This window comes from Mustela nivalis (assembly GCF_964662115.1).
Source record: "Mustela nivalis genome assembly, chromosome: 15".
Taxonomy (NCBI): Eukaryota; Metazoa; Chordata; class Mammalia; order Carnivora; family Mustelidae; genus Mustela; species Mustela nivalis.
The window spans coordinates 76,116,579-76,188,667 of NC_139034.1; the positions used below are offsets into that span (position 1 = coordinate 76,116,579).

The following is a 72,089-nucleotide window of genomic DNA, read 5'->3' on the forward strand; positions in this document are numbered from 1 at the left end:
CTCCTCCCATTTTTACTCTGCTTAAGGATTCTTCATAACAACTTTGTTTATCCCAGTCCTATCTGCCTCTTCCTGGAGGGCTGGGGCTGCAGAGTCACTCCCAAACGCGTACGCACATGCCTTTGGTGAATGTGAAATTTGAACTTGTTCATGTGCTAAGTGACACGTAGGAAAATGCTTAGAATTGTTCATCTAAATTGTACATGTGCTTAGCATTTGGAGAGCGTTGCTGAGTTTCATTTTTGTTGGCTGTCAGAGTCTTTTCCTCCCAGTGGTAAGAGCAGCTTGAACTCACCTTCCCTTATTGCTGAATTCTCTAGTTGTTTCCCTTATGTTGCATCCTGGTTTGTTTGGGGTAATTTAGGTTTTGAGCATTCTTCTCTTGTTAGTCTATAATGCCTTTTCTAAATTGAAATTCTTCTTTCAGGGAGCCAAGAGCTCTGATGCTTCTAAATTTACATCTGGGTAACAGATTTGCTACAGAGTTGGAATACTGGGGAACAAATTCAGTGTTTCAGAAATTTTACAAAGAGTTACGTTCCTCAAGGTCTCATCCAGTGAGTTTCGTCATCAGGGACAGATGGTCTCCTTTAAGGATGATCAGGAAGTTTCAGAAACATGACATAATGTTTATCTCTCTTAACATTTTTCTTTTTGGTTTGGCTTCTGAGAAACACTCTGTGTGCCCGTCTTATTCTTTCTCTGTCTTTGGCAGATTCTGGTAGAAATAATGTCCAGAAAGGCTTTTGCATTGTTTGTTTGTTTGTTTTATATACATATATAAAGAGACTATATTTGCTTTTGATAATATATTGGCTGTATATTTCCATCTTTAGATCATAAAAACTCCATTTTTTTCTTGTATGAAAAAGAATATGGTTTATTTAGGAACAAACAGACAAACCGTAAGCTCTCTGAGAAAGGCTATTATAGGAAAAGAACACAAAGGTAATCATTTGGACCCTAAATTGTGATCAGAATCATTCTTTATACCTGCCCTACATCTGACATTTAGACACAGCAGTAGCAACAGGATCTCATGAGCTTGCTCCTTGGATGGCATTTAATAGGATGGGTCTGATGACATGATGTATGTTCAGTGATTAAAAAGAAAATCTGAAATGCAAATCAATTTTAAACCATCTCCCTAAGAGTAGAAAGATGCCCAGCCCCAGCCATTCCTTTCAGAAAGTAGTATTTATTTAGAGGCAGTAATGCGTGTTAGAATTCTTTAAATTGTTGGTATATGCTGAATATTCTTCATTTAAAAGTAGCACACGTATTTTTTTTCCTCCTGTCTTGAAATGTAAATATATTATGCCTACAATTTGTTTGAAGCATCTGTGCCCAGTACAGTTTATACACACTGTCACTCCTCCCTTGCGTTCTATAGATCCTTTAATGGAGTTCAAAGTCCTCAAAGCTTGGGGGGTTGAGTGGGGTGGGAAGAGAGAGTGTACTCCCAGGAGTACAGAATCAGAATGACTCACATTCTCTGTGTCATGAGTCACTCCCGTGCAGAGCTGGAGTTGTTAGCTACTACATGGCCTGTGGCTGTTTGTTTGTTCTGGAGGCAGATGGAGAGCAGGCTTCCGCAGAGCGGGAAGAGCTCTGACCCAGGACTGATGGAGCACTCCCTCCAACAGAGGCAGCCAGAGCCGGGTCACCTTTGCTTCTTGGGCTTCACATCTCTGCATATTTGGTTCCCTAAAGTAAGTCCCTGCCAACACTGGTCACCTAAGGAACTAAGCCAAAGAGAAGATTGATTTGCAAAACAAAAAAGAAAAAAAATTAGGTAACAACTCTTCATAGAAGGGGTAAAATAGGAAGGAAAACAAAGGAGGTGTGGAAACCCCTGGGATGCTAGCCTTCTCATTTGATGAAAATTAATGCATGTGATTACTGTACTATTTATTATTAATTGTATACAAAACAATAGAAAGTGGTTGCTTTGATAAGAAACTTTAGTAAAATATTGATAATTCTGCATTTTTTCATTTATTAATCAGCAGTACTTGATTTTCTACAAAGAATGGAGTGAGGCTTATCTTATTGAAATGAGATACTCACCTCTGACTTCTCAATTGTAAATAGACTCTCATGAAACACTAAATGTCCCAGGGTCATTGTCTATAACCCTTTATTTTTTAATTAATTGATTAATTTTTAGAATGCATCTTTCAACTAACATCTTTTTAATTTTTTTCAACAGATTGCATTATTAGTTTCAAAGATAGAATTTAGTGACTCCTGCGTTCCATATGACACCCAGTACTCAGTATGTCATGTGTACTCCTTAATACCTGTCTGCTAGTTTGTCTCCTTCTCTGTTTTCATCTTATTTTATTTTTCCTTTAAAAACAACTCCCACCTCAACTGTGTATTGGGTGGTGTCTGTTAGTACTATGAAAACTCACATGTCCTCTCAGGTATCAGTTCCTCAAAACCCAGAGTTGAATAAGCCAGACATATCTCCCTAAACACTGCCCATGAACTTGAAATAGTTGTGGCCTGGCTCATCCTGGGTCGTGCGTGTCCCCGTATCCACATTGCTCTGTGTCCTCTGCTCTCCTGTGAGCATCTCCTCCTCCAGCTCCCCTTGCCTGACCTCCACACCAGCTTCCTGCCCTCCATCTTGGAACCCACAAGGTGAAGGGACACTCCCTAGGGAATTGAAACATGTTTATTTACTTTAAGGGGAAATCTGGGACACAGCTCATGGCCCAAGGAATAGGACTAACATGCAACTTTGGAAAGTTCAGTTTTGTTTCTGTGTTACAAAATTTTCTAGTTTCCCTTGAGAAAAATCAGAGCTGTTCCTTGGGGGAAAATGAGAAGGTGGTAAATCTTGGTTTTGGTGCTGGTTTCTCAAGAATACCAACTACCTCCTCTTAAGACCAAGGACACTTCACTTGCCCCATACTACCTCATCCAGATTTATGGTATCAAGTAACCACAGTAGTTGATGATGGTTTTAAAAAATTAAAATTGCCCCACCCAGGTATTAGTTCTTCTGGAAACTAAAAAAAACACTTAGTTCTCAATGGAATAATTGTCTACTTGTAAAATTGTGTCAATATAGTGAACATTGGGGAGACATTTGAGAAGCTTTCTTCCTCTTTTATCATCTCACAGACGCGGCTGTTTACGTGCACTCCCTCCCAAGGCCAGCCCAGTATGTCTCTGATCCTGTCACGTAGCCCTTTGCTGATCTGAGCCATGGTGCTCCAGGTAACACAAAAACGTTTCTGAAGAATCTCCCTGCTGTCAATGCCTCATAAATTCCTCAGTGCCCCCAGGACATTAGTGCTACCCAGGAAAGAGGTGTAAGATGCAGAGCTGCTCATGACTTTCAGCAGGTTGGAACATAGGAGCAGCTAGAGTAGACATATTGGCTTCTGGTTTACTGGTCCTCAGTGCTATCTGACTAAACACCTGAAGTGAGTAACATTTATATTCAAATAATATGTACTTGCTTTTCTTCAGCTCTTGGAACTGTTGTATTGATAGGTAAGGTTTGGCCTTACCCTAGAGATTTCCTTATAATTCTACAATGCAGCTATTTCCTTGGATTCATTGTAACTAGAATCAATACTAGGTAATCGCCCTTATATTTTTGCCAAATTTGTGCCTTTACTATATATTTATAAAGTGGGAATGGTTTTGCCCTGACTTATTATGACTTATGTTTATGGAGAAAGAGTTTAAATGACTATTAATGTGAAGTGCTGTAGAATGGGAAAAGGAAAAGTGTGCTCCATGTGAGCCTTAAGCAGCATGGCTTTAGCACCAACAGCAGAAAAGACCAGTGTCTGTCAGGACTGTACCGGTCAGGAGGGAGGAGCCTGAACCCCGGCCTGACACAGCCTTCTCTTCTGCTTAGAGGGCCCTTATCCTATTACACTAGGGATTAATTATAAAACCATGACACTCCCTTCTCTCCATGTTAAGTGATACTTCCTATGACTATTGTTGGTGTTTCTACCACATGATGGGGTGAGGAAGAGGAGGAAGTCAGGAAGGACCTCAACCAGGGACAGATAAGAGGGATAAGGAACAGGGATGGAGGGAAAGACAGTTAGAAGCTGAGGAACGGGAGGAATCTGGGGTAGATCTGCAGAGTTTACTTAATGAGTGGTACTTGTCAGGGGCATTTCTATGTGTTTGGACTTTCCAGCTCATGGATACAGGAGAGAAGCGAGTTTCACCCACCAACTCGAAGTGGGTCCGTGTAACTTGCTTCTGCAATGAAATAGGAGGCAGTTGATATGTCTTTCACATCAAGGTGGAAGCTTCCAGAAACAATGTATTCCCCGCACCCCCCCCCCCATTCTCTTTTTCTTCTAGTAGCATTTGAGAAAATGGCTGCTTCATCAGCCCGGATCCCTGGATGATTACCATGAGCAGAGCCCCCTGCCAAACTGGCAGACATGTAGAATGATTGAGAAACAAATTTTGTTGCTTGAAGCACCTGAGATTTGGGGGGTGTTTGTTACTGCCATGTGGCTTAGCCTAGCCTGACTGACATGAAGGAGTAGGCAGAAGCTCAGAAAAGGCCAAAAGTAAACAAAATAAGAAAGAAAGTAAAGGAGTTAAAGAGGGGGGGAAAAAAACAGGGAAAAAAGAGAAATCAAGGAAGATATGGAGAAAAGGAGTGAGCAAAAAAAAAAAAAAAGAGAGAATGTAAGAGAGAAGAGAAGGAGTAGAGGATGGCAGGAAGAAAGGGAAAGGAGAAAGTGACAAAGGAGGAAGAACCAAGGTGATGGAGGGCACGGCTGGGGTGATAACTCCGCCACGTGAAGTGAGGGTAGGCGTCTTGATATTACTGTGCATGTTCTTTTATTTTGTAAGTGGTTGCTAGCTAGTACCTTTGTAGTTTTGCCTCTAATCTGTATGTTTAAGCCTGGCATCATTTTTACATGGAAGCCAAGTAAAACCTATGGGTATGAGATAGTGTTTGAGACCAGACGGTGTAGCAAATAACAGTTTGTCAAAGGGAAGAGCCTGACAACTCATCTGATTCTGCGCTCTTCAGACCATCTTCCCAAGCCGCACTTTGGGGCTTCCCAAGGTAAGACTTCCATGTGGCTCTCTCAGCGGTTCCATGGACCAAACAGTTGAATTACTCCCCCACCCCCCATCCCTGGGCAGTTGCACTTTTATCTGAAGTGTATAGCAGGCTTCAACCTATTTGAAGAACAAGTTTCTCATTTTAAAAGAAAAAATAAGTTTGCTAACAACAGATTCAGTCCATCAGGGACAAGATATCAAAACACTTCTCTAAGAGTGCCTGGGTGGTTCAGTTGGTTAAATGTCTAGCTCCGGATTTTGGGTCAGGTCATGATCTCAGGATCATGAGATCAAGCCCTGTGTCGGGCTCATGTTGGGCTTGGAACCTGCTTAATACCCTGTCTCTCCCTTTGCACCTCTCCTGCTCTCTCTCTCTCTTTCTAAAACAAAACAAAAACCAAAAAAACACTTCTCTAATATTCCCTCCAAACATCTTGCATAAAATTAACTCTTCATTCAGAATGAAATGACATTTGCAGCTTAAAAAATATGACTCTTTCAGGGAAGGTTGCTGTCAGCCAGGGATCTCCATTGATCAGGGGCTTTAAGAATGGTGAGTGGGGAATGAAAGATCTGTAGTGGGGGTCCTATGGAGGGAGGACCCTTTATGTTGAGGGAATAGACTGGAACAGGAAAATGGCCTGGAGCTCTCATTTCATAGAAAGCCCTTTCTGTGGGTTCAAAATCCAAAGGTATCTTCTGGCATTTTCACTAGAAGGCATGGCTAATCTAACCTCCTTCCCAAAGCCAGGAGCTGCTGCCAAGGATACCTAGGATGGGTCTGTTCTCTGGGGACCCTGATCAGTCACCCAGCAACAACAGAGGTCATTGGCTTATGAAGATGAGATGAGAAAAGACTAGAATGACGCCTTAGGGGCTACTTCTGGTGTGGCTCTATCTTTTTCTCAGGAAAAGCCACACTGGCCACCTCTCAGTGGGAAAGGCAACCCTTGGGTCCGCAGCAGAACTGGGGAGGCTCCTGCTATCCTATAGACCATGACAGACCCCTGTTTGTTTTGGATAATTTGGTAGGAATGAGGTAAGAGCAGCCGCAAGCCGAGGGGAGCGTTGCACACCGGGTTTTGTTGGAAGGGGAACGTAATGGCAGTTAGCCAAACAGGAGCAGAGACAAGAACAGCATCTGGAAATTTGAAAAGTTGAATGAACTACTGTGATGGGCTCCCCGATTCCCTCGGTTGCTTGTGAAGCAGGCGAGTTGCATAAAGCATGAGAAATCCCTAACTCTGCTTCTAGCGCTAAATGCACTGTCCATTCACTTTATATTATCCCACACTTAGATACTTGCGGGAATGTTTTTCATCTGTGGATTGGTGAGATTTCTAAATTCAGAATGTATGGAGGTAATTTGAGCTCTGTTTATATAATACATGTTCATGTTGGCATTTGTCCCTAACTCTGTTTCTATAATCATGCCTCCCCACCCGGCGCTGTAACTTCGGCTGAGTGTAAAGCAATAGCCCACCAGTGGCTAGGAGTGGTCCCACGTGGACACTCTAGAATGATTTTTTCCTACTAACTAAATAAAGAAACACTCATATTTACCTGATTCTTCAGCTTGCAGATGAAACAGTCCATTTCTCACATTGGTTACAGCTGAGGAGATATTTGGCACTGAATAACGTAATGGAGCCAATGAAAACCAGAACTTTCTCTGTCCTTACTACCTGGAGAGAAAAGAAATTGCATTAAAACCAGCGTCCACTTGGGTACCTAAGCCAAGAAGGCAGAGGTTGCTTTGTCTTATGTCCAGGGCGTGTTTTCCATGAGGAGAAAGAAGAGATTTGTGGTTTAAGGACAAGAGAGGTGCCTGAGAGTGAGTGAGGAGAGCAAACAGGCTCCAGAATTAGGGGACAAGAAATAACCAAAGACAAATAATGCGCAGAACAGGAGGGGAGCGGGACAAGAAATGCCAAGGATGCCCTGGCTCTGGGCATCGACGGGGAGAGCTGGAGAAGAGGAAGAAAGCACCACAGAATCAAGCATGGGTCAGGGCTCCATTCTGCCCAGGCTGCCAGTGTGTGAGCTTGACCTTGGGAAGAACCAGAGCTGCACGCTGGAGGATAGATAGTTGAGAAACAGGGAAGCTGAATGACTGGGTACGGGGGAAAGAGTAACAGCCCAGGCTCAGCCCCGGAAGACATACAGACATACTCACTGACTGACGGCGCTCACTGGAGAGTTCTGTGAGGCCTTGTTTTTTTGTTTTTTGTTTTTAAATGTTGGAGCCTTGTTGTATCATTAGAATATGTTCCGAGTAGAAGGGTAACTCTGCGTGCATGTATTTTTTAAAGATTGTATTTATTTATTGATGGAGAGAAAGCAGGAAAGCACAGGCAGGGGGTGCGGCAGAGGGAGAAGCAGGCTCCGTGCCGAGCAGGGAGCCCACCGCGGGACCTGAACAGAAGGAGGCAGTCGCTTAAGTGACTGAACCACCCAGGCACCCCTGGCTCCGTGTTTCTTAGCGGACACCATTCTGCCTGTGGAGTGTGGGGAGAAAAGATCTGTATTAGCATCCCATTCTTTCCATTCAGTAAGGCCAAAGCACTGTTAACACCATCGAAGGACCCGTGTTGTGATGCATTTGTGAAAACCTGTAGAATGTACAAGAGTGAACGCCAGGTACGCCGTGACTTTGGGGGACTGTGACGTGTCCGTGTAGGTTCCTCAGTTGTGGCGTACGTCCCACCCCGGTAGGGAGTGTGGACAGCGGAGGAAGCACGCGTGTGTGGGGGCAGAGGCCTGTGGGAGCTCTCTGTACCTCCTGCTCAGTTTTGCTGCAGACCTAAAATAGCTCTAAAAGTGAAGTCTATTTTTAAAAGAAAAGAAAGCAATCCGTGATCATACAGATGAAGAAGTGAAGAGGCAGCATCAAATAAGATATGGATCGGCACTACTGAATTATTTACTATCTTCTGTGGAAAATTTCAAGGTTTTTAAGCTAAAGTAAATAGGCCTTATACCTGGTATTTTCACAGTTAGTGACTGTCTTGCAAAAGACGTGATGGAATCCAAAGAGATGTTTGGGGTAATAATGACGACTCTTAAAAGTAGAAGTGGGGCAATTAGATCCATTAGTGTAAATCCATGTGCAGTCCTGTGCACTAGCACACACACACTTTTACACATACACACACGCGTGCACAGACACACACGAAGTTTCACCATTCAAAACATATTTAAAATGCCTAAAGAGGAGCAGAGACTCACACCCAGCTTTGAACTTGGGAACTCTCCATACAATATGTTTGCTGTGTGTGTGGATTTGATGAAACGTGCCTGCACTCAAGCCAAAATACTCTGTCGCTGGGGCTGTGTATCTCCAAGATGCAGGGCTTTGCCAGTGAACTGTGCGGGTGTAAAACAAGGAGGGAAAGTGATAGGGCAAGATTCTGCTCTGGCAGGCATTAACGACTGTAATATTATGCTTCCCGAGGTGCCTTCTCATTAGTGATTCAATGAGGACATGTTCGTGCTTCCGATGGAAGTTCAATGCCTTGTCTTAAGTTAAGTGAAATGTTCCTGGAGATAAATCCCTCTGCTTTCTCACGTGCTCGGATGCTCCGTAAATATTTAATGTCAACTCTGCATCTTCCTCAGGTTCACTAAGTCATTCTCTGCTTTCTCAGGGAGGAGCCCTGGTACTTTCTCAGAAGCTAGACCCTGCTCCTTGATCTGTCCCTTCCAAAGAGGCCACCTTGGCATAACTCAGAGCTGACGTGGGGCAGACGTGTCACCCACAGAACAGTGCACCGTAGCAAAGTCTTTGTGGGCTGCCTGCTCTTCCCCACTCCCAGCAGCTTCTCCAGGCAGTTTTTATGATTACTTCCATTTTGTCAAAAAGAGTGAAGCGAAGCTTAGAGAAAGCCCATTTGCCCAAAGACGAGTGGCTAGGAAACGGTAAGCAGAGGCTGGCACCCGCATGCATCTAGCTGCAAGCACACGTTCATGTCATGGATTCCTTCTTTTTCTCTCCACCTTTATCCAAGAATCATTTAACTCCTGGGTTCCCACGCTTAAAAGGTGCTTCTTAATGGGATGGAGGTCTTTCCCTCTGGTCTCAACAGGGGAGTCGGTCTCCCAGAAGTGAAGCCGGGACCTCAGTGTGCCACACACCAGCTCACCGAGAACAAAGTCTCCTGAGAGTCTGGGCCAACAATTTAGAGCATGTTTTCCTATTGTAGTTGGCGCTGCGTGGTTGCCCGAGGTGCCAAGAGTGTTTTTTGTCTCAGAAATTGTTGCCAATCTTGTAACCGAAAGTGGAAAAGTTTTCCAGTCGTCAATAATCAGCCACAGCCTACACTCACCACTGGCAGGTCCACCGGGCACAGAATGAAAGGAATCAGCATGGCTTTTTCCTTGCCCAGCACAGGTTTTTGTTAAGTGATCAGCCCAGAAATGCCATTTGTTCTTCAGAGTTATTCATGCTGAGATGCCTTCTTACCTCTTGGAGCTGAAAAACTGAATTTAACAAGATGAATGGTGTGAACCTTGAGGCTGCATGGAACAGGAGCAAGATTAGTTATTTCTCAATTGCCAAATAAATTCTAACCAATTTATAGACCAACAGGTAATGGCTCAAATCCACAGGATCTCTTCGGGTTGCCCTGGTACTTGGAAACTTTTCCAAGAAGAAATATGTATGTGTTTTACAAAGGCCAAAAAGAGGGATTTTCAGGAAGTTGAGGTTACTAAGTTTGTAGCAGTTGGCCAAGCCCTGAATAGCACCAGGCTAAAATTCAGGAAACATACATGGTAACTCCATCCTCACTTAGAGTGCTTCTGCCCCTGCCCCCAGGGGCAGTGCTGACCTGGGTGCTATTAACTGGAGAACCAGAAAGGCCACCTTGGCCGTGGGGCCTTCCTGAGTCTTGAGTGGCCCTTCTGAGTGGGCCCAGGATAGGAGGATTGTTTCTGGACCGCTCAGATTCGTGGCCTGCCCTAGTACACCATCAAGTTTCAGTCGGATTTTCATGTAAAAAAGACAGAAAATAGAAGTACCATACAATCCAGTAATTCCACTTCTGGATATTTATCTGAAGAAAAGGAAAACACTAATTTGAAAAGACATATATGCTTCTGTGTTTGTTGCAGCATTATTTACATTAGCCAAGATACGGAACAACCCAAGTGTCTATCTAAGGATGAATGGATAACGAAAGATGTACATATTGCATGTACACACACACACACACACACACACACACACACACAGAGGAATCTTACTAATCCATAGAAAAGGAATGAAATCTTGCCATTTATGACAATATGGGTGGATCTAGAGGGTATTATGCTAAGGGAAATAAGTCAGGCAAAGACAAATACCATATGATTTCACATATAAGTCGAAAATTAAAAACAAAACAAACAAAAGAACAACAGTGACAACAAAAGAAACAGACTCATAAATGCAAGGAACAAATCAGTGGTTGGCAGAGGGGAGAGAGAAGGGGGAATGGAAGAATCAAGTGAGACGGATTAAGAGATACAAACTTTTAGTTATGAAATAAGTAAGTCATGGGGATGAGAAGTAGAGAAGAGGGAATATAGTCAATAAAGCTCTAATAACGTTGAATGGTAACAAAGGGTAATTAAACTTACCGTGGTGACAATATAATTGCCACATCACTATGTCACACACCTGAACCTAATAGAAATTATGTCAATGATATTTAAATTAAAAATAAAAAAATAAAAAAACAGTTCAAACTCTTCCCTCAGACCTCTAAAAGGAGTGTAAAGCATTTTAAAAAAGATATAAACCCTCAACTAAAAGGAGACCACAGATACCTAAGTTTGCATGTTGCAAAACAGAAGGATAAATGGCCACTGACTTGGCAGATCCCGGGAAGCTGAAACCTAAGCCGGCAGCAGGTAGAGACAAGAAGCAACCTGTGCTTCAGAAAACCAGGAGTGGTGGTGCCAGGTGATTTTCAAAGTGGGAGTTAAGAGAGGGCTGAAAACAGGAGAGTGGGTTGAAAGTCTGAGAGGCAGTTAGAGGCTAGGTTCCCTCTCCCCTTTCCATTCTGCATCAACCCATGAGCAGGCTCCCTTCCCCCAACCTGGGCAGGAAATGAAAAGTGTGCTTTTGAGGGGTAAGCCAGAGGAGTTCTGGCATGGGGAAAACCCAGACACAGCTTGGGGCAGGCGTAGAGCCCTCCACGGAGCACTGGTTCTGTTAACAATCAGCTTGGGCTGGGGAAAGGGGGGATTAATTTGTAGTTGCTGCCAATTTCAGAGGGATAAATACTCCCACCAAAGCTAATTTTAAGCTAACAACATAAAGTCTCTGATCATGGAGTTGGAAAGAGATGCACATAATTAGCTTTTTTGAACTGGGCATGCTGGCTCCAGGACCACCAAGAATGCTACAAGTAGAAGTATTAAATGGAATTTTACACACCAAGCTGCGAGAAAACCTCCACCTTCATTTCCTCTTCTATTTAATGCCCCTATTCAGACATCTTGGATAATGCCTTAGAAGGAGTAGATTGAAAGGTTTTTTTTCCCCTTGGAGAATATGACTGGTTGGTAAGAGATAAGGGGATCTAGCAAACTTACAGTCATGAGTGCTCTCATGAAGTGGCCAACCAGATTGCTCTATAATGAAGTCCTCTGGCAACAAGCCCTCCTTATAAAGAGCTTTCAATAGCACTTTATAGACTTACTCATATGTAAGCATATATCCAAAGATGACCAGCTATTTTAGGAAATAAGCCAACTTTAAAAGCCAGAGGTGAAAAAAACTGAGAGTAAATTTATTACATTCATGAAACAAGAAAAGGAAGCCTTTATAAAGGAACATTCAGAAAGCACAAAGGAATCTTAAATTTTTTTTTAAAAGTATGATAGGAAATCAGGAAACTCTCAATAAATAAGTTGAAAGATAAAGTTCAGGAAACTTTCTAGAAAGGAGAAGGCAAATAAATGAACAATTACCAGAAAATATTTTTTTAAATAGATTATTAACCCAAGAGGTATAAAATCAAATGATAGGAGTTTCATAAAGAAAGAGGAAGCAAGGAGGGGAAAAATATCCAACAAATGCTACAAATAAAGTGTCCCAGAATGGAAGTCCATGAATTTCCATAGTCAAGGGACTACCAAGTGTGAGCAAAATGCACAGAAAAGGCCCAAGCCCGTGCACATCACAGTCAAATTTCAGAACACTAGAGATAAAAAGTTTCATGAAACTTTTGGAAAGTAAAAACAAATGATCAAGTTTCAGAATAGCATTGAACTTCTCAGTACCATGCTGGAAAGTAGAGATAAATGGTCAATGCACAACTTTAAAATGTATAGGGGGATATGATTTGCAGTCTAGTACTCTCTTTTCAACCACACCATCCACTGAGGGATAAAATGAAGATACGGTCCTATACGGAACTAGAGGGTATTATGCTGAACGAAATAAGTCAATCAGAGTAAGACAATTATCACATGATCTCCCTGATATGAGGAAGTTGAGAGGCAAAGTAGGGAGTTTGGGGAGTAGGGAAGGAAAAAATGAAACAAGATGGGATCCAGAGGGAGACAAACCATAAGAGACTCTTAATCTCACAAAACAAACTGAGGGTTGCCCTGGAGAGGAGGGATAGGGAGAGGGTGGTGGGGTTATGGACATTGGGGAAGGTACGTGCTATGGTGAGTGCTGTGAAGTATGTAAACCTGGCGATTCACAGACCTGTGCCCCTGGGGCTAATAATACATTATATGTTAATAAAAAATTAAAATAAAAAAAAAGATACAGTCCTATATTCAAGGTCCCCAAACTATCCTCCCTTAAAAAAAATTAAAAAAACAAATTTTTTTTCCCTTGGACCTTTTTATAGGAAACAACTGGAGGAGAAAATATTTTAGTTTAGCTTAGTTTTTAATTTTTTTTAGGGAGACAGAGAACACAAGCCATGGTGGGGGTGGGGGAGAGCAGAGGGAGAAGGAGAGAAAGAATCTCAAACAAGCTTCATGCCCAGTGTGGAATTTTACACAGGTCTGGATCTCATGACCCTGAGGTCATAATCCAAGCCAAAACCAAGAGTTGAATGCTTAACCTGCTGAGCCACCCAGGCACCCATGAAGGAAGAACAATTTTAAAACAACGGAGTATATAAATTTAAAAAGCCATTGGATCCAGAAAACAAATAATCAAACATGGAGTCGCCAAGACAATCCCCAAGGGTCACCGTGAGATATCCTGGAAGGACATCTGAGCAGTAAATCTAGGGAACATTAACACCAGATTGTAGTACAGAAGTAAACACAGGGCTTTGGAATAGTGTCTCAAAATAGAAGAATCAATAGCATACTGAATGTGTGTCTGTTAAGAGGAGATTTGCATATATGGTAAAGTGTTTGGGGATTAATTAGTAATAGGTACACAGGAAACTGAGCTATCCCCTCCAAACCCCCCCAAAAAAAGAAAGAAGGAAAGAATGAAAGAGAAAAAAAAAAAAGAAAGGAAGGAAGAAAGAAAAAGAAAGATCGATCGATCTAGGGATTTAAAAATGAATATAAGAAAGGAAAAATAACAGTAGTTCACTATAGATCTAAAAAAAATTAAATTCTGTTTTATGGAGAACTAAAAACAGTAACTGGAACACATTATTTAAATAAATGTAAGCATAATCAAAAGACATAATAGCAGTCGTCAAATAGAAATAGTTAACAGTTAAAGTAGTTGGAAGACAGGTGAGAAGACGCTACTGGGATTTTTTTTTTAATGAGATTTGCAGAAAAAATTCATTTTAATGTCATGAACACATTTAATTTTTGACTAAACAATAAACATAAAACAATAAAGAAAATTTAGAACAAAATGGAAAGCTTTTAATAAGGAAGAACTATCTGTGAATATCTGAATGTGCTCTAAACGATTGGAACCAAGATGGTGTGTGTTGCTGAAGGAAGCGAGCCATAAAGTGGCATGCCCATCCCCAGGGGGCTGGTGCCCATTCACAAAGGGGCAGCAACAAAGTGGCCAACAATTTGATCATGTCCACCTTATCATGAGATTTCTTAGTATGTGGAAAACTTGCTAATGTGTTGGCTTCCAGATGAAGTTTGCCTATAAATGTCTCCCATATGTTACCATTACCCTTTGTTACCATTACACACTTCTGTGTAGAAGGGACTTAACCGAACTCTAATGACCAAGTTCTGTGTCCATCTCATTCATTAGATGTTGACTTTGTGAATTCAGATTCATGTAATATATATTTCTAGAGGACGAATACTCTGTGCCAAACCATGCAGTTTGCTCATGAACCAAAGCCCAGCAGGCTGGCCTTAGCCCCTTCCTCCCTCCCTCCCTCTGACCTTCCTTCTGTCCATCCCCTTCCCTCCCTTCCTCCCTCTCTTCCTTCCTTCCTCACCTATTTGCATCCAGTATGTGTAGAAGCTGGGAAAACTTGGTAAGCAATTTCTTCCTCTGCATGTGTACAAAAATTATACTGGAGATGAATTGGTCTTCTAATTCGCAAAATAATCTTGGATGAAGCTTTTAGTTTTCACAAGAGGATGTTAATCCTATTTTTCACCTGGTTTGAGTTTTGAAATATACGGATTCACATCAGCAGCACAGAGAGGGAGTGATTAAATCTGTCTGGAAGTAGCAGGCAAGGCAACACAGAAGAGAAGCACATCATGTTCTGTTGCTATTCCTAATGCCTAGCAGAGTCCTTGGCACAAGGTTGGTAGACCTAAATGTTTCTTGAATGAATAAATGGCGGGAACATGGATGGATGGATGGATGGATGGATGGATGGATGGATGTTTGGATGGATGAGCTAGTTCATCTGAAATCCACCTTGGCTTATTAAGAGGATGATTCTAAGAGTAGAGAGAGCATACATTAGTGATTGTCAGTAACTTGTGTTGATCCCCAAAAAGAAATCTTTGGATGGATCTGATTCTAAGGATTCTTCTGTACAGTCATGACATGAGGACTTCAGTGCCTTCAGCTTCCATAGTACAATTTTGAGTTGGACCTAGACCCCCCCCCCCAGGGGCCACACACTTTTAAAAGTGGTCATTTTTAGAGCTCTTTGTTTCCTTGACTTAGATTTCAGGGAACCACAAGACTGGTTACCCACGTGGACTTGGGAGGGTTTTTTTTTTAGGTATTTTTTATCTGAGTTAGAAACACGTTTTCCATGCTCTCATTCCAGGTGGTTCTCTTTACGGAGGTTAAAATAGAAATATAAATATATTATAAAATATAAATATAAATGTGTACATTTTTAAATACAGGTTTTAGGGGTACCTGGGTGACTCAGTTGGTTAAATGCCTGCCTTCACTTTAGGTCATGACCTCAGGGTCCTTGGATTGAGCCCTGAGTTGGGTTCCCTGCTCTGCTTCTCTCTCTCTCTCTGCCCCTCCCCCAAGCTTGTGCTCTTGCCTTCCGTCTCTCTCTTTCTCAAATAAATAAAATCTAAAAAGGACTCAATCAATCAATCAGTCAATCTAGGTTTTAAATAACTCTTCCACCCAAAATAAAATTTGGTTTCACTCATTCTCACCCTTCTCTTAATCCAAAGTCATTACATGTATTGGGAAAGAAGTCATTTTCTTATGTTTAATAGACAGTAATAGCTGTTAGGAGACAGATCCCTGTTGCAATGTAAACTCTGCAGTGAAAGAGTCCTCTGGAATCAAGCACTTGCCTCTCAAGGCAGCTGAGTGATTTCAGTTGAGTTCTAAGGTTAGTTAAGACTGCATTCAGCTAACCTTGCTGAGCGGGCTTCTCCCCTGCTCACTGCAAAAGGCAGGAAGAAACTTCCCTCCTAAATCTCGGGCTGCTTTCATTCAAAGGAATCATCGCTTCAAGAAAGGAAGAAATGTAGGGCCGCCAAGACAGGATGACTTCTGCTTACTAGAAATAAAGAGCAGGCATTTGTTTGCTTCTGATCACATTTAGCTTGCACTCAACTCTGAAAACTGTGGAAACTGAGGTAGCACTAACTTCAAGAGTTTGTGAGATACCGAAACACACACGCACACACACAGAAAGAGTTAGGCAGGTGAGCTCATAAGTGTGCTTAAAAGGTATACAGCCAACTATAAAGGCATCTTCTGAAAATTAAAAATATTGGATTCCTCAATTCTCTTTTGGATCTCAGCACTTAACTCTCTTGGCTTTGTAGGTAACTCCCCATTTGTTCTCTGAGTGTGGATGTGCTTTTCCTACTTGCTGTCGGGGCCTCAGAGGGGGTGTCGCTAAGGCCAGCAGCCCTCGCTGATCGAAGTCCATCTGCCCGCAGGGCTCCCACGCCTGCCACAGCCTGGGAGGCTGCCTCCTGTTTCATTAGCGCCAAGCTAACCGTATTTCCTGGCATAGGCTTTTCATTCTCAAAGATAAACACCTTGGAATGAAAATTGGGAATCTCCACTTTCCAAACTTGTTCTTATTAACGTGGTTGCAGCCAGAGGTTGGTTTTATGGCCTGCTGAGGAGGGCTTTATTTTATTTCATTCAACAGTTGCTTACCTTTTATTTATTTATTTTTAAATTTATTTTTATTAACATATAGTGTATTATTTGTTTTAGGGGTACAGGTCTGTGATTCATCCTACACAATTCACAGCGCTCCCCATAGCACCTGCCCTCCCCAGCCTCCATCACCTGTCTCAGTGTCCAGCCGTCGCATCCCTCCCATGGCCCGCTCCCCTCCAGCAACCTTCACTTTGTTTCCTGAGATGAAGAGTCTATTATCCCTCTCTTCGTCTTGTTTCATTTTTTCTTCCCTTCCCTATGATCCTCTGTCTTATTTCTCAAATTCCTCGTATCATTGAGATCATATGATAATTGTCTTTCTCTGATTGATTTATTTCGTTTAGCACAGTTGTTTACTTTTTAAAATCGTTTTCTTTTTTTTTTTTTTTCCAGACACTGTAGTTTAGGCAAACGTGAAAAGAGGCAAGGCAATTCACACTTAACTTTCCCAAGGAGATAGAGAAGATCATGCAAAGTAGTGTTGTGATATCAAAGGTGGGATTTTTGGTGTTTTGGTGGGAGCTGTCTGTTGGTCCTTGCTACTCAAAATGCAGTCTGTGGACAACAGCCTCAGCATCACCGGGCTGATTTTAGAAATAATCCCAAGATCTCCATCTTCTTTTTAACAAGATGCCAAGCGATTGATATGCACAGTAAAGTCTGAGAAGCCCTGGGTAGGATGTTATCTTTCACTGATACTAATGCAGATTCATTCCAGCAATATTTGACATTGAAAGGAAAATTAATCCAGTTGGATATCACTCTGGTTTTAAGAACCCAGCATCCTCTTCTACCCACACACCTCTAGAGACTTTTAATATTTAGCTTGGTTCTCATTGTTTGTTCATTAAAATCATTATCTCAACTCCTTTTGCAGCTCAGGTGTACCTCCTGATAGTGGGCAAAGTCTTTAAATGAGTTCCCTGCATTTGTTTGGACTTTAAGGTCTGAAATTTCCAGAGCATGTTGGAACTTTCAGTTATTCTAGTAAATTTTACTACTTTTACTGGATTCCAGTAGTTTGTGGCAAAACTTGTAAGGGTTATTATGAGCTTACATTATAATTAATATTACAATTATAATATTTTTATGAATGATCAAGTTAAGTATCACCTTGAAAATGTGTAAAATATGCACATAGAATAGCATGCTCTAGGTGACCATGAATTCTGTCATTACTCTGCTAATAAGCCTTCCTAATAGAACTGGGGACTTAAGAGCAGTTGTCAAGTGAAAGCTTGTCATGGCTTCAGTGCCCCAAGCTTTAAAAATTACTTGGAATTGGTAGCCTCACTTGCATGATCTTTGGGATGCATTTTGAATATGGCTAGTGACTTTTTTTTTTTTTTTAAGATAAAAGCCCTATATTTTAACACAAGGATACAGGGTCTGAGGAGTATATCCTGCTGAGATCTGTATCAAACCAACTCTAAGAATGAAAAGTCTAGTGGAAGAACAGGAAACGGACTGGTTACTGGACTCTAACCTTGGGTAAGTGGAAACACTCAGTATGTAAGCAGTGACTCATCTCCGTGAAATCTTGCAGACAGGGCTCCTAGGTGGAGACAAGTGTATGTTCTGTAGAGCACCTGTTACTTTTAATACTCACATCCATGCACATAGTTTTCTTTGTGTATGACTGTGGTTCCTGTTGCCTGTGGCTTAGGAAAATTATGAAACTATGAAGCATAGGTCCTAAAACTCTGGAAAAGATGGGCATCTTGTGCTCCTCACTGTTTTTTCATGGTCCTCAGGACGAAGTCAAGATAGTCACTAAGGAGTGAAAAGGACACTGGGCAACTCAGCCTCTCCCCATCGACTCAGATTGGTTAGAATCAGTATACTCGTCTTTGCATATTGCTCCCAAGAGTGCAAACCTGTGCAAAACTGTATTTTTTAGTGATTTACTTTTAAGGTCTAACATAAAACAGGTGTGTTTTTAATACCTAGCTGAGATCTAGGTGACTAGAGAAGAGTGTAGATTGGGTGGGGGAGATTGGAAAGTCAGGGCCCTGGCAGAATGATGGCAGGAAAGAAACAAGGGTCTTAAGAAGCTCTGGCTTCATAGGTGGGGGATTTGGACCTTCAGAGGAAGACAAAGGGACACCACAGAAGATCATTCCCATGCCAACCTGAGCCTGGAACCACCTTCAGCTGTAAACCACCACCACCACCCACGACCGTGACAACAAAATCACAACAAAGCACGTGCTCTGTGCTTAAGGGTCAAGGGAGGGGAGCAGAGCCACGAGCGGAAAGAGCATCTCCCAAGGAGGGCTCCGTGTATGCCTTTCAGGACCTGGCCCTACATAATTCCCCTCTGGGCTGTAACATTTGTGCATGAGACCTGAGGACACATGGAGGTCTGATACCAGGTATTTAAACCCATAAATTACAAAACCCAGTCCCGCGCTAAGGGAGCTATGTCTCTCCGGTGCAGCCTTGCCATGAGCCTCACAGGGACCTAGAACACATCCGCTGAGGTAGGACAGGGGGAAGCTGGTCCAGGCCTGCGAGATATCCAGGAGGGGGCCGCCCTGCCCAGCTCTGCGGGGTGCCAGCAGCTACCTCTTTTTCCAATTCGGGATTCCAAATCAGGCAGTTCTAAGCCCCTCTCAGACCTTTGCTACCTGAGCAGTAGGAAAGAGGGCTGCAGCTATCAGAGGATCCTGGTTCGCCTAAGCATTGCCTGAGTAACTGTTGTGGCCAGAATTAGACAAAAGCTCCCATTGTTCCTCTGGTTCCCACGGGCAGAGTCTGGGATGGTCTCCTCCCTCCACATGCACGGGCACCCCCTCGCAACCTTTCAGCAACTGCCCCCTATCCTCGGGCCTGGGCATCCAGTTTGCTTCCTGTACCCTCCCCAAGTCATTCCTATTTGCTCGACAAGTCAGTGGCTTGCCGAAAATTTCTTTGATACTGAAGGAAAAATGCTTCCTGTTGTGGTGTGTCAGATACATGGAGACCCAGCTTTAAGGTGGCATTCTAGTTTCATCTGGTGCCACTGCCAACAGCAAATTCCTGTTTACTAATGGTGCTGTCCTTGCCTAGAACGCCTATCAACACACACACACACACACACACACACACACACACACACACATCTCGCATAGAGCATTTCTTCCTTTTTGGCAATTCCTGCTCATCAGTCAGGACCCAGATCAGTTTTTACTGATCTTTGTTAAGGAAGTAACCACTGAAACCCTAACCCCCTCTGAATATGCCCTTATTTGGAAACTTGGTCATTGCAGATGCAGTCAAGTAATATGATGTTATATTGAAGCACCGTGGACCCTTAATCCAATACGACTGTTGTCCATATAAAAGGAGAGAGATACAAACAGACACACCAAGGAGGATTCTTACGAAGAAACAGACGCACAGAGTGAAGGCAGCCTTGTGACCAAGGAGGCAGGCATTGGAGTGATGCATCTACCAACCCAGGGAATGCCAAAGACTTCTGGTAACACCAGAAGCCCAGAGAAAGGCATGGGATACCTCTCCCATAGAGCCTTCAGAAACAGCATGACCCTGTCAATGCCTTGATCTTGGATGTCTAGCCCCTAGAATTGCAGGAGAACACATCACTATTGTTCTAAGCCATCTTGTTTGAGGTACTGGTTATGATAACCTGAGGAAACTTGTACAGTGACCATTCTCAAAACTCCCAAGCACAGTCTATTTCCCCATGTGGATGGCACGAAGGCACTATCCCATTGGGATCTTTAGGATTTCCATGCCTATCTGTACAACTAATTAACTTGTGATTTCGTTAAGTGTGGCTACCCTACCATATTAACTGGTATCTCCTGGCACAGTGCCTGGCATACAGAGGTACTTAATAAATACAGAATGAGTCAGTGAATGAGCAATTGAGAAGGTTCATGCAAAGGGAAAAAAAATAAATACTTAATGATGAGTTTGGGTGAAGTAGCAGCTATAACACAAAGGGAAATACCCTGCAGATATCCCTACTATGCTGTAGCCTAACAGAAATTTTTCAAAGTATTGCATTCATTTCTATATTCTCCCTCTTTTAGAGTAATCCGAATTTAGACAAATCTCCACAATTAAAAAGCCGGTGACTAATTTTCCCAGTTCCTAATAATGCCAACAGAAAGAATGGCTCTAAGTTCCAAGGAATCCCAGTTCTGATTTTGCCCTGATGTGATCCCCTCAATGACCAGGTCTCTTGACCACTATAAGGGTCTGGTGTGGGCCTCCTGGGGGCACATTTGGGCTTGTTCTCCTTACTTCCCCCACTGAGAAAAAGAAAACAAGCTTTATTTCCAAAACAAACTCTGAGGAGCAATGCAAAACCACAGCCTGAGGGAAATGAGGAGAAATGAAGGTTTTTTAAAATAATCCCTTAAAGGGGGAAATGTCACCTTAATTTAATTGGAGCTTTGCTATTACATTTCTTCTCTCTCTGTGACACAGTTAAAGTCTATTATCTAAAGCACTGACCCAAGATGAGCTACTTTTTCTAAAAAAAAAAAAAAAAGAAAGAAAAAGAAAGAAAGAAATCTTCCTGACATCATTTTCTAATGTCTTTTGTGAGTCCTTTCGTTCTGAATTAATTATTCAGGGGAAAAGAGAGTAAGTCAGAATTTCATAGAACATCGGGCATGAGTAGTTTGAAAAGCATATTCGACATTATGATACACATTTATTCCTAGGAAAAAAATGTTTAAGGTTTTTAATAATACAGACTATGGACTATAAAGAGTGACAAATCCTCACTAGTCTGGGCGTACAAAAGACAGACATCAGAGTACTAGCAGCTCACCTGCAGTAGGGCTTACTCCCCAAGGATGCCGTTTATCAGTTTTGAACTTCCAACACCATATAGTATGTTTGTGCTTATTGAAAGGAGGCATGTGCTTTAAAAATGTTACCAGCATGTCTAATATTCTCATTTTCTCTTCATAAAAATCACACTATATATGACAAATATTTATGCCCTTCGATATCAGGAGCCTTGAAATCTGTTCCCATACCTGAGAGCTGTAACCTGTTATTTTGGATAGACTTCCTTCATCCTTAAAATTGTGAGTGAACCCTGTAGGGCGATTTTTGGTCAATGTTTTAAGACAAGTGACTAGAAACCCTTTTTAATCACAGGGGATAATTGATATGTAAACAACAAGGTAGCATTTTGTTAGAGATCTAACAGGAGAGGAGAAAAAAAATTGCTTGAGTCTCTTTGGAATATGAAAGTAGTATTTCATGTTGGTTTGAAGATAATATTAGGTGCAGACGTGGTGATTTTTAACTTAGGAGATATATTGCTCAGGACGTTTTCTCCCAAATTAAATGAATTATCAGGGAGCACATGACCTATATGAATTCCAGAAGTCTCTTTAGAAAGTCTATCAACATGTTCATATTCTTACAATAAAGGATGGCTTTCATCCCAACTTAGTTTCAAGTGTGGATGAGACAGGTAGATAAGGCATGAGACATACATATACTGCCTCAGTTCTTTCCTCTTCTTGCTAATTCTACTGCAGCTTGCAGGGGTGGGAGAGCCCTAACAACTTAAAAGATGTACCAGCCTAAAGGTCTCTTCTACCCCAGTTCTCATTGGGCTCTGCTGCCTGTTAACAAAGTTAAGAGAATGTCTTGACTATTACCCAACACAGAGTAAGTGACCAATAATATTTGTTGAATTGATGAGTAAATTCATATTAAAATATCAGGCAAATACCTGAATAGAATAGAATTACTATTCTATTAAGAATAGTAATTAATAGAACAAAGTAACAAAGAATCATTCAATTTGAAATCTCAGGAATTGCAGCCAACAGCCAAAATAACAAAATAAATCAAGCAGAACATACATAGGAGGGTGTACCTTTTGTTTAAAGAGGTAACGAAATTGAATCTTTGCCAAAACTGTCTCTCAGCTGTAGCATTCACCTACACGCTGCACGATGGTGTTATTCTTATTGCTCAAACATGGGAAGATCAATTAACCATTTTTTAAAACATAGATCTAAGAAATAGGAACCAGAAATTAGAAATTCTTAAGATAGTCTAGAAGGTAAAGCATTAAAAACAAACGAAAATGATAGGGAATTCATTCCTTCTGTTTATAAATCTGTATTTCATTTTTTTTACAATAAATAAAATTAATCTCAAAATGGACTTACATACTGTATTTTATATTTTTATAAACCAGCTTATAAAACAGGTTATAGCTGAATTTTATTTTAATCATAAAGTTGTGTATTTAAGAAAAAGGCTTCATTCTTTATGGATCATAGACATGGTCTTAGAAGTCATGTTTTTCCCATCCTTCCAGAGTTCTTTGTGTCCCAATGAGAAGAGATCATTTTAAAAATAGAAAATGAGATCTGAGGAATGAGTGCATTCTACTATGTCTCAGGAAGTATCTATATTACGTTTCTCTTAACCTATATACTTATCAAGTTTTAAATTAATTAATTTCTTACTATATTAGCACACACTGTGGCAAGCAGAAGAGGAAGCTCTAAAATTTTTGCCGGTGTATGCTTTAATTAAAAAAGAAAGTCCAAAAGTTTAAAAAGTTCAGCTTCAAAACTCATCAAACACAACTAATTCCCAAATTAACTTTTATTTGCCTTGTGGTTCCCCAGAACTATGAACCAAAGAAAAACAGTGAAGAAAGAACAGATACTATGTAAACAGAAAAGGCTAGAAATATTATACAAAAAGCTCCACACTTCATCCCTACCATTTTTCCTAATTTGTTTTTTCCCTATTGAACTAGCTATCTTCTAACACTCCATAGAATTTTAGACTTTATTGTCCTGTCCCCTGCCAGAAAGTAAGCTTCATGAGGGCATGGATTTTTTATATGTTTTATTTTCTAATACATCCTTAGTATCCATGCAGTGCCTAGCACATAGTAAGCACATAGTAAGTATTTGTTGAAATAAGGAAGAACTTCGGATATCCTGCAAACAAACAACAGCTCAGAGCCCCAGTTTTCTGTCAGTGTTTAGTTAGAACAGAATGCGGTACAGTGTTTTCTTGAGGTCTATTAGGTTACGCTTTACAGAAACAATAAACTGAATACCATTTCTATGGCACCTCCGCAGTTTACAGAGTGCTTCTCATGCATGGTCTCATTTGATGTCCCAGCGGGTTCTTGGGGAGCTTTTTCTATTCTCACCATGTCACAGAGGAGGTTACTGAATCTCAGGTTAAAGGACTTCTCCCAAAGCATCAGAGACAGAAAATGCTAGCACCCAGAAGGGAAGCTGGGCCCTTTGAGAGCAAAGATTATCTACTTTCCCCTAAGCCTGATGACTTCTCATTTCTGGATTCCTCTCAGGCTAGTGCAGGCTGCAGCCAGACTGCTCTCTATGCAGCATCCCTGTAAATGGCCATTTCAGTGACCAATGACTTTTTATCATAAATGTATCTAGGTCAGATTGTTTAATGTTTCATAATTTCAGGTAACTCTTACTTGACAGCCATGTTCTTATGGTTCTTATTGCACACAATTTAACAAATCAAATAGAAGGGATAATTATCCCAGGCTGTTTTATTTTCTTCCATTCATGTCCCATAACAGTTGGTCGATCAAAAACAAAATATATAACATTGTGTCAGGCACTCTGCTTTAAGAACAGTGATGAACAAGAAAGACTTTAAAAAAATGGTTTCCATGGGAAAAAAAATTCTTAGTAAACTAGGAATACAAAGAAGTCTCCCCAACTTGAGAAGGAATATCTATTAAAAAAAAAAAAAAAAACAACCCTATAGCTAACATCCTACTTAATGAGAGATTTCCCACTACGATAAGGTTCAAGATAAGGATATCCTTGTAGAAAATCTGAAAGAGTCAACAAAAAAACTGGAACTAATAAGCAATTATAGCAAGGTGGCAGAATACATGATTAATATACAAAAGCCAATCTCTTTCCTATATACCAGAAATGAACAAGCAAAGTTTGAAGTTAAAAACACCACCAGTTATGTTAGCATACCCCAAAATAAAATGCTTTAGTATGAGTCTAACAAAATATGTACAATATCTGTGTGAAAAAAATGACAAAATTCTGATGAAGGAAATTTTAAAAAACTAAAATAAAAGATGGTCTATGCTTATAGATAGGAAGACTTAGTATTCTTTTTTTAAGATTTTATTTATTTATTTGACAGAGACCACAAGTAGGCAGAGAGGCAGGCAGAGAGAGAGAGGAGGAAGCAGGCTCCCCGCTGAGCAGAGAGCCAGATGCGGGGCTCGATCCCAGGACCCTGGGATCATGACCTGAGCCGAAGGCAGAGGCTTAACCCACTGAGCCACCCAGGTGCCCCAGGAAGACTTAGTATTGTCAGGAGGCCAGTTCTCTACTTGATCTATAGTTTCAATGCAATCCTATGAAAGTGTCAGCAAGTTATGTTTGAATATAAACAAACTGACTCTAAAGTGTATATGGAGAGGCAAAAGACCCAGAGCAACCAATACAATATTGAGGGAAGAATAAAGTTGCAGGACTGACCCTATGTGACTTTAAGACTTACTATAGTTATGGCAATCAAGACAGTATGATATTAGTGAATGAACAAATAAATACATGAATGGAACAGAATAGACAGCCCAGAATCTCCATAAATATAGTCAACTGACCTTTGATAAAGAAACAAAAGCAATACAATGAAACTGATAGTTTTTTTTTAACAAATGGTGTTGTAATAACTAGATATACATGGGGGAAAAAAAGAATCTAGACACAGTCTTTATACCCTTCACAAAAATTAACTCAAAATGGATCATAGACCTAAATGTATAATGCAAAACTATAAAACTCCAAAATAATAACATAGGAGAAAACCTGAATAACCTTGGGCATGGTGATGCCTTTTTAGATACAACACCAGAGATACAATGCATGAAAGAAATAATTTATAATTTGGGGTTCTTTAAATTAAAAACTTCTGCTCTTACAAAGACAATATCAAGAGTATCAGAAGATAAGCCACAGCCTGGGAGAAAGTATTTGCAAAAGACATATCTGATAAAGGACTGTCATCCAAATATACAAAAAAGTCTCAAAATTCAAAAATAAAAAAACAATCCAATTCAAAAATGGGCAAAAGACTTTACCAGACATAGATGGAAGATAAATAGGTGAAAAGATGCTCCACATCATATGTCATCAGGGAAATGTAATTGAAACAGCAGTGAGATACAACTGTATACTTACTAGAGTGCCCAAAATCCAAACCACTGACAACACCAAATGCTAATTAGGATATGGAGCATCAGGAACTCTCATACAGTAGTTCTGGGGATGCAAAATGGTACAGCCACTTTGGAAGACGATTGGTATTTTCTTACAAAACGAAACCAACTCCTATCATGTGATCTAGCAATCCTGCTCCTTGGTACTTATCCAAAGGAGCTGAAAACTTGCATCCATGCAAAAACCTACACAGGGATATTTATAGCAACTTTATTCATAATTGCCAAAACTTGTAAGCAAGCAAATATCCTTCAATAGGTGAATGAATAAATAAACTGTGGCCTATTCAGATAAAGGAATATCATTCAACCCTAAAAAGAAATGAGCTGTCAAGCCACAAAAAGACATGAAGTAACCTTAAAGCATATTATTAAGTGAAAGAAGCCAGTCTGAAAGAGCTAAATATTGTATGATTCCAATTACGTGACATTCTGGAAAGGCAAAACTGTAGAGGCACTAAAAAGATCGGTAATTGCCAAGGGTTGATGGAGAGAGGGATGGATAAATAGCCTGAATGCAGACGATTTTTTTAGGGCAACAAAACTGCTCTGGATGATACTATAATGGTAGATACATGTCATTACACATTTATCCAAACCCATAGAATGTTCAACACCAACAGTGAACCCTAATGTAAACTATTGGGATAATGATGTGTCAATGTAAATTCATCAGTTAAAACAAATGTTCCTCCCCCACTATGGAGAGGATAATCAGGAAGGCTATAAATGTGTCTGGGTAGGAAATGTATGGGAAATCTCTGTGCCTGCTCTTCAGTTTTGCTGTGGGCCTAAAACTGCTCTAAAAATAAATAAAATCTTAATAAATACACACACAATGTGCTTGCCTAAGTGTGTGCATGTGCACACGCATGCACACACACACACACACACACACACACACACACACACACATACACAATAATGGTTTCTTACCTAATCAGTGTTTGGCCATTCCCCCAAATGTCCCCAGCCAGAGATAAATGAGATAAGAAATTTTGCAAAAATAAGATTTCTCGGCTTTTGTAGTTTTCTGAGGAAACTCAAGCTGGCTGAAGCCAAACATATTACTGTACTTTGGAGGCTTTTTGTGTCCCTAAATGGCATCACAAATACAAAATAACCATGTATTGTCTTTTGCACTTAAAATTCTCCATCTTTCCCCATGTTTATGGTTTATATGTGAAAAGGTCAAGTTAGAAAGTTTTAATAACAGGACCAACACTTTACACCACTTTACAGCCATTTACGACTAGGGCCACCCTTCGCAAACCTTGTCTGGTCCATGTGCCATAACAGGAACTCCCCTATTTTATTGGGCTGTTGACAAGGCAGTATTCTGGGAGGTTCTTTCCCTAAAATGTCACCATATTGTTTGATGTGGTCTTTCAACATGGAACTCATATAGGACATTCAGTTTTATAACTTTAATCACAATGAGATGGCTTCCATTTAGCACATTTTGGAAAAGAAATGCGATTGCTAATAAAGAAGCTTCTGGATGTTCTTTACTCACATTGCCACCACATCCTCATGACAGCCACCTACATCAGCAGAACTCCAAGGCTGAAGTTCTCACCATTTTAATTGTGGCTCTTCTAATCATTCTGACACTACACATCATAGGGTTACCCTGACTCCTTTCATTTGGGATACTATTCTGAGACAGGACATCAGTTTCTTACTTGCCTGAGTTCATCCTAAATTCCGAATGCTAAGAGATAGTCAAGAGTTACATGTAGGTTTGTAATGTTATTTAAAGGGTGTGTGTGTATGTGAATGATACTAGTAATTATCACTCCCATTTGTTGAGCACTAACAATGAATCAGCCATTATGCTTGGTGCTATCTCATTTAAAACTTCCAGTAATAATTAATGGACATAATTATCCCCAAAACAAGTAAGTAACTTGGCCCGAGGTTGCGAGTAGAAGTGCTAGAATCCAAATGTTGGTTTGTCTGATCTCAAGCACTACATAGGACTGCCTCTCTACTCCAACTGTAGGATTTTATCCAGAGTTCAACCATGCCCACTTAATTATAATAATAGTTAATACATAGCGTTTAGCACTCATCATGAGCCAGGCAGTGTTAGTGCTTGTATTTTATGTCATTTAATACTCATAAATAAGGTAGGTGCCATTATTATAATTGAGTAAATTGAAGCATAGAGTGATTAAGGATCTTGCCAAAAGTCGTACAGCTTTTAAGTTATAGAATTGGAATTTGTAATCAGAAAACCTATTGCCAGAGGCTTACTGATAACCATTATGTTACAGTGGCTTTTCAGTATAACAAATACCTTTGAAGATAGTTCTGCAAAAGCATTAGAGCTGTAAAATTTTTCTTCGAAGCTACCTAAGTGTGATTCATGTGTACACATAGTACACTACACACACACTCCTCCCACACATGCTCACACACATGCACACACACACACACACAGAGATGTTTGCATACTTCACATCCCTTTCTTGAAGTCTTCAACATATGACACATTTAAGGTTTGAAACATACTAAGCTGAATATATTCCATCAGTCTACAGAGAATACATCTAGAACCGTGTCCCCTTTCCCACCAGACAAGTCTACACAGATTCCTATGTGCACCAAACCAAACAGGATAAAAAGGGGAATCAGCCTGTGTGCAATTCATTTTTAGCCTACCACCTCATTTTCATTGGCCCATTCCAGTATGAGGGCAGAGATCCAGGATCACAGACAGGGATCTAAAGCACAACGTGCTCAGGGTACTGCCCGACAGCAGTCCTGCTCTTGTTCCAGTGTCCTCTTCCACCTGCCCTTCGGCACATTCCTCTCTGTTTTGTTCTTCACGTAAAATGCTAGAGATCTATTTAGGGCAGAGCTCTGATTTGGATGTCAAATAAAACTGATTGATTTTATGATTCTGTAAAGGTTACCTCAAAAGGTGAAATGGTTTCTGCTGCAGAAGAGCATCCATAAATCCAAACTATTTGTGACAAGTCTTGTCCCACAGTAGGAAGATGGATTCTTGGATGTGCATCTAATCTAGATGTGATAGCAAATTTTCCACTGGAGTTGGCTCAGGGGTTCATGCTCTGTAGGTATCAGAGAAGCTTACCTATATGAAGACTGTGGTTAAGTGAGAATGTGTTGTCAACTGCTCCTAGAGTAGTACCTTGAGATTAAAAAGTGTAATCACCATAGTATTCCACTGGCAAAATAAAACAACATACCCTACACCTGTTGATTGACTCACTGCCATTGGTTAAGAGCTCTAGAACATGTTGCCTCCAAATGACTGAGAAAGTCAGTGCATGACCAGAAGGCTCCCAACTTGCTCAGCTTTTCTAAAGCTCCAGGAGGGCAAGGAGTTCTCTTGTTTGATGTCCTAGAGTGGGTGCTCAAAAAAATCAAGTCATATGAGTACACAAATGTCATGAAATCTTTAATACATCTTGATTTTCTGGGTATCCTCAAAACTCTTTCGGATTCTTGGCCCAGCAGATGGAGGAGGGAGCAATGGACAATGGTGACTATGGTAGAAAAGAAGGAAGAGAAAGAATGGATGGATGGATGGATGGATGGATGGTGTGTGTGTGTGTGTGTGTGTGTGTGTCTACACTTGTCTATAGACATAAGGTAACAGTAAATGGATGGACTCTAGTGAATACTAATCTAAAGCAAGAATATCCACTGAGTATGCTTACTTATCATTCCTGTCATTCTAAAATAACTACCAAAGGCACAACAGTAAGGAGAACTGGAAGTTACTTAAAAACATGGGGTGAGGAAAGGGAGAGAAATTATTGCTTATGTGCCAAGCACTGCAGTAGACTCTTCATGGCACTGTCTTCTCTGATGCGCAGAATTAGCCGCAGGGCAGAGAGTGTGGATTTGCTCTGCAGGAATGAGGCTGAGTGACCTCGTGCGTGGATGAGTGGCAGCATAATGACTCCAGCCTGGTCTTTTGGCTGCAGTTGCTATCATTTATTCTCAATTCTCACTTTTACTCACCCAGTCCAGGTCCACACTGCCACTTGCCAGTCTGCCCTGGTCTCTTTTTACTCTGTATGGCCTGAGCCAAACTGTATCAATACCCAAATCAGACTGTGTCACTCTTCTTTAATTGCTTGAAGCAGCACTAAGGACCCATGAGCCAGCCCTCTCACCACACAGTTAAAGGTTAAGGCCACCCTTCAACCTCCGCACTTGCCCTCTCTGCTTTATAGAGGCAGCACGATATCCACACCCTGGCTGTTCTGTTACCCATTTCTGGAATTTTCGTCTTTGCCTAACTAACTTAGAATCATCCAGCAATTAGCTGAGACCTCAGTTCCTCCAGCAATCTTGCCTGATTCCCAGGTTGATTTAGGGACCCTTTGCGACGTTTCCACACTCTAAATCCCGGTACCATAAAAACTTACCCACATTATGTTCAAGTAGTCTCCTTAGGTCATCTGTTGACTAGTTGTAAATTATTTAAAGGCAAGGACCACATTCTATATATTTTCGTATACACAGAGATTTGTATGCATTGCTTGTAAGAAAGTAAATTTTTAAAATTTTAAATGAAACTTTTTCTATATTCTGTATAAAAGAATAGAAAAGGGAAGTTTCTCTTAATAGAGTGGAAATATCACAAGCTGCTTCTGGAATGATATGTGTGGCTGAGCAGGGGGTGGGGGTGGTGGGGAGATAGGCTTACAAGAGGAAACAGAAGAATATTCAGAAAGGAATGGTTTCAAATCCCAACTCTGCAGCCACATGCTTACCACTGTCACTGACTACATCCAGCCAATGACTGAACATTTCAAGGATATCAGCTTGCCAGGGGACTCTCCCAGTGGGCAAGCTTTGATCAGGTACTTCCAACAGCCTGGCCAAGATGTTCCCATAACTGCACTGTGATCTTGAGCTCTTATCCACTCCTTCCTTTCCTCTCCTCTCCCATAGGCCCCAGCCCTGCACTGTGGTCTGATGGCTTTTCATTCCTACCCCACTCCTTCCTCCTTCGTCCTTTATAGGTGCTTCCTCGAGTATATCTCTTGCACATCTAATCCTGCCCTGATGTCTTTTCTCAGAGGATCTGACCGACAAAGGCATTCTAGGTGTGGTCTGAGAAAACTGGTGCTAATTTGGGGTTCATTCACCACCTGGCTGACGAGAAGAACCCCATCCTGAGTGGACTGTGAGGCATACGTAGTCCCTGGCATGAGGTGGTGGCCCCACTGCTGAAGATTTCACTGGTGGCGACCTGGAAAAATGTTTCAGTAGAAGGGAATGCCCTTTGCTGTTGCAGTGATTCAAGAAAATCACACATTTAAAGGCTAAGAGGAGGAACAATGCCTACAACCATAGTAGAGTTGGCTAATAATTACTAATTTGTATTGGCACCCTAGAGAAGGATGATGAGAAACTGAAGGTAGTAACCACATAGTTAAAGGCTGAGTATGAGAGTTCGAGAGACTCTTGGTGCTTACCACGAGGCCCTTATCTTGCTGCAGTTCAAGAGTAGACACAAATAAGGAGCAAACTCGGGACCTGAGAGAGTAGCAGACCTGCAGAGATGCTTCAATGCAAGCCAAACCAAGTTGTTTATGCTAAGTCAGGCTATGGTCAGGAAAACCTGGAACTTTCAAACATGGTTGGGATCTGGATGGATGACCCCAAAGACTTTGGCTCTTCAGATGCCCTTGAACACTCAGACGTTTTAAACCCTCCTGCCTAGTAAAAGCGTTTACTTCTGCAATGCGGAGGATGCAGCAGAAGCTGTTCCCTTGCAAGGCAACAAAGGCTTCTCTCCTTTCCTGCCTGCCAGGTGGATAACTAGAGTTAAATCCCAGCATAACCTGGTGGGGAGATAGTGGGTCTAATAGTGGGGGAAGAGATTATTTACCAAAGAGCTGAAAGAATTAGCTGGTGTGTTCTGGGAGAATTCAGCAGAGTAGCCATGCCTGAGATTAGAACTTGAGAGTGATTAATCAAGAAGGCTAGAGTAAATCTGGCTAAGCAAAATTACATTGATTTGGGGGTACTTTCTTGCAACACAGGATTAAATACTCTGTATCCCAGAGGTTGGGCTAAACTCACAGTTACATAAATAAGCTTGAACATGTGTGGCCCACACTGAGTAAAGTGGAAATGCTTGGGTTTCCCTAAAGATGGTAGAGGAAGACATAGAAGGCTAGAGTGTAGGCCTGCTGAAGTAGATAAATTACATAAGGCCCAAAGTCCCTCTTGAGGTTTATTCCCCTCCAGAGGACTCAGAAAATGCACATGTCACCCAGGCCATCAGGAATGTACTTTCAAGGGGTAAATGGCATCATTAAGAAGAGAAGATTATGCTGGATAAGAATTAGCAAATGCTGTGAAGGGAAAAGTTCCAAAGAATGCAAGCTTACCTCAAAATGTTTCTCTTTCTCAGAGACCTTGGTCCCTCAAGTCCTAGACATCTTAGTAGCCTTCTGATACTCCCAGCAGATGTTTGATGTATATTGCCTTGTCTTTTTCAGCTATACTTAGTAGAAGGTGAGTCTACAATGATTTACTTAGCCTTTATAGAAATGAGATCCCTTCAAACAGCATTCTTTAGTACCTAAATATAAGCATGATCCAGTAAATAATGGATATAAACCAGTAGTCAATAGATAAAGAATATGAATCAATAGTCAGGACTCCATAGACAGTTAAGAAAATTCATTAACTTGAAAAGCAGAGACAAAACAAACAATAAAGGAGAAACAAACAGAAATAGATGTGAAACATGGACAAAAGAATAAAAACAGGGTTATCCTTATCAGAGAAATAGGAGAAGCTACCACAGCCATGAAAGAACACATGTCACCCAGGCCATCAGGAATGCACTTTCAAGAGGGTAAATGGCATCATTAAGAAGAGAAGATTATGCTGGATAAGAATTAGCAAAGCATCAAAATGGAACATTTGAAGAATGAACAGAAGCTTTTGAAATTTAGAATTTTTATAGTACAAATCAATAACTCTGTAGAAGTTTAGGAAGATAAAGTTCAAAGTAAAATAGAACAAGAGGGCAAAAAAGAAAAAGCAAATAGAAGAGAAAATAAGAACATAGGGGATCAGCTAATTAGATCCAATATTTCAGAAATAGAGAAAAAGAAAAAAATTATCAAAGAACTAAGAGTAATATTTTTTCCAAAATTAAAAGAAATGTCTTTTTAGGAAATGTCTAAAGATAAATGAAAATATACATAAGACTCAAAATCATTAAACTGAAGAATAGTAAAAATTAAAAGATAATCTGAAAAACTGGCATAAAGGTCAAATGTGTCATGTATGAAGGGTCAAGAATTATAATGGCACCAGAATTCCCAATTACAATATTAAGAACTGGGAGAAAATGGAACAAGGTATCAAATTCTGGTGGACAATGGTTTTCTATCTAGAATTCTTCAAGATAAACTATCAATTAAGTATGAGTATAGATTCTTTACATTTTTAGATATTTCAAAAATTTACCTCCTATGTGTGTGTCCTTAAAAAGCTACTGAAACAGTGCCACTACCAAAATGACAGAGGAAACTAAAAAAGAAAAAGATATAGAAACTCAGCAACAAGGGCTTGAATATATAAACAGTCTGTGGGAATTAATCCACAGGATTCTGATAAAGGAAGTGCCAGGATGAGAGCTTTTGGGCATGAAGAGAGAATTGGGGCAGAAGTATGGGGATGGCAGTAAGGAAGTCTTCAATACCACTAACATTCACCAAAGCAGAACTGATGTATCTATGTGCTTGCCTGTCCTGAGAGGAATACACTTCTTTCTTTTGGAGAAGTTGGGTAAGAATTCATGATCAGCACAGGGAAATGTAATGAAAAAATAAACTGTCCAAGAAAAAAAATAGTGTATTTTGTGGCTCAAGGCTCGACATGAATAATAATTACATAGTGAATGCTGGATATTTAAAGAAAAATTATTATATAACAAACTTGGGGAAAAAAGAGGCAAAGAAATGTATATGTGGGTACATGAAATTTCTCTGAGGGCTTCCACCTGATCTTTCATAATAAAGAGTCAATGAAAATGTCCAAAATGAACATTACTTAGACATACAATGACAAATTTGATAAGCAGACAGCTAACACATTGAATGTGTTTCCAAGGTGTAAGTCTTGGAGAAGGAAGTTTGAGACAGGGGAATTAGGTTTATTTTTAGTATCTTTAAGTCATTAGATTTTTTAAGAACTTTGTACATGTATGTATTTATAGAATTAAAGACCTAGTCATTTCTAGGGCACTTGGCTGGCTTAGTCAGAGGAGCATGTGACTCGTGGTCTTGGGGTCCTGAATTCAAGCCCCATGTTAAGTATAGAAATTACTTAAATAGAGGTAAGAGGGTTGGGGAAATGGGCATGGTGATGAGTATTAAGGAGGGCATGTATTGTATGGAGCACTGGGTGTTATATGTCAACAATGAATCTTGGAGCACTGCATCAAAAACTAATGACGTACTATATGGTGACTAACATAACAAAATAATAATAATAATAATATAAAATAAATCACTTAAATAATTTTTTAAAAAAATACAGTCATTTCCACAATAAGAATAAACAATGAGTAATTCACGAACATTTAAGCATCTACCACTCTCGTATCTTAGGACAAAGAACACCACAAACCTGCCTTGACATTTTGGCTTCTACAACCTGTTGCTCCATTTTCTTCTCTTCACATACCAGCTTCTTCATGGCGAATATCCTCACTGTTCCCATTTACTTATCCAGTCATCATGCTTGTGGACCTCCGTGCTGGTCCAACCCATGACTTCTCTTTTGTTATTTGACAGTGTCAATAGCCTTCTCTTGGAACTTCCCTACAATTTCTCCTACTTTCTGTGCTTCTGTGACCATTCCCTGTCTCCTCCCTCCCTCCAAAACTTCTGATTTCTTTATGTGACATGCAGATGTGCTCCAGGTCATTTCTCAGGTTCTTCTCTGGACCCTGTTCTGGGACTGACCTTTAGCAGGGTATTTCTCTCTGCTTCCTTGTATTTAAATTCCAAGTATGCCTGACTCCTCACGTGCTCTCATTTCACGGAAGGTCCCCAGGTTCCCTTGAACTGAGGCTTGAATCTCTGGCTTTTCACTCAATCTTCTGCCCAGCCCCAGCCCTAGCCCCTGAGACTGCTGCCTGGGTCAGAGATTCTAGTTTCTACTTGTCCAGGCAAACAAACAGCATGGCCCTAAGGAAGGAAAGAACACATGTCAGAGAGACAGAAAAAAATGTCCAGAGAAGAACTTCAGAAGAAAAGAGCTAGGGATAAGGTTGCAGCAGGGTGCTAGAGCTACACGGGGCAAGGCCTTTTATTCTGCTTAAGGATTTGTGTTTTTATTTAAGACCAGTGGAATTGTTTGGAGCATGAAATACTTTGGGTCATATTTCCATAAAAGATGAGTTTGGATGAAGTGTGGAGAATGTGTAAGACATGGATGAGAGAAAAGCAGTTAGGAATTGTGCAGGTGAATAGTAACAGTAGTTAGGATTAGGGTGCTGATAGCGGAGGTGGAGAGATATCATTAAAACAGGGATGGATTTAGGAGGTAGAATCATCAAACCTCTGTAATGACCTGGCTAGGAGTGAAGAGAGAAAGGCATCCCCACATGAGTGCCGCGTTTCTGACTTGAACCTTGAGTAGCTAGTGGTGGCAATCAAAGATAAAGAGGATGTTGGATAAGGACCAAGTTCTGCGAAGAAGATCATAAGTTTTTGAGCTTGACACGTGTTTGAGACAGCTAAGTGATGATTTTTAAGAAGCCAGTTGAATATACAGTTCTGGAGCACAGAAGAATGATCTGAGTTGACAGATAAAAATGGCGTAGGCACAGGTGTACCAGCTTCCTATCACTGCTGCAACAAATTGTCACAATCTCTTAGTGGCTTGAAACAACACAGATCTATTATCTTATAGTTCTAGAGGTCAGAAGTCCAAAATGGAGGTCAAAAGTGCAAAATGGGTTTCCCTTAGCTAAAATCAAGGCGTTGGCTTTCAGGGTGAATCTGTTCCCTTGCCTTCCCAGCTTCTAGTGGTCACCTGCGTTCTGCATTCCTTGGCTTGTAGCTCCTTCTTCCATCTTGAAGGCCAGCAGTGTGGCATTTCAAATCTGTGTCTCTGTCTCCCGACTCCCTATTCTTTCTCTCTCCTTTTTCTCCTTTTGGCTCTTTCTCTCTCCCTTTTCTCTTTATGGCTCTCACTTTCTGGCTTCCCTCTCATACGGACCCTCGTGGTTTCATTGAGTCCCTGAGGATAATCTGGGATAATCTCCTCACCTCAAGATTCTTAATTTAATCATTTCTGGGGGGAAAAAACTTCATTTGTCATCTAATGTGACATGTTCACACATTCCTGGATAGGACGTAGACATCTCTGGGGGATTATCCTTCTATCCTTCTGTCTACCACAACTCTGCAAATGTTTACTGAATAGATGACTTAAAAAAAAAGTATTTTAAATGACTCATTTATCCTCCTCTACTATGAGAGAATCAAACTCAGAAAGATAGAGAAGTACAATGGATGAGCTAAGGAAAATAATGGAATTTACAATACTGCTGAAACCCAAATTGTTTTAACCCAAAAAGCTGTAGGTGTTTTTAATGCTAAAGAAATTGCCCCTTTTGAACATGTATAGGAAAAATAAATGATATCTGAATCCTGGCATCTTGAGAATTTGTTTCACTCTTTAATAGAGGCATCGTAACCTAGAGTTTGGTGAGTTGTAGTATATGGCATACCAAGTTTTGTTAAGGCACCATGTGGTAAGGGGGCTACTTTTCCTGGTCTGCTCACTCTAAGTACTAGCATTTTGACTTTCTTTGCCATAATCACAGGACGCAGTATATATAGCCACCACGAAGGTGATCTCTTTCAAGATTATGTTCAGTGAGGTACTCATGTAAGTGTTGTTTCCTGTTCCTGTGTCTCTGAGTTGTACTGTTTGAGACAAAGAAATAGCAACATCCTCTTAGTCTGGTTGTTTCATCATGCCCCTTGACCACCAAACAAAAGCAGGGATAGCATTTAGGCTGGTAACTTTGACCCTGACTGTCAAGGGACAATAGGTGGAAGGAAAACACGTGGATAGAACCCAGGGAATCCCATGGACACTGCCTTGTGATACCACATCCATTGGATGACTCATGCAGCCTTAATAGGGAGACTGGTCTAGGACTCAGAAGGATATGCGTGGCAAAAGACCTCTGCCAAAGGGAAGAAGAAGTGAAGATGGAAGAAGGAACTAAGAATACTTGGTTCACATTCAACCGCAAGTTACGGAAGTAACAATGGCAACCACTACTCATTTTTTTTTCCTTGACATGCTATGCATATATTAAATGTTATACCTTGGTTCCCTTCCCTTTCCTTTTCTTGAGCTCCACTATCTTATATAGTACTTATTAGTGACATATATGCCATTTAGCTCGTAGGTGGGATGAGAATGATGGAACACAACGGAACCAGGGGAGGAGTGGGTGTCACTCAGATAATCTAAACTTAGAGATGGATGGAGTAACCGGCAAGACTTTGGGTTCTCTTCCTTTCAGTGCACTTTTGATATGTCAGGAGATTTAACTTATGTTAGCTAGTTTGGGCACTTTTTTAAACTATCAAGATGAGAATAAAGATGTGGATTTTAGGCATCCAAGTGGACCGTATTAGGAATACACCAGCTTTTTTTTTTCCCCCCCATGGCACAGAACCATCAGCTTTCCAAGGGTACGCTGAATTCCTTCCGTGGAATTACTCCCCTCCATTGTGTATTTCATCTTGGCAAGAAAATGGAGTTAATCTTGGGAAGGGAAATGTATGTTGACAGCCAACAACAAAACAAAACTAGAAAGGACAAAATTCCATAGCAGGTTTCATCAACTATAGATATGTCTAGCACCATATTTGGAGCATAAACAAACTCGAGTTTTTTATAGTGTCAGGAAGAATGTCCAGTTTCTTCACAACAGATTGAAAGTGTATGCAGTTTACCATACAGTTACTGTATGAATGCAGGTATATCAAAATCAAACATTGCAGAGGAGGGTTCTCTCATAAACTGTAATGTCTTTTCAACAAGGATTTGAGGAAAGTTGAACTGGTGACTATAGGATGTGTCTCCAATTTGGTTTTCTCTTCTGCTTTAACTGTTCAGGACCAGTGATCTCTCTGCATATCTCTGTCCCAACCGTTCCCTCCTTCTATTATAATGGAAATTGTAGCAAATTCCCTTTCTCAGAGTAATTACTCAAAGTTGAGCAGCTATGTTTCTGGAACCCAATCTACCTTTATTCTAAGGTACACAAAAGAAGATTCTGTTTCCAGTGTACCTATAAAATTCCTTCATTTATTTCCCAAGACTAAGGTTTTTCTCTTTGGGGGATGAAGTTTGTCAGATCCTTCCCATGGGCCCACCCCTTTTCTCTGAGCCCTCCCCAGTCTGCCATCATACTCTGCCCAATACCCAGCAGGCTTCCCTCCTTGCCCGGATACTCACTTATGTTTCTTCTCTTTCTTTCTTTTTTTTTTTTTTTTAAGATTTTATTTACTTATCTGAGATAGAACAAGTGAGAAAGAGAGAGAGAGAGAGAGCACAAGCATGTGTGAGTGAGGGGGAGAGGGGGCAGCAGCAGAGAGAGAGAGGGTAAAGCAGGCTTTCTGCTAAGCAGAGAGCCTGACACCGGGCTGGATCCCAGGACCTGGGGAATCATGACCTGAGCTGAAGACAGAAGCTTAACTGACTGAGCCACCAGGCGCCCCTCATTTGTGTTTCTCCTAAAGGCACAGTGGCAACCACCTGACATTTGAGAATTTCATGCCCGCCATTGGGTATACTCAGAAAACTCCATGGCCTTCCCCAAATGAAGGTAGACCTCACATCCTCCAGTGAACGCCCTCACTTTCGCCTGTGAACGAGAAATTGTTCTCTTAATGGTAATTTCTGATCCTTGCCTAGATGGATGGTGCTCACCTGCCTTCTGATATTATTGAGATGGAGAATTTATTGTCCTGCTTCCTGTACCATCGCCTCTTTTTTCCAGTTGGTGAATCATTTGCATAAAAGGGCTTCCAACTGAGAAAGCTGATGATGTGGCTTACATGGGAATTAGACAGTTGGATATGAAATCAGACTCCTGGTCTGTCTTCAGCATTATGCTTTGGTCTGGTCACTCTGAGGGTGAAACTAAGGTTTCCCCAATGGAGCAGGAGTTTTCAGAGACGGGTTTAAACTATTATAGCTTAAGCGCTCCCCATCTGGTCCAAACAACACATTTAAAATGAGGAAACTGAGGTGCATCCAACGGAAGAAACTTCCCTGGTTATTTGAGAAAAGGCTATTCTCACATTCATTCCCCTACCAGCCACTACTTCTCTTTGCTGCAGGATATGAGCTGTATCATCTTAGGAAAATTTCAAGTGGACATTCAGTATAATCTAGCTCTTGTTACACAGCTCTGCCCAATGCTTTGGTAAGACGTGAGAGTCCCCCTCTTCTTTAAAACAGTGACCTCACTAGACTGGACTGTTTCCTGGCTTCCATAATGTTTTGCTCTCATCTTTCCCTCCCTAACCAGGAGCCTCTAGCTGCTGTCCTGTGGACTCCAATGCTGTCCCTCCCTGTCTTGCCTGCATTCCCGCTGTCACCCCTGAGACTGCTCCTCCACCACCAGTGGCCCATGACCATCCCAGATACTTCCGAATCCTGTGACACCTACATTTCCATCATTTTACATCCTTTTTGCATTTGGCATTAATGACTTACTCGTCCATTGCCTCTCTGAGTCAGACATTTATGAGTTCTTTGGCATGACACTTTTTAGAAACAGTTTTAAATTATTTTTTAAATTATAGAAATCTTGAGAGAGAATAGAACCAAAGTATGATTATATTCGCCTATTTCTAATGAAACAATTACTGAACTGCTGTATTTCCTTCTGATCTGTTTTCACATTTTACATATATTAGCTCAATTATTTTTGTGTCTCTGTATATTTTTCATGCTTTTAGTTGTTGCATAAGATGCAGTAGAGTGTTCATACCTTTATTTACAATAAGACTCGGTGTCCGTACTAAAGAACAAAATTCATATCCATAAAGGACTGAATTACTCTAAGAAAATTTCCAAAATGGGAGCTATGTATGAAGTATGTGACCTGCAGCTGACATGCAGTATTGTTCACTGAATAAATAATGACTAGTTTTGTAAAAGAAAGATTTCTTGAATCTGGAAATGCCTCTGAATGGGAATCAGGTTTTCCTAGATTTTCTCTACTTCCCTACAGTAGGCTGAATAATCACTCTCCCAAAGATGTCTGTGTCCTGATCCCTGGAACCTATGAATATGTTATCTCATGTGGTAGAAGGAACTTGGCAGATGTGAGTAAGTGTAGGATTTTGACCTCAGGGGATTATTTTAGCTTATCCATGTTGATCTCAGTGTCATCACAAGAGTCCTTCTAAGAGGGAGGTAAGAGAGTTAGAGAAGGTAATCTGTCCATCAAAGGTTGGGATGATATACTTTGGAGAAGGAAGGAGCCATTGGCCAAGAATCCAGCCTCTAGAAGCTGGAAAACACAAGGCAATAGATTCTCGCTTAGAAACTCCAGAAGAAATGCAGGTCTTCCAACACCTTGTTTTAATGTGTAGATCCCATTTCAGACTTCCAGCGTACAGAACTGTTAGATAATAATTTTGTGTCATCTTAAGCCACTAAGTCTGTGGTAATTTGTGACAGCAGCCACAGGAAACAAACGCTATCCTCTTCCCCACGCAGGGCCCAACTCTAGAAGCTCCGTATAAAACATTGTTCTGATGACTCAGGGTGTCCTTCAGAACTCTACCCCCCACCTGTAATTTCACTCATTCTCCTCATTTTTCTGCTTACCCCCCATGACTTGTTTTTGTTGTGGTGATTGTTTTTCCTTTTTTTCCTTTGTACCTTGTCCCTTTGAATTTTGATGAGTGAACCAAACTGATTTACCTGATCCTCTTTCTTGATGATTTCAGTGTCTGGCCTTACCTGGAATCCTGGACCAGAAACAGCACCTAGTGCAGCATTTATCCAAAAGGGGAGAGTAGACCAGCGTTTCCAGATCCATAAGACATAGGCAATTTATCACTATCCCCAAGCTTCCCTGAGCTCTAGTTGTATGTGTCCGATAACTTATTGGGCATGCTATTTGGATGTGCCAATAGATTCTTAAACTCAACATTTCTAAAACTGAACTCACAATTTCTCCAAATCTTTCCCCTTCCCTTGCATTCTCAATCCTGGCTCTTGGCAAGATCCAGTCATCTCCTCCCCAAACTTCAGTCTTATTTGTGACCCGTGTATGTTCCTGTAGAGTGTATGCCATTTCTGTGCTTAAATACGGACAACTTCTCACTCGTTTATTTTGGGATATTTATAGTTTGTACATCCATCAGGGGCTGTATTTAGAGTCGAGTCTAGCTCTTAATTTTTAGGATAAGTTAGCTGTTATCAGCTATTAACAAAAATTACATATGATTTTCATATGTAAATAAATATAACATTTAAAATTTGTTTGTCAATGAATAAAACGGCCAGAGTGACAATCTAACCATATGCGATACATGAGTTCTTAAATATGCAAGTAGAAAAATTGCCCCTACTAACTAGAAAAATTCCTTGGACCTTACCAGTCTGATCACAGACTCTTTTCCCTCCCACTGTGAATACTTTCCAATTCTTCTGGAGGTCACAGCAAGTCCTCCTTTTAATATCAGCCTAGTGTTATAGAGAGAGGTTATTCCTCTTTCCAGGTTACCCTGGCAATAGCAGTAAAAATGACCACTGTAAATCATGATATAGGCATTAATATTTTGCTCATATGTAGCAAAAGAAGGAGTAAAACTCTATACGTGTTACGTCCAGTATTCAAAAAGTGTTACTGGGTTGAGTAGGTGTATTGAAATTGGATCCCGGGGGCTCACCTGGTGATCACTGTATGACTTGGTTTTGTTGAGACCCACTGACTTCCATTACCTTATTTTGACCCTCAATTAGCATAGCAAAAAGGAACCAAAGAGTTCCCTGTCTTGAACACTTTGTCCTACTGGGGATGAGATTCATAAATATCTTTCCTTGATTTTTACTAAAAGATGAGTACTTAGAGTTTAGATAGTATGGGCAATACAGAGATGATGGACACACCCTGTACTTTTTGGAGAATAGACTAGAAAGTAAGTAATTTTTATTTTTCCAAATGGGATCCAGCCTTATTGTTTTCCTGTCTATAAATATATATTTTCATGACAAAGAAATGAATGTAAGTATAAACTAAAATACAAAATAAATACCATCTTTCATCCACCACTAAGATTTTGTCACTGTTTACATTTGGTTCGAATTCTTCCAGGATTTTGCCTAAGTAGCAAGTAACTCAGAGGCTTTTGTCTGTGCCAGAGGGGGAAAAAAATGAAACAGAGAAGCTAAACGGTTCAAAAATAGGAGAAGCAATCTTCTATTTGTGCTGTGGCAGCAAACATAAGGAGTCAGAGCCCAGAGCCACACATAATATTCCCTAATGTAATTAGGAAGCCAAACCTATCTGTTTCCTTCTGCCATTGGGAACTCTCGAACTATGCAATATGTAGCTTAAAAAAAATGAAAATGAAACCGACACAATATCTTTCCTTAAATGCACTGAGGACTGAGATATTAGCCCCTAATCTGTGGAGAATTGATGTAGCCCTTGATTTACTAGAAAAATCTGCCGGGGAACATTGTGTTTCTCATTGCCGTCCCTGACAGGTTCATGCTTGGAGCAAGGCAGCTTTCGATTGCAGAGGGAATATTTTTCCTAAACTCACCCACAGCATAATTGTCCTTAAAATGAAGCTACAAAAGGTGAGAAGGTCATTAGGAGGCACTTGAGCTGACAGATGGCTCCACCGCAGCCATCAGAGAAAAGACAGGGTAATTCCAGCAGCTCTCCAGATCCTGGCCTCCTCCACTGCAGAGTAGAACTGGAAATCCGTGGCCAAGACCCCTCCCAGGAGGCTTCCCCTGAGAGCAGGTGCATGAGGGCTGGAGGACTACCCTCGTACACAAATACCCAGAATTCCCATCCCTCCTGGGGCCGTCATCATCCCGTCCTCTCGGGGCAGTGGAAGTTCGTGGAACACACGGACTTGCCTCTCCTACTGTGTTCCTGTTGAGATCACGCAACCCACATCTACCACACACGTACTGAAATCCACAAGGCTTCTTCCTTCACCTGACCTGCTGCATCTGACAGCTTTCTCGGTCAGCTGGCTGCGGGAACCAGGCCATCTGTATGCAGCTGACGCAAATCTAATTTCCATGAAATAACTGAGCCTCGGAAAAACCAAGACAAAAGAAGAAGAGAACCCAAGATACAAATCTTTGAAGCCTTATTTTTCACTCAACCCACCCTGATTTCCTTTGGAGCATAAGCCAGGGCTCCCTTGAGCACGCGTTCTAATTTTCTCCTTGTGGCATCCGAAGTTCTCCATTACTCACCTCCTGTTCCATCGCTCCTGGCTCATTATTCGCGGCCCCACCCCCAGCGCCCTTCGCCCAACCCAGGCCTCACTCTCCACTAAACCTTTTCACTCTCAGCCGCACTCCAGAAAACTCCTGGCAGAACCCTGCCCTCTTGGGCTGCCACGCCATCATCCACACCTGCCCCTCTGCCACTTTGGGACACTCCTGTCCCCATCTGCTGATACCACCTTATCCTTTAAACAGCTCGTGCACCCCCTGGCATAGGAAGCTGTATCCTGTCACTCCAAAGTGGGCAATGTGCCCCATGCCACTTATACTTAACATTTGTCAGAACACCCAGCCACTGAACTCTAAGGGGTCAGTTTAGTTGTCTGGGTCCCTCAGTGTTGGAGTAGGGATGGTGCCTTCCATCTTTGTCCTACAGGTACGTGGCCCATGCCACAAAGCAGTAAATGCTTATTGCAAAACAACAACAACAACAAAAAACCAGTAGGGAAGGAGGGGGTGAGGGAGGAAGGAAGAGAGTTTGTTCAAAACGAAAGCAGGACATTTTGCTTTTTTAAGATGAAACTAAATGTTTTGGTAGAAGAACCAAAAGAGTTGTTTCTGTGTGGAAGGAAACACGCATGTGTGTGTTTATGTGCACATATATGCATATGTATAAATCTGCATACATATGCATATGTAAGATTGTGCATGCTTACGTGTGTGTTGGGTCTGTATGCATATATGTGTATATACACACGTGTATCAGTATTCTAATTTTGCTGGATCATCTGTCAGCATATCTGCATGACCCGCAGTGCATGATAATGAAATTAGTATGTTCTCAACTATGGGAGAAATAAGGACTTTTAACCAGTTTTCAGCACATGGTTATTGGTGTTTACTTTCGAAACCACATGCATAGCATGGCCACCTGCTACCTAGTGCTTCTTCAGTCATGCCTACTTACAAAGACGAGTGAAGAAAATACCAGATAGCCCCACCGCATATACATTTTATCACTTAGTCTGTGTTTGGGCAAAGGTGTCCAAACCATGCGCGTCCGCGGCATGTGGGATGGCGTGAGGCTCTGGCCACCTGCCCCAGTGGATCCGTCACCTGGCCACCATGCGCTGTGTGAGCATGGCAGAAAGCAAATCCACCTGGCCACCAGAGGCGACAGGAGCTGAGGCTCAGCCCTTCCTGAAACCAACCCATGGCCGCGCTGCTGCTGCTGACAGTGTCCTTAATAAATTTTCCAGTTCCCTTGTCCTGTGTAAATAAATTTTAAAAGGAAGCAATCATCAACACTGATAGAAAAATGTTTGATGAAAACCAGAATAATTCCTTTTCCTTTGGTTGGCACTTCACAGTTTGTTGGGTGTTTCGCACGTATCATTTTGTTTGCTCTCTACAATGATAGAAGAGGGAAAACAGTGTGTTGGTTTGTTGTTCTTCTTCTTTTTTTTTTTTTTAAAGATTTTATTTATTTATTTGACAGAGAGAAATTACAAGTACTTGTTGTTTTTTCAAAAAGCAAATGAAGAAAATGAGAATAGAGAGGTAAAGCTGATTTCCCAAAGTGACTCAAGGTAAGCCTGGATAAGTGATGTTTATTTTAGGTGAGATGTTTTTTCTGAAACAGAAGTGTGATACAGTGGAAAAGCAATGGGCTTAGGGTAGAAAGTATTTACGTTTGTCTCCGTACATTGATAGGACCTGGACAAGTCATTTGCTTCCTCTGGGCCTGCTGCTCTCATCACTAAAAAAAAAGAGGAACTGTCTAAGGAGCTGGTGCATATGCAAGAACATTGTCAGTTAAGAAGTGCTAACTCCCCTGGGGCTGGCTGCCCCTGTGGTGAATGGTTGTCGTCCCCATTGTGGTTGTCATGCTGCAGAGGTCAGTGTGACAGAGTCTGAAGCCAGAGTTTGTGATATCTCTAGATTACATCAACTCCTTATGCAAAGGAGAACATGTGACACATTCATAAATCACGACCTGGTTTAATGTCTTATTGTAACTTATCATCTTTTGGATAAAATAGCTTCTGTTGCTTTGATTGCAGGAGATAACTCCAAGTGTTAATATGAGATGGGCACTCTCATTAAAAACTGTCAAATGCGATGGGCAGTTTCTTCATCCAGTTGGAAAGTAATGCCTGTAAGAAAGCCACGCTATTGTGTATAAAACAACGGAATGAGTAGCTCTGATAAAAGAGTTGTCACCTGCGCCAGAGGTATGAACATTTTTTAATTTACGTGAAGACTGTGTTCCACAAGCTACCTTATATGTTGGCTGTTTGAGATTTATAACTCAAGTTACACAATAAAACATGGTATCCACAGCAGGCCAGCCCAGCCAATGCCTGCATAATCATAGTGTAGGCAGAATGAAGAGTAATAATTCTGCTGTGTTTGGAATTAAAAGGAATTTTGTGGACCAGCATGGTGACCCGTGGACTATGGGCAAGTGTCCTCATGAATGGCAATGCAAGGTACTGTGAGCACACGTGCCTATTTTTGCCCGAGCTGGGAAGACACCCCACCCCACGAGAGGAGTCCCCAGGGGATGGAGACACCTTCTGCAGCTGTGCTGGGCACAAAGTACAGAATGAAAAAGGGTCTTTCACCTTGCCTCTGTCATGGCATCTCAAAGGAAAAGAAGAAAATGCACCACCTATGCTTTGGGGCTCGGTACAGGACATTCCTATTTATAGGATATTCATAATTTAGGTGTTTATAGGTCAAGGAGTGACTGTGATGCATTTCCTAATTTTTATTCCCCGTTGTCGCCATGTAAGACAGGCAGCCTTTAGCTGTAAGATCTAAAAAACAGAAACAGAAATAACCTGGCCCCAGGATGGTCAGCCCTGTTCCTGTGGCAGCTTGGTTGGCCTTTTCAAGTTTAACATTCAAATCCTCCAATGGAAGAAAACAGTATAAGAGATTAACATCTTCAGAAATTGAGGCAGACATGAGATTGAAGGATATTTATTTACTCAGGGAGGAAAAAACTTCATTGTTCATGCTTTCACAAAAATGAACCAGTTATTCAATTTATCTTTTATCTGACCCTGTTGCTAACTCCCCAGTGTGATTTTTGCTGCTGGGATGGGTAGGACCCTGGACTGGACCTGAACTGTCACTGGTAAAGGTAGAACCAGACCTGATCCAGCGGGCAGGTATGAAGTGCAAACAATCAGAGGCAGAAGTGAGACTGAATAATTTAGAATTGAAGGCTGGGCTAATCCCCCAGCTTAAGGACATTCTTAAAACTTCAAGGGGTAGGCTATTAGGAAAGCAGAGGAAATTGAGCCCCTATGGTAGACAAAGGTGCCCATGAGTTGTTAAATCTGAACAGTCTCAGGGGTACCGAGGTGAGCTGTCCTATTTAACTGTCAATGGTTTGGCCATCAGGAAACCAGGATCCTGAGAAGCGGCCAGGAAGAGCTTTTATCCACCAGAGGTTAGAATTACTCTACCTCCAGAGACTGGGATTCGTTCGACTTATGGCAAGCCCAGGAACCTGCGGGCCACACTCTGAAAAACAGTGGACTAAGGGATGGTTTTAGATTTCGCCCCCCAAACAAGTAGGTCAGCTGTGGCACTAACAAGGGAGTAAGTTAAGATCAAGGGCAGGGGAAGTCAAAGTGTGTACAGAGGCCCAGTATCAGTCTGCGGCTTCTGGTGCAGGGTGAAGCACTCCAAGAAAGCCAACAGGTGAAGAATAAAAACTAGAACCATTCTGAACTTAGGTTCCAAGACAACTGAATTAAGAAGGACTTGATGAGTATTTCAATGTGATAATTCTGCCCCAAGCTACTACCTGAGACTGAAGAGCTTGGACAGGATTTTAACTGGGTGATTCCAGAGAAAACAGGGGCTGTTTTGAGAGAAGGTTGCAGACAGCAGGGACCTGGTGTGGAGGGCTGGGCCAGACGTAGATCATCAAGAGGAGGTTGTAAGTTGAGAAAGTGACAGCAGCTCCACTGTCCAGAGGATGGACATGTTCCTCTAAGGACTGTCTTCCTTGGACAAGCCAGCTCTGGGGAAAGAGTCACTCAGTCAGCTGGACTTGGTTCTGCCTAGACGGTGGTCACATCCTGAGGGTCCTTAGGATGGTTGAAGGCAAGATGTGGCCTCACTGGAAAGGCAGGACACTGAAAGTCATGAGTGATGGGCATTGAGCTGATGCAGACACACACTGGCTGGCTTCTCCTGGGATTAAAGCTGGCAGAATGCGAAGGAAGTACAGCATAGGGCGAAGAGACAGCTTCTACAGCCAAACTGAATTTGGATCTTGGTGTTACTGTTTCTTGGCTGGAGAAACTATGGGCAAAATACTTGAATCTTAACTATTTTATCAGTAAAATGTAGATGATTAGCGTTTCTACCTTTTGGGTTCTTGTGGGTATTCAGTGTGACCATCAAGGTAACGTGGCCAGAGGTTACCGAGCAGACACTCCTTGTGGTGGGATGCTGCTGCATTATGAAATTCTTCAACTTCTCAGGCCTTTCTGTATCCATCCACCTTCCTTTTGAAGCACTCCCTGACCACTGACTCATTTCTTGTAGCCTATACCATACACGCTGTGATCTGCTCTGTGTTTTAACACTCCACCCCAGCCGTGCTTTAAAACGAAGCTGAAGCTGAGGGTCGCGGGAGGGAAGGTGGGTTGCGGGATGGGGCAACTGGGCGATCTGCATTAAGGAGGGCACATGATGGGATGCGCACGGGGTGTTACGCACCATTGATGAAGTGTTGAAGGCTACATCTAAAACTAACGATGTACTCTATGTTGACCCACTGAATTTAAATTTAAAAAATTTTAACAACAAACTTAAAAAAAATAAAATAAGTAAAATAAAATGAGGCTGCTTGAAAGATTCATCTTCACTCTGTTATTTTCTCACCAGCCGTTCAGCTGTGCCTCTGTGCCCTCCCCACCCCTTCAACGGCTCTTGCCAGGACCTCTGACCATCTAACCTGCTGAGTCTGTGAGCACTTCACAAGAGGCTGTCACCCCGGCCCTGGCCCACTCCCTCCTTCCTGGGCTTCTCTCCCTCCTTGCCGGCCATCCTACCAGACTCTCCACTGAATGAGCAAATTGTACCTTCTCAAAACCAGGAAGCCATCTCTCCCCGGCACCGTCCTCCCACTACTAATGTCTCTATCATGGCCATTTCTCCAGTATGTTAGGGCAGCCTTCTTACCCTTAGGATATAGAATCTTCCTGTGTCTGGAAGTCTTCTTGTCTCCCACACCCCACAAAATTTAATAGATCCATCAAACTACAAGCAAGGTTGTATTTCGAAAGTGTCAGTTTATTACATTTCCTATCCCATGCCCACCCACAGTTATCCACATTTCATTAAATGGCTTCATGGACATGGTTCCAGGCCACAAAGTTAGGAATCATGTGTGATTAAATGCTTACTCCATATCTCACAGCCATGTTGACAGAAGTCTGAACAGCATTACCTCCGAAGTGTAGCCCAGTCTTGCCACCTCTCCTGCCACCATCCAAGCCACCATGGCTTCCCTCCTGGACAGCTGCCATATGCTTGTCTTCCTGCTTCCATTCCTGCCTACGTGCAGTCCATTCTCTACCTGGTAGCCGGGGTCATGTCATGTCAGCTCACTGCTCACTGCCTTGAAATGCCTCTTTCTGGCATCTTTAATGGACATCAAAATCTTTTGCCTTGGACTTCACAAGCCTCCTCCTCTGATGTAACTCCTGATGACCTTTCCAACAGCATCTTCCATCCCTCTCCTCCCTCTTGCTATGCTCCATCCTCACTGGTCTTTTAGTTTCTGGAGCAAATTTAGCTCCTTGCCTGTCTCCAGGCATAATGTTACCTGGATCATCCTTCCCGAACATTCTGCCTAGAACATTCTTTATCCTGCTCTGGGTATGACTGAATCTTTCTCAGCTTTCAGGCCTTCCCTTCAGTGACACTTCCTTAAAGATGTCTTCTCTGAACACCTCATCTAAAGTGCATTCCCCTGACCCATCATTCTCAGCACCAGCTCTTTTTTTCTTTTATAGCCTTAGTCATAATTTGTACTTATTGTGCTCATTGAAACTGGTTTTCTTTCAGTGTGCACCACACCTCCTTTAGAATCTAATTTCCCCAAGGATAGAGAACTTTTCCACTTGATTCACCTCTATGCCCATAGTGTCTGACGCAGTACGCAACACATGGGTAGGCTCCTTAAATACTTGTTAAATGACCAGATAAATTAAACTGATTAAATGCAGTGGTCTCCAGAGATTACACAGCACAGATCAAAGCCCTTGGCACACAAGGTCCTGTCCACCCATCCAGGCCCTTCTGCTAACATCTCTAAGCTTGGTGCTATGGCCATAGCAATCCCTCGGCAACCTCCAACTGGAACATCCTCTCTCAGGATATTAATCTTCCCGGATTATTTTGCCTGTGTCCTCGTCCTCCTTGAGAACTCAGTCATCATCTCTGATTTCAACCATCGCCCTCCACCAAAGATGCCAGCTGGCACCCTCATACCCCTCATTCATCTCCAGTGTGGCATGGCTGCCCATTTGGAGCTATTTGTCTCTCCCCAGTCCTGCTTTCCTTTGGACTGTGTGTGCTTCAAGGACATATTTGTCACCATGTTACCAGAATCTAGCTCCTTATATAGCACATAATTGGTGCTCCGAAAATTTTGTCCGATAAATATCCCTCTCTGGAAGCTTCTTAGAATAACTATATAAGCCTAGTCGTATATTAGTGTCACCAAAGTCAACATGTTGATAATTTTAGACTAGATATTCAATATGGCATATAGGGTAAATTAGCATGATGTAAGCCATGGTACTAAAATTGTGTATAATAGCACCATTAAACCTGGAATTAGATAATTAGATGTGATAAGTGACCTTAAAAGGTTCTAGGTGCATTTTCACTAATGGTTGATTCTTTGTAATCATGGGCATTTTTAATATTGCCAGTTGACATGTTACTTGGCGATACTCCATTCTCATTGTGAGAGCCTCACATTCTACAGCACATTGTCTTTCTAATGCTACAGCAGATGCGGCTTTACACTTTCATTACACTGGACAGCATCAGGCAAAAGCAGCTGGAGTATCATCTCCAAGGTTTCCCTAGTCTCAGCAAGACGAAGGTGTGTAAGTGACTACATTTGTCTCAGCCTAGAGAACATACATTTTCAAATAATTTGACTCTTAATCTTTCCTTTGCTGTGTCCTATATTAATTCCAAAAAAACAATAACAAATAACAGCTACCTTCTTGTGCCAGACAAGGTTGGAACTGTGCTCCTCAGCATGCTCCATGGACAGGACAATAATCTCAAAGACAGAAATACCTGGGGCGGGGAGGTGGATTCAGTTGATAGGGGAAGTGAACAACTTTGCGTAGAGCCTATACTTCATCAACAGTTTTTATACAAAAGTATCAAGATTGCACTGCATGTGGAGTACCACAGACGGTGTCCCAGGGATTATAAGAGTACAGACTCCATACCCTTTTATTTTTTGCTGCCACTTAAAAATTGCTTAACCCCCCTGTTATGTAGGGAAGCAGAATCCGATTTAAAATGGTGCAGAAGACTTTAAAGAAGGTGAAGGCAAGATAAAGGCGACCTATAGGAGATGTGAGGCACTAGTGGGAAACCATTCTCTCCTCTACTAGGGGCTTGGAGGAAGGGCCCTGCCAGCTCTGGAACTATGGTGGGTCACAGTCACTTCCAGAAATGTGCTTCAAAACCAGGAAGGAAAATACCTCTTTCTAGATGTCCAAATGATTCAGTCCATAGAGGATCAACTGAAGGGCACAGAAAGTTGGAGTTAAAGGAGAGGCAAGAGGAGAATAAGCAATTCTAATGACCAAGATTCCCTCACACACTTTTTTTTTTTTTTGAACCTTTCCCATTTCCAACCTATTCTTTGCCGCCATATGGCTCTGAGAACCAGCAGCGTAGAAACATGCAATTTAAATTGAATGTCTCTCTAATGTCCCTTTTGTGATCTTTGTTATTCAGATTGTTTACATAGACCAAGGGTCACCAATTACTTTGCCCCTCAAGCTAGATTGTGGAATGCCAGGAAATTGCTTTCAGTGATACTGCAAATTAAAAAGCAGAGTCACAGAACCTCAAAAAGACATTGATTACCCAGTCTGCTACTTGACTGGGCAAGGTCAGATAGCTCCCCTTTTCATTCTCCTACCTGTAAACTCAGGGAAAGGTTTTTCTCTAGTTGCAGTAACAAATAACACTGTGTTTCGCATGTAAATGGATTGTCTTGATACCCTTGTATTAAAAAAATCTACTGTTCTTTGCTTGCACACCCTGCCTTCCACGAAATCACAGTGAACTGCAGAATGAATTCATAATCTCTGCAGTAGATTTTTCTAAGTGAAATTAGCCATTATACGTCCATGGTTAAAAAGATGATTTCTGCTATTCCCAGTTATTGAGTTTTTATGTTTATCCCATTAGTGTGTCAAACACAGCTTTCAGTTTATTCGTTCTCCCTGAGTAGTATTGATAATCTCTTGAAAGTTTTCTGCTGCAATCCGTTTTCTTTTCATTTGCCACCAAGGTAGTTTTTCATTGGTTCAAGCACTTTCGATTAGCCATTTTTTTCCAGGCACTCATGCTCCTTCTCTAGGCTCTCCTTCTTATACTTTTAGCTCCCTTGATAAAAGTCATATGGACAAAATATTTGTGTTCTTTGATCTACAAATGCACCATTACTTTATTTGAAGTATTTACAATTCCCCTAATTTTGATTTCAGTAACGTAATGTTTCCTTAGAGAATAATATTAATGGGTATTTGGGTTCTATTAGGATCCAGTTAAACTAGTTAAAGTTGTTAACTCCTTAAACATTTGCCTGATTTTTACCTTTAGTTTTTGTGTTTTTGTTTTTGTTTTTGTTTTCCACTGTGGTTATACATTGGACCCCTAGTTCTTTGCTGGATGCAAAGGTTAAGCCAGCACAGATCCTAATGTCTGAAAGATTTTTTTTTTTTTTATTAATAAGAGCCCCTCCCCCACCAAACTATATCACCTGCCCAGACCCCTGCACTCAACCTCAGACTCACATTCAGCTGCTTTCTACTGAGTGTCCAGTGGGTGTCTCAGACTGAGCATGTGACCAAACTTTTGACTTCCCTCCACTAACCTATTTCTCCCTCAGTTCTCCCGTCCTCAGTAAATAGTGACTTCGTCCTTCCAAGAACACAAGCCAGAATCCTTGGAGCCATCCTGGGCCTTTCTTTTTCTATCACATTCCACAGCAATCCTTCAGAAAGAGCCATTGGCTCTACCTCTGAACTCTCCATTCTCTTCCAGCCCACCGCTTTCTCTTGCCTAATACGATAATCAGTAGGCTTCTCATTGGCCTCACTGCTCCCACCATTGTGCCGCATCGTCTGCCTTCAATGTATGAGTTAGCCCGTGCCATTCCTCTGCTCAAAATCCTCCAGCCACGTCCTACTCAGTTCTACTCCAGTTCTACCCAGAGTAGAATTTCTACTCCAAGTTCTACTCAGAGTAGAAGCAAAAGACCTGACAGATTGCTTGCACAAGGTCCAACATGATTTGCCGTTGCTACGTCTCTGGCCTGTTGGCTTCCACTTTCCTTCTTCCCATATAAGCTGGTCATATAGGTCTCCTTGCTCTTTCTAGAATGTGCCAATCCCCCTTCTGCCACAGGCTTTTACAGAGCACTGCTCTCTTCCTAGAATGCTTGTCCCCCAGAGACGCCATAGCTGGTCCCTTGCTTCTTTCCCCTCTTAACTGTCACCTTGTCAGAAAACCCTTCCCACCCTATTGAAAATCGACAATTCCTACTGATCTTATTTTTCTCCATAGTAGCTATCACCACCTTACAATTATAAATGCACTCTTCAATGTAACATTTTCCCGCTAGAATGGGAGATCCAGGAGGGCAAGGAATTTGCTTGTTGTCCTCCTTGTTATATCGCTAGCAGGAAGATTATTGCCTGGCATGAAATGGGTACCTAAGACACAGTTTAAAATTCATTAGCTAAATTAAAAATAGAAATTAAATTAAATTGAAAATAGAAATCCCATACATCCACCTCTGAGTATTTACTCAAAGGAAATGAAACACTAATTTGAAAAGATACGTGCTCCCCAACGTTTATTACAATATTTATAATAGCCAATATATGGAAACAATCAAAGAATCCACCATCAATAGATGAAAGGATAAAGATGTGGTATATTTATATGTGTGTATATGTGTATATATATGTATATAATATATATTTTTGAATTGGTATATATAATATGTGTGTGTTTATATATATAATAGAATATTATTCAGCCACAAAAAAGAATGAGACCTTACCATTTTCAACAATGTGGATGGACCTAGGGAGTATTATGCTAAGTGAAACAAGTCACACAGAGGTAAACATCATATTATTTTACTTATATGTGGAATCTAAAAAGCAAAACAGATGAGCAAACAAAAAACAGAAAGAGACCTGGATACAGAGAACATACTGGTGGTTGTCAGAAGGGAGGCGATGGAGGGTTGGTGGAAGAGGTGGAGGGCATTAGAGGTACACAATTTCAGTTATAAACTAAGTCAGTCACAGGATATAAAGTACAGCTCAGGGACTATAGAAAAAAAAAAATCGCCGTTGGATGAATGAATACGCATGTGCGTGGGCGACCATTGTTGAATGTCGAATGTGGCATTGCTACACAAGACGTCTGAGACAAGTGCTGTGCCTGTGGACATGAAGACTACTTCCTGCTAAAAGACCAAGGGCAGGTTACACCTGAGGAACCTCTGATCTGCTTTATGATGAAACGAAGTCTGACAGCACAGTGGTTGAAAGCTCAGGCTTTCCATGGACATACCTGGATTCACATCTTGACCTTGCCCTTTACAAGTTGCGTGACCTTTGGAAAGTCACTTCGTCTTTCTGCCTCTTCATTTTCTTACCCAGAAATGGGGTATTAGTGCCTGTTTGCTAGAGTTCACATGAAGACTGAAGGGGTTCGTATATGTCACAGCTCGCCAGAGCCTGGCATGAGAGGCACACGTCAGTGTGTGGTTGGTCTTGCTCGACAAGTTCCCTGGGTGCAGAGGTCAGTCAGAGCACAGCCTGTGGCCTATGCCAAGCAGAACATCTGATCTTTCTGGACATGGGAGGCACACACAAGGAATGTGAAAGAAAGGTGAAGAGGAAATGGTGTCACCAGACCATGGAAGACGGGGGATGGCAGCCACAGGTGTGTGATTTACACGGAGGTATGAGGGAGGCACAGCACAGAAGCCTGGCTAGAATGAATGATTGGGATCGTTTGATTCTAGTTCGCAGAGAGGAAGCGTATATGTGTGCAAGTTACTAGTGCAGCAGGGAGTCTGGAATATGACGGGCCTGGACTCCAGCCCCAGCTCTGCAGCGTGCCAACAAGTTACTTAATCTCTCCAAGACCCAGTCTGCTCATCTGCTTCCTGGAGGCAGTCATGGAGCCTATATCACAGAGTGCACATGAAGACTAAATGAGTAATTATTAATACATGCAAAAACCTTAGATTGTTCTGATATGTGGAAAGCACTCGTTAGCTATTTTCTGAGCCTCACTAGGGTAGTGACATTGGGTGAGAAGAAGAGGACAAATTCTGAAGACGCTTTGCAGATGGATGTAGAAGGACAGAGGTCTTTCTACCACTTAGAATTGAAGAGCGTTTTCTTTGCTTTCAGGCACCTGGATCACCCAGCATTCTTTTTAAAATATTTTTTTATTAAAATTCAATTTAATTAAAATATACTGTATTATTAGTTTCAGAGGTAGAATTTAGTGATTCGTCAGTTTTAATCAGACAACAAAAAGAAATAAAAGACATCCAGATGGGCAAAGAAGAAGTCAAACTTTGACTCTTCGCAGACGATATGATACTCCATGTAGAAAACCCTAAAGACTCCAGAAAAAAAAAAAATTTGCTAGAATTGATACAGGAATTCAGCAAAGCTGCAGGATATAAAATCAATGCACAGATGTCCGTTGTATTTCTATACACTAACAATGAGGCAGAAGAAAGAGAAATCAAGGAATTGATCCCATTTATAATTGCACCAAAAACCATAATTAATACCTTGGAATAAACCTAACAAAAGAGGGAAAGGATCTGTAATCTGAAAGCAATACAACACTTATGAAAGAAATTGAGGAAGACACAAGTGGAAATAGAAAAACATTCCATGCTCATGGATTGGAAGAACCAATAATGTTAAAATGTCTATGCCACCCAAAACAATCTACATATTCAATGCAATCTCTATCAAAATATGATCAACATTTTTCACAGAACTGGAACAAACAATCCTAAAATCTGTATGGAACCACAAAGCACCCTGAATAACCAGAGGAATGTTGAAAAAGTACCCAAAGCTTGAGGTATCACAATTCCAGACTTCAATCAGCTAGCATTCTTAATGGCAAGTAAGAGAATCTTCCTTCATTGCATAAAGTGTTTAATCCCACCTGCCAAGCTCATAGTATCTTCCGAAGGTCCAAAGAATCAGGCCCTATGTCTGTTGAGCAGGAACCACCTACAAAGCATCCTGCAAAGTCCCTACTGCTGCCACTGGGAGCAGACACCACAGTTCACCCCTCAGAGCTGGGCAACAGAAGCCAGAACCTCTACTCTTGCTGTCCAAAAGGGTTGAACGGTCCCCTTTGCCAGGAAGTGAATTTTAAATGGTGTCTACTCTGTCCCGTGGGCCCCCTTGAAGTGGAAGTCTTGCCTGGCTACTGCTGTGGTGGTAGCCTGTATCAGACTCCTTCATCAGAGCAGCAAAGAAGGCCAGCAAAGACTTGTATCTAAAAGAGCGTCAGAGACCACGATTGGGACAAGTATCAGTTTCTCCTAGTAACAGAAATTGGGAATCAGGAGAAAGGTTGAAGGTGAAGAGATACTGAAAAACTGACTTTGGAATAGAGAGTCCACTCCAATAGAGTGGAGTAATCCAATGGGATACATTTAATGGACATTTGAATGTGGATTTAGAGTTTAGAATGGCATTACGGGGATGAGTCATACAGAGGTGGAAATTGCTGAAGCAAAGCAAGTGTATGAAATCATGTTCTATACTCATGGTTTTAGGACATTTCTCCTTGCTTTTGTTTCTTTAATTTTGATAGTTTATTTATAGTTGGTAAAGTAAAAAATACTCAATGAATTTAAAAAATATATATATGATATTGGATTTCTTTAAGCAACAGATTTATCTTCCTATAAGTCAAATAATTATTTAATTTAAAATAATGAATTATTTTAATAAATAACAATTACTCAATTTTTGAATTAGAATTATTTAATGTTTGATTAACATAATACAGAATCTAAAATTATTTAATTTTTAAAAATTATTTAATTTTTAGAATTTTTTATTAAATTAATATTAAATATTATTTATTAGAATTATTTAATTTTTAGAAATATTTAATTTTGATCTTGCAGACTCGAACAGAATATCGATTAACAAATAGCTTGGTGAATCAAGAAAGATAAGATACAGTTTTATACACAATATGTACATTGTTTGCCAATTTGGGGGCCTCTCTGAATTTTGGAGGATTTTTTTCCCTCCAAGAACTGAGTGAAATTTAGTCTCTGAATCGTTTTCTTACTTCATAAGGTAGTCGTATCAGCCAGTGTTGGATCAGAAGTTGAAGCAGGATTGTTATGTATGACAAAACATAAGGGATCCATTATAGGGGTTAGACCTGTAGACAGGTGCAGAAGCTGGTGGCACCATCTCTGTGGACTGTGTCACTGTACTTGATGTGGAGCCTGAAACGTAGAGCCTATGGTCAGCCAGATGGATGAATGGGGAAGAAAGCTGGATGTGGTTGCAGCAACTTAAATTGATGAACCACTCTCCCACAAAGTTAATTGGAACCTACAAGAGACAGGTTGGAGCCTACATCTGCCCCTCATCACCTCCATCCACCTCCCCCCCCATCACCAGGATGGCATGGTGGGAAGAAGCTGGTGTCCTTCAGCACATGCACCTGCTCCAAGCCTTGGACCATCACTCCACTGTCCCTCACCACCTCTACCACCATCACCATGACGCCAAGGTGGGGAGAAGTTAGTATCCTTCAGCACGTGCACCTGCTCCAAGACTTGGAAAAGCTGGAGGGCAAATCCTATGGGAGCTAGAGGCCTGATGAGTTAGACGAGGTGCCATATCAATCAGGCCAGTTAGAAGATCTGATATAGAGTCTGGGGCCTGACACTGTCCTTCAGCTTTGGAAAGAAATATGGCTATTGCTTCAGTTACACATTCACAGCAAATGTCTCTCGGGGCCACCACTAAACCAAATCCCTTCATGGAAAGGAATCCGGGAAACAGTTCCAGCTTAGATGAGTTGACACAACACGGCTGTAAGAATTTCTGCTCACAGTATTTGCATTTTATAAGTTATTTCTCTCCCATGTATAGAATGGGTGTCATAGAAAATTAATGGACATTGGATAACACCAAAAAATGTTTTGGAAACATTTTCATTCTAAACAGCTTTAAATAAGTCGTGGCCACATCTCTTTGAAATTTGCAACTTACTTAATACTTCCAAAATTCCTTGTATTTGAGTACCTTATTTAATATTCTTCGACTTACACACAACACTAGAAGATGGAGTATCTTAAACTAAAGGACTTACTGAATTATATGGTGATGAAGCACACTGTTCTCTTCTCTATTCCTGCAGACAGGGTCCTGCTGCTTTAGGGAGGGGAGCTAAGTGACTCCTTCCAGAACCCAGCTGCCTGACCTACCCAGGGTCCCCCTGTACTAAGTTTTTACTTATTTCCTTTTAAACTCTACCTTTGTTTATGAAAATTCATTATTCATTATCCATCTTTGTCCCTTTTCCCTCCTTTTGACCTCAGATTCGTTTCTGAGATTATTTCCTCCCTCTTGCTCATTAAGCTAATAGACTGGCAAGAGAGGGAAAAAAAAAAGTTCTTTGAAAGTCACTTCTTCCTTGAAGCCCTTGAATGATGAGCTTTTAATGATCTATCACTTTCTTCTTGCTGAAACGAGGCTGGGGGTCAGAGTCATCTGCCCATAAGAAGAAAAGTAGGACTTCAAAGACCATCTTATCTTTAGAAACACATCAACCCTCCGGTCTGACTCTCCTCTGAGTTTGCCATTGTTTCTTTCTTTCTCCATATTACACAACAAAGCAATCGTACTTATAATTGGATCATTCATGTGCATGACTGTGTTTTGAGTTCTGTGAAAAATATTAGCTTCTTTTCACATATTATGTAGAAAACTACTTTTAGAAATATGTCTTGCTCGATATATAGGTAGGCACATTGATGGATGGACAAACGGATTGGTGGATGGATGGATAGGATATATAAATAAATGCGTTGAGTATCAGAGAGGAAGGGGCTACTTAAAATCATTCATTTTTAACAATAATCAATTTTTAAATAGTTAATAGTTAAATCAATTATTTTAACAATGATACCACTTTTTCAAGTTAAGAAATTTGTCTACTAAGAAAATCTTATTTATGAAATAAGATCTTATAGGGCTCTACCTATTTATAGAAACTATAACATTCAGAAAGTTCTAGAATTTAAGAATTCTGAACTACAAACCACTGAAACCCTTCATTTTATATGTAGAAAATTGAGACCCTAAAATGGTTAGTAGCAAACTTAAGCTTTGGAGCCAAAACTTGAAGCTAGATTTTCTAAATCCTATTGTTTCCTACTCTACCACTTAGAGAAATATATGGCCTAAGCCACTTGCATGTAAAATAGTCTCATTTGATCAAACACCATTTAAGTGTTAATGCTGGAATACAAATGATGCAATTAGAAGGCTAGTAGATTTACTTCTGCATCTGGACGGAATCATATTACACCTATAAGATTATGGCCTTACAGTTAAACCACAGCTTGTGACTGGATATTTTATGTTTTTAATAAATTATTTTAATATTTTTAGATGTGAAAATGGTATTGTGGTTATATTTTTTTAGCAGTTCTCTTTTAGAAATACATACTCAGATGTTTATAGATGAAATGATCTGATGTCTTGGATTTGCTTCAAAATAAAATAGTTTGGGGGGAAAAAAAACAGATGAAACCAGACTGGCTGTATTTGGTGATTATTGAAACTAGGTGATGCATACATAGGAGCTTATTACGCTATTCCCTCTACTTTTGTTAACGTTTGAATTTTTTCATAACAAAAAGTAGTTTAAAAACAAAACAAAACAAAAAGCCCAAAAAACACTGCTTCTGAAGCATTAAACGTGCTAAGTCTCATCTCTAGAGTCAGAATAGGGGAGATTTTCATGCCCGATCTGCCACTTACCAGCATCCTCTTACTCCATCTATAGAATGGGCATAACATAGCTTCCTCATAGGGTTGTAAAAATGAAATAAGATCATAGTAAAACCCTTAAAACAGCTTCTCACACATTTGTAATTACTCAGATTTTACCTAAAATATTATTACTGCTTTTGTCTCCGTAGTCTACTGTTCCCCCTCCAAACTTACAGCAATGGTTAAAAAATAAATGTTAAATAAATAAAACCTGTGAATACTATTATTCCAGGATCTGAGCTAGAAGGAGGGCTCACTGAAGTGTTCAGAGGACACGCAGCAAGGAAGACGAAAGGTTAGACTGCCTGATGCAGAAAGAAATCCTCTTGATTGGAAAGATGAAGCTGTCCCCAAATCACAGCAACCTGATATCCCCCACTTAGCTGAGAAGTGGGCACCGCACTGGGCGCCCACTTCTTTGGCCTGGGGCTGGACTATGAGTTGTCTGTCAAGGCCAGCAGATTTGGCTCATTGTCAAAGAGTCGTTCAATTCCCTTGAGCTACTCCTCATCTCTTCTTCTGTGCTTTGCTGTCTTCCTCAGTCCCCCTTCCGGTACTGACATTCATGGAGAAGCGGCACGGCCGGGTGGTGGGGAGACCAGAAGGCTATGTCTCCAAGGGAGGTGTGGGAGACGCATAGCAGCACTATGGGAAAGGATGCCTTTGCCCGGAATTAAGGAACAGCACTTTATTCATAATATAGCCCACTTTTAATAAAAAAAGGTCAAGACCGAATGCTTTGCAGAAGACTTTTGGGGGTTCATCACTCTTTTGCTGGTGCTCACTTTAAACCCTGTTAAGTGTATGGATTTGGAAACAAAAACCTAGTATTGTTAATTTACGTATGCATTGATAAATGCAAAACAGATTACTAACCCTATGAATAGAAGCCCAAGTTTTTGGAATGTTCTATGAGTCTGAACAGCATCCATTACAGTTCCCACCTCCACCTGGTAACCGGCCCAGCTTCTGCCCTAACCACCTGTATCACCCCCCCCCCCCCCCAACAAGCTCCTTTACCAGCAGGTCCACGCTCCAAGGTCTTCCTGCTTCTTTTGCCTTCGCCTCAAAAACTGACCTCTCAGGTGTCTCCCTGGCCTGCTTCCTTAGTGTTTGATCAGACAGCCTTCTGGGTGTGACCTCCCTGACAGCATATAAATACCGTAAATCCCCATCCGAACCCGCGTTTCCTATCCTGTGCCTCACTTTACTATGCTGCATAGCATTTATCACCTTTTACACACTATGTAATTTATTCACTTAGCTAATGATGAGTGTCCCCCACCTTCTGCAGGCAGGTATCTGTTTTCTTCTTTAATAAATGCCTAGTGACTCAGTCGGTTAAGCGTCTGCCTTCTGCTCAGGTCATGATCTCTGGTCTGGGGATGGAGCACAGCCTCTCGCTCCCTGCTCAGCAGGGAGCCTCCCCCTCCCTCTGCCCCCCCACTTCCTCCCGCTGTCCCTCCCCCTGGATTGTGCATATGCTCTCTCTCTCACTCTCCCTCTCAGATAAATAAATAATCTTTAAACTAAATAAATAATAAATCTCCAGTGCCTAGAACCCAACCTGGCACATGGTATTAAGTAAATATCCATGTCATTGAATGAATGATGATGAATGAATGAACAATTGAATTAGTACTGAAATACAGGTGAAACTTGTCATTACAAGGTGTCGCGCATTCATTTTTACCTGACAAAGACCAGTTTCCTCTCCTGACTACCTAAGGTCTATCTTTGGAGTTCCAGCTATCTATCTGAGGATCTGATTTGCCCCGGATGTTCACAGCAGTGATGGGTGTCCCTGTCCTGGGCGCACTGCCGCGTGGCCTTCTCCTCTAGCCCACAACACCAGAGCATCTCAAGGCAGTAAACACTACTTTGGCAGGAGAGACGCCCACATGGGGTAGAGGCTGCACTAATTAGAGGGCCCCCGAGCTTGTCTGGAGAGAGTTTTTAGGACAGTGCTTGGATTTAGTGCCTGGGCCAGTTACCAAATGTCTTAGGAAAAGGCTCCTCTTGAAATAATATAACATCAATTTTAAATACTTTACAAAATATGTTCAAAAGAAGACGATATTGTTCATTTATGCACATAGAAACCATTGAAGCTGTTAACAAAATCTTACCAATATGGGAAGCTCCTTGCTTGGTTTCCGTGAACACATAGCAGTTCATTTACTGTGGACGCATTTACTTGTATAGGCTGTTTAGATTTCCTGATTAAGGAAGAAACCAACTATACTTTCTAAGGAATATTGAAAAAAAGAATTTTAAACCATGTCGCAGTTGAATGATGCATCAACTTATTTAGGGAACCTTTTCTTCTGAGGGAGCAGGAGAGGGTTGTAGCTCGCCCTACTTCAGCCCGCCAACCAAGACCTTCTAGACATTGAGTCCTCCAGCCAAGGCAATTGTCTCTAAAGTAACTGAGTGGTTTCTGCAGTGACGATTTGTACACAAGTTATGTGGTAGGAACGCCGTGCTCCTCTTGGACTCTTCCTTTTACCAATGTTCTCCTGTAACAATAAGTTGGCATCTTCTAAGTCCGGCATTTTATAACAGAGTATCCTATTAGAAGAGTCTAAAGATGACACTTCGTTGGATTACAATTTATGTCAGTTTTCCTCTTATAAGAAGAAAACTCTCACTCAGATTTGCCAGAAGGTGACAGCTGTTTTTTGTTGGACATGGATTTAAGTAAACACTAAAGACAGTGGAGCTTTTACTAAGATGATTTAATAAAGCTCATTAATGTGGTTGATTTACATAGCTGACCTAAATAGAAGACAAAATTCATCTCTTCTGCAGTAATGTATCATCAAAATATATTGATGTCTCAGATGCCCTACCGGAGTTAGTTTAATTTAAATGTAATCAAACTTGTTATGACAAAAGGCAACTTGAAGGGAGATGTGTCAAAAATACTAGAAAATAGTTTACATTTATTTTCCTTTGTTTTTAAACCATGCAAAGTGCTCACCCTGCCTCATTGCGAGAGTATTAACAGCATTTCACTGTTATGGAAAAAAAAAACCCAAAACCAAAAAACATGAGTTATTTTTGAGATTTTATAGATCAAAGCTATTAGATCAATCAATGTGAAAGCCATTGAGTAAGTTGGAGCAGGACTGTAGCTCTCAGGAAACATCCCTTGGTTTCTATCAGCTATATTCGCAATAATGAATCAGCAAGAAAGCACTTGACCTAGCAAAATTCACCCGTGGTTCTGAATTGTGACTCATACAGTTCTGAGCCTCAGAGTGCAAGGCTCTGAGCATGTTTTCTGCCTGCTATTTCCATGCTCAGCCCTCCCGCTCTTCCTTCGCCCCACAGTCGACCATAGGAGGATGTCCTATGGTCCCCTTGCTAAGTATGTGATTTTTCACCCACGAAGACCTCTCGGGCTTCACACAGTTTTATGGGAAAGGTGGGACAGGGGAATTACACCTCATGTTTGGTTTCAGTTGTTGCTGACAGTTGAGGACAAGGCCTTGGCTGTGAAGTCTGGGAAATGCGAAAATTCAGCTAGGAGTAGTAAATTCAGAAATAATTGCCACAACACCTGCGTTTATTTGAATATTGATGGGAATTATTCAAAGCATTTTTGAAAGACTGATTCCTTTCTTTCTCTCAAGGATCTGGTGAGTATGACTATCTCTGTCGCAGAGATGAATCCTAGGCACAGGGACCACAGGCATGGCCATTGGGAGAGGTAGGACTTGAACTTGAGAATGGGTTAGAGCCTGCACTCAACCACTGCACCATGATGCCTTTCCAGTAGTAGCAAAATTCATGATAGTGTCATGTTATGCAAAATGTAATGAAGTGAAGACCTTGGGACTTGGGGTCAGTAATGTGTGTTCCTGTTAAAGCTGTACACCCAACCAGTAGAGGGAACTAGAGCAAGTTATTTAACTTATCTGAGCCTCAGTTTCCCCTTATGTAAGATGACTTTACTAGAACAGGCCCTATAACAGGGTTACCTTTGCTGTTCCCTTTGTCACCTGTCTGGCTTACTTCCCTCCACTCATGTCCGTCTCCCTAGCCCCTGTATCCCTCCTCCTCTTTCCTGCATGCACATTGTTGCAAAGCGCAACTCATTGTGCTGTGAAAACCTGCGAAGTGCTCAGGAAAACCTGTAAATGGCCTAGATTGTGCTGTGCCTATATCATGGATGTTAAAATCTAGCTGATTCATGAGGGTGAGATCAGGGAAGAGTCTTAAGTCAGGTAAAGGAGCATTGTTTGGAGAACTTGTTTTTTGCAGATTTGCATTTCTCAAGTGCATTATTGATCTTACAAGGAGTTACCAAAAATAATAAAGTTCAGGTATTAAAAAAAAATTATACAGATTTATTTCTTGCAGGACTTCTCAGAGCCTTTAAAATGCTAATGAACTATATGAATACTCAAGTAGACAATATAGTATGCAGTGTTTCCCAAACAAATCTGTAAAGGAATCCTTTATGCAGTGTTTCCCAAACAAATCTGTAAAGGAATCCTTTTTGATTTTCCCAGATCCTCTTGTAGGACTAGGATTTAGCAGGAAAATATCTGGAAATGTCTTGGACTCCAGTGACACCAATTAATAAATGTAGGACTCGCTGTCTGGGATTGTTTTTGTGACTTAGCGTGTAGGGCAATGAGACTAGCACCATACCTCTGATTCTACTGTGGAGCTGGAACTCGAGCCCTTTGAAGAAGCTGCAGCCTGGCCCAGATTGTACAACAGAACAAGATTGTTCTGAGAACTCTAGAAGTAAAAGCTGATTCATGGATTTATCTTATCAATCTCCTGGGATATAGAAACTAGTTATTAGTCCTTGGGCTATTAGGGACAGTGTAGTGAAGTCTCAGTTATAGATGCATATGGGTCAGGGGCTTGAGAAAGAGTTGAGAAAATAATGACAAGATTTATAAAAGACTAGAAAAGAGTTGGAAGAGAAACACAAGGATTATCTAAAGGCAGTGAGTCTGTGACCAGCCCTCTTATTATCTATCCACTCACTCTTAGGCTGAAGATGCTAACTGGGCAGTCATGTATGGTTGAGCAGGTTGTATACTGCATAACTCCCAGGGTGCACATATTTCAAGAATGATGCCTCTAGAATATTGACTGTAACCTGAATAATGGATTGGAGATTTGCCAAAATGACCTCCCTGGTCATACACAGTGTCCCTGGACATTAACCTCAGCGTTTAAGTAAACTAACTGAAAATGTGTTTTTACAAGGTATCATTTTGGTCTGTCAGTCTGTAACTAGCTTGTCCATTTAGCACATCTCTTAAAGGTAGAGGCAAAAAAAATCAAACAGGCCCCCAAAGCAGCTAAAAACACATAAGAGATCAATTCAAAATATTATAAAGATATGACTTGAGTTACTTAATTATGACTTTTTAAGTAAACCTCTGTATTTCCTTTAGAACATTTGGGAAGTTCTCTATATTTCCATGTTTCCAGGAAAATTTCTTCCTTTCTTATATTCTTCTGCATGAATGCAAGAACCCACCAAAATTTTACTCACCAACTCCCTGCTGAAACATGTCAGTTGAGTACGAATCTTTGCACAGATTTTAGGATGAAACTGTGTCTTGAGTTTTTTGCCACTGAGGGACCTCAGTTTTGTACAGAATCTGGGTCGATCACCCACCTTGGCCAGTAGATTCTTTAGAAACCCAGGATAAAGTTTTCAACCTTCTGTGCCTCAGTGTCTCTGCTTGTAAAATGAAGATACAGACAGTGACCTCCCAGACTGAGTATGAATATGAAGTGATAAATTATCGTAAAGTGCTTTTCAAAAGCGAGAAGTGCAATGAATGCTTAATAATAATCTTTCCAATATTGAAGACATAAAGATAAATTAGGCAGCCCTTTTGTCTCCTGTGAGAACAATGATAGAATCCGTATTTGGGTGTCAGTTAGTCTAATTGGGGCAATAAGTACTTATTAGTTGATTCAGTCTGAAAAATGTGTTCTAATTGCTCATTTGGTAAAATTTACATTTTTTGAAAAGTTTGAGAATCTTTTGTTTTGCTATTTTCAATATTAAAAAGTCCTTTAAAAGGAAGATACTGATTTCTTTTTTTTTTTTTAAGATTTTATTTATTTATTTTACAGAGAGAAATCACAAGTAGATGGAGAGGCAGGCAGAGAGAGAGAGAGAGGGAAGCAGGCTCCCTGCTGAGCCCTGAGATCATGACCTGAGCCGAAGGCAGCGGCCTAACCCACTGAGCCACCCAGGCGCCCGACCGAAGATACTGATTTCTAACCAAAAGCAATTTCCTCATTAGACTTAAATGTGAGATCTTGAGAATAGAGAATTTTTAAAAGTGTGGTCCAAATTATTAGCTCAGCGATGTTATGTAACTCCAAATATATATATATATATATATATATATATATATAGCAAAGTTATAAATGCTTAATTATGTTAAAAATAACTTTAAGATTAAAATAGATTAAAAATATCATCTGTGCTTCTTAGTCAGGGATCCAGCAAATTGAGAACTTTTAAAATTACTTTTGGAGCACAACGGTTAATGTGTGATAAAAGTGATAAAAGCTTATAAAGGAAGTCTTTGTCTTGGCAGCACGGCCTGAGGCTTCCAAAACTGAGAGCCTGATTTTGCCGAAGTGTCAGATGTACGAGGAGAGTTTTCCGTTCATTGACAGCAAATATTTCCCGTCAATATATACAAATGTTTGTTCCTATAAATAAACATCACTGAAATGACTGCCCACAACTGTGAGTTTTCAAATGTTTATTTTGAGACCAAAGCCAATATTTCAACTTCTAAGTGGAGGAGTCTCAGCCCAATTCAGGAAGGATTCCTGGGCGCTGATTCAGAGACTCCGATGTATGAATTTTTGTGTGTGGAGGAGCTGGGGGAGGGGGGAGGTGGTGGGGGAGGGGCGAAGGGGTAGGGAAGGAGGGGTTGGGGCGAGGGGCGTCTGATGGGGCCATGGGGGTGGCCCTGCAGGATCTGCCACTATGTGAGGATCCTCACTGAAATTTTGAGCAACCACAAACTTCCAGAGGGGTTAGAATCTTTCCCGTGTTTAACAAAAGCCAAACATTGTGTTTTTGTCTGTCTCCTCGCCTTCAAGTAAGGGACTAGAATCTAGATGAACAGTAAGATTTCTTCCAGCCCTGGGATCCAGGATTGTAATCTCACCATAATCCTTTCAAGACTGGGCTGCTTTGCAAAATAGAATAATTACATTTGTAAGTGACCAGGCTTGTTGGGGAGGCCGGCAAGGCAACAGGTTGGGGGCGCAGAGAGGGAGCTCGAGTGATACGAGGGTGCAGGCAGCGCAGTGGCAGAAATTGGAGTGAGTTCAAAAAGAACAATTCTCATTTTGTTTTGCTGGAGCAGAGAGACCTGCTGACAGAGTTCAAGATTATAATGACTCAGTGAATATTTAAACACAGTTATTTCTTCCTTTTTCATTAAGCCTTTTAAATGCAGAGATCTATAAAGCTCTGAGGTTTTTAAGGTTTGAGATGTTAGAGAAAGAAGCACAGTGACATGAGACCAAATGATGTAAGGTGATGACATCAGCGTCAGAATGCTGTTGCTAAGGTGAAGCTGTTTTTCTCTCTAATCCAGATGGAAGGCTCAATAATTGCCCATTTCTGGTAAAGAATATACCCATGACATGATCCCTTTTCTGAAGCAGATAAAACAAAGCCAGATGCTTTCTCTTTGCACAAATTATTTTTAAAATACAGATTAAAATTTTATTATAAAACACAACACATGTTCTTGGAAGAAAATTCAGAACATTTTATATAAGTTTGAAATTTTTCATTTATCAAGATTATATACTGAGGTCTAGATGGATAAACAGAAGGAGATCGTTTGATGAATCAACCTGAAGAGAGATTGCCGTATTTTTGAATGTGGAAAGGGAAGATGGGGAAGCATCTAGAAGCAAACAGAGGGACCTGGCCCCTTCTGACTGCTGATGGAGGGGCGGTGGTGAGGGGTGCCCTGGGTGTGAAGAAATAAAGACAGAAGCCAGGCTGAATCAGCGTGAAGAGTGGTTGATACAGAGAGAACAGAAATAAGAGAAGGAAGTGTTAAGAAGCAAAGGATAGAGCTTCCTGACAAGTTGGCGGCCAGGGCAGTTGAACACAGAAGCCCCTTCCACACGAATGTCTTCTAGAGTCCTCCCTGGAGCCTGGAGTTTGCATCTTCTGCTTGGAACATGCTTCTCCGGAGGGCCGAGGACATGCTTCCTCGACTCGGCTAATCTATTTCATGGGAGGGACTTTCTCAGTTGTCCTGTCTATGGCCCCCTTTGCCATGTCCTGCTGTTGCTTCTTTTTCTTCTTCTTCTTCTTTTTTTTTTTTTCCTTAGCACTTAGCACTTTCTGATCCCTGTGTTACCTGTTCTGTTATATTTAGAGCCGGCATGGCGCAGTGGTTAAGAAATGGACTGTGGATCCAGCCCACCTGGGGCCAACGGGCTCCACCACTGGCTAGCTTTGTGGTCCCGGAAAGGCGACTTAGATGCTCAGGTAACTTGTCCCATCTGTAAGATCGGGACGGTACCAGTGGATATTTCATAGTGTTGTGCTCAACACGTAGTACTTGCTAAGTAAATGCTAAATAAATAAATCGTCTGTACCCACCCTCAACCCCAGGACTGTAGGAATTCCCGAGAAGCACTTGTCATGAGTGGCATTTGGTAGTAGAAAGTGATGAGTAACACATTTTTTTATAAACTGGTGTTTCTCTTGGAACGTAAGAGCTGGGATTAATATTTGAAAGTGTAGTTATGTCCCTAGGTCACTACAGAGCCACCAGGGGCCTTCTGCTGGCCAGAAATACCTGGGCAAATGGTCTCAGAGATTTTACCAAGGAAGAAGTCTGCAAAGGTCTAGTCTAGCCAGCATATCCTGGAGCCACGAGAACTTTAAGGTAACTGTGATTTGAAGAAATGAAAGTAGCATTGAGTCATGGTAGATGCCTTACAAGTTGTTGACAAAGTTGAGGACTTTTTATAAAGTCAGAAGATAGAGCGTCAGAAAGGAGATGTTAAGTATAATGAGGCAAGCAGATATGGGTATGGCCCAAAGAACTGGGGGGAAAAAAAGATTTATCTGGACTAGTGTTTCCCAAAATGCATCCCCTACAATATCATACCAGTTAGATGTTTTTCAAATAAAAGGGTCTGTGATAACATAAATCCTCAGTCATGGCAAACGATATACCCTTTTTTTGGAGAATTGCAAATTACATTCCCAGAATAAAAGCTCTGACAAGTCCTTTGGTGAAAGCACATGTTTAATGGCTCTTCCAACATTTCCCGAACCTACTTGGCTGTGGATCTTTTTCTTTGGGAACATTTTGAGACAAGCATCCATAGATCTTGCTGCTGGGATCACTGTGTCATTCTTCAAGCTCCTCGGGGTCACGCCTGTGTCTTGTTCATCTTCAGATCGTCCCTGCCTCGGTTGGAACCAATATATGTCAAATATTTGGTAAATCCTAATCAGACATGTGAAGTGAATCCAGGCAGGGTGGCAATCTTGGGAGAACCAAAAAGAGGTGAAGTGGGGACTGGGAGCTTTGGAAAAAGTTTCATCAAGGAAGAGTTTCATGTAATAGTAAAAAACCAAAACCAGTTGCACTCATTCTTTAAATGCAAGCTTGTAATCAAACTGCACCTGTTGTTTCCCATAGCTAGTGCAACCATTCACTCAGGGATGATGGTGTCTCTTCTAGTCTGTGAGCTCACGAACCCCTACTGTCATGGGGGCTCACTGGTGACCTCACCAAGATTGCCTTTCTCCTCAAGCCTACCCACTTCTTAACCTTCTGGAAAAGAGGATACTCCTGTTCCATTAAAGACCCTGTCTAGGGAGCTGTGCCACTCATGGAACATCGGGGAACCTAAGTTCTGCATCAGAACACGCCAGTGGGCAGCATTCAACTTGTTCTCAATGAGGGTGGCAGAGGGAGAGAAAAGGGGAGTTGACTCTTCCCTGGTTTTCACACTCATGACTCCAGCAACCCTGGGGAGCACCTTAAGGAGGGGCTCTGATGCTTGGCCTCAAACTCAGTTTCTTACTCATCCTATATGATAGTTCAGTCCTCCCCACATTTTCTTCATTTATTTAACAAACATGTATGATCAGTCTCAAGGGTCAGGTTGTATCCTAGGCGCGTGGAATATACCAATAAACAAAACAGTAAAAGCCCCCCTGCCCATGGTGGGGGAGGGGGCTTATATGCTAGTAGAGGGGCTTAGATGGCAAACATAAAGTTGATTATACGTTATGACAAAGGGGGGTGGTTGCTATGGAAAAGTAGAGGAGGCAATTTCCTTCTCATACAGTTGCTTCTGGACCCCTGTCCAGCTTGACCTCTCATTCAGAAGATGGGCAGGAGGTCACAGGGGAAAGAGTCTTCCAAGTTATTCAACAGGAGGGAGAGCATGCCAGCCGCCTATAGCATTTCAGCTTTGGAAGATTCTCGTTTCCATCAGAAACACCACATTAGTACAAAGACGTGGAGACTGGGCCTAAGAATACTCATCCTTTATTACAGGTAAAAAGCCAAATTATAGTGCATATGATAGAAGCGTGGCAATTCCCAGGCCTGCCTAAGAGAAGAGTAGGGATGAGCAGCAAAAGATATGTGTGGTCTTAATGAAGAGGACCAAGTGGGAAGAGTGTCGCCGTTCCTTCCTCTATATACTTAACTTCCAGAATTTACCATTCTGAAAGGCAATGGTCACTGGCAAGTGTCTAGTCCCCTGAACAGCTGACAGCATCCTCCTCCTCCTTATCTCTTAGTCTCTTCTCTTTGCCCCACAACCATCTGAAATTCTGGAGAACTGTAAGCTTCCGCATCTCAGAAGCCTTGTTTTCAAGTGACCTCATTGTAAGGGCTCTTGTGTCCAGTGACTTTTGACCCGATTTTCTTTTTGCAACTCCAAATGTTCTTGGACCTCAGGACAGGAGGCCTGCTGCAAGTATCACACCAGAATATCAACACAAAACCAAAAACAATGGGACAGTTGACACTGGCCAGCCCATGCCTTAGTGCATGGTTCTCAAACCGTGCTGTGAGTCACCCCAGGGAACCTGCAGTGAATTCACAGAGGTTCCGTGAAACATTTTCTGTTTCCAAGGAAAACACAGAAGTACTCTCAACATGTGTCAGATGGTGTGCAAATTACTAATTCAAGGTAATTCAGTTTCAGTATGAGAATCATGCTACATTCCTCTCAATGATATCCTCTATTTTTGCAAAATTGGATTTTTAGCGGTGGCAAAGACGAAAAGCAAGTACCACACAAAAATCAGTGTGGACTGGAAAATGAAGAGTAGTGATTCCAGTTTGATTTCAGGCTTTGAGAATTGTGTGCAGTGCCCAAGAAGCACTCACAATCCATTAATAACTCATTAGGGTTACTTAAGAATGAAATAAAAATACTACTTTTTCTTTCAAACTTTTTGTATTAATTTTTCAAATAGCTACAAAGTGGTTAAAACATAAACACTCAACTAAGTTGTTAGGACCTAATTACTTATTAAATAGAACATTTAGGTATTTCTTTTGGCCTAGGAGCATGGTGAAAAAAATACAGGGTATCGAAAGTGTGACAAATCAAGAATGTGGAAATCTCTACTTTAGTGATTATTTTTTGACACAGTCACTCTTCAGTGAAATCTCACTAGAATCCTAGAACATAGGGATGATGATGATAAAATCAGTAGTAATAATAGTAGTAGCCAACATACATTAATAATTAATTATGTGACATGTTTTATGCGAAGGTTTTCTCAGACATCATTTTATTTACATGCTTTGTGCAATTTATTTCATTCTATTTTCCTTACACTGGAAATGTTAGTCCTGATTTTTTCCAGAGTCTTCTGCCCCTAGACCTATAGAGAACATTCAGGAACCAGCTGACCTTCCTTGCTATCAATTCAGTTGAAAACACTATAACTTTTTCTGACAATTATAAAACCAAGTTTTCTATTCCCTGCTTTATTTTCAACAATTTGCACATTAAAAAAAAAGCAATCAAACAAAAAAGTACCAATATTTTCTTTTTTTTTTTAAAGACTCTTTTTTTTTTTAAGATTTTATTTATTTATTTGACAGAGAGAAATCACAAGTAGATGGAGAGGCAGGCAGAGAGAGAGAGAGAGAGGGAAGCAGGCTCCCCGCTGAGCAGAGAGCCCGATGCGGGACTCGATCCCAGGACCCTGAGATCATGACCTGAGCCGAAGGCAGCGGCTTAACCCACTGAGCCACCCAGGCGCCCCCAATATTTTCTAAAGTATGCAGACTTTCTCCAGTAAAAAGCCATCAAGCAAAAATTAATTCAGTACTGCTCCATGGTAGGCACTGTGGAG

At 41.2% G+C, this 72,089-nt stretch overlaps 1 long non-coding RNA gene across 2 annotated transcripts; it reads left to right on the forward strand.

The window, feature by feature from the left end:
• The first annotated feature begins 1,589 nt into the window (after nucleotides 1-1,589).
• LOC309849320 lies at nucleotides 1,590-45,537 on the forward strand. Of its 2 annotated transcripts, none has more exons than XR_014303652.1 (3): nucleotides 1,590-1,712; nucleotides 3,136-3,231; nucleotides 45,374-45,537. It is a non-coding gene; the product is annotated as an uncharacterized lncRNA (long non-coding RNA). The 2 variants fall into 2 exon arrangements; XR_014303653.1 differs by lacking the exon at nucleotides 45,374-45,537 and adding an exon at nucleotides 4,348-4,435.
• The last annotated feature ends 26,552 nt before the right edge of the window (nucleotides 45,538-72,089 follow it).